Source organism: Pinus tabuliformis, chromosome 3_2, assembly GCF_031772625.1.
Source record: "Pinus tabuliformis cultivar Carrire ecotype Pingquan chromosome 3_2, CPIR1, whole genome shotgun sequence".
In the NCBI taxonomy this organism is placed as follows: Eukaryota; Viridiplantae; Streptophyta; class Pinopsida; order Pinales; family Pinaceae; genus Pinus; species Pinus tabuliformis.
The window spans coordinates 334,242,928-334,315,016 of record NC_142302.1 but is presented as its reverse complement, the minus strand read 5'-3'; the positions used below and the strand labels follow the sequence as shown (position 1 = coordinate 334,315,016).

The 72,089-nt window shown below is 37.9% G+C and overlaps 1 long non-coding RNA gene across 2 annotated transcripts; it reads right to left on the bottom strand.

Moving 5' to 3' along the window:
- Positions 1–44,564: 44,564 nt before the first annotated feature.
- Positions 44,565–46,960, bottom strand: LOC149180850 (uncharacterized). Of its 2 annotated transcripts, none has more exons than XR_016257492.1 (3): positions 46,883–46,960; positions 45,060–45,184; positions 44,565–44,631 (listed from the first exon to the last, which is right to left on the bottom strand). It is a non-coding gene; the product is annotated as an uncharacterized LOC149180850 (long non-coding RNA). The 2 variants fall into 2 exon arrangements; XR_016257493.1 differs by lacking the exon at positions 46,883–46,960 and adding an exon at positions 45,366–45,464.
- Positions 46,961–72,089: the final 25,129 nt, after the last annotated feature.

Here is a 72,089-nt window from a genome sequence, read left to right as displayed (position 1 = left end):
TATACAAACTATATGGTTCAAATTTATAATTTCAACAAAATTATGCCAAATTTTGAATAAAATAAACCAAAAAATATACCCAATCACAACCAAATCAAAGAAAAGTTAGACTATATAACTGAGTAGGATTTATTCTTAACATTTTCTAAGAGGACACCTTTGTGATATGTATACTCTTGACTAAAGAGATTAGAAATTTCTACCTATTCACCATAATTAAAAAAAAAAAAAAAAAAGAGAGAAAAAGGTTAGAAATTTCATGTCAATAACATTAGATGTGGGTAGCTTCATGTAAATAACTCAATGTTGGAATTTTCTTTGAAAACCATCCTTTCCCAAGATTGATGAGTACATTGATAATTCCATGTGTGATCCTCATGCCTTCTCAGTTATTCGGGGTCGCTAAGAGCAAGAGGGGTTATCCTTCGCCCTGATTATCAAATGGAGATTAAATTTGCATGGGATCTAGGCATAGAAATGAATAATTAAGTAGAATATTTAGCTTTATGACAAGGACTTGAGTTAGCAATAACAAGGCAAATTTGAAAGATTATTGTTATTGGAGATTAAATGGTGGTGGTTAGGCAAGTAAGAAAGGCCCAAGTGGCCACCCCCATGAAAAAGCTATCTTCCCTCCAACACATTATCCTTTAGATTAATCAATTTGAAGAGATAGAATTTTTCTGTGTGTATTGGCATATGAATCAGTTGGTTGACTCGGAGGCAAATCACGGAGACAATTTATACCAAGGTCTAACAAATGTGGGAAAATCACGGGGTCAACTGAAGAAGAAGGTGTGACGCACTCTTGAGCCTGAACTGCGAGCAAATAAGAATGGGGTTGAGACATGGAGGAAGGTATTGGAGGACGAACCACCGGCTCTTGGAAATTATAGTTTATTTTCATATTGTCATGGACTGTAGATTTGTATTGTTGTTAGGAGTTTTTTTTCTAGGTTTATAGCATTAGTCTTTTCATAATAGCAGTAAATAGTTTAATGAGGGCTAAAAATTTTGAATTTTGGTCTTTCTTGGCATGTAAAGCACTTGAACTATCAAGAATTTGTAAGAGTTCTAGCCCAGAAACCATATTTTTATTTAATATAAACCCTCATCCATTTCTTAAAAAATAATTACAATTCATTAAAAAAGCTTGTAAATTTGCAACACATATTTATATTAAAGATTTGATCTTACCTATCTTAGTTAAAAGGTAAATGTACCATTTTCAGTGTTATTTTATGCTTTTGAAAGAGAAAAAAAAAAGTGTTAATTTTTTTTTTGGGGTTAAAGAAGTTAGTTTTGAAAGTTCTATTTGTGTTTTCTACAAAAGAGATGATTGTAATGAAATGTCAAATTTTTTTAAAGGCTTTGTGTTTTTTTTAGTTTAAAGGAGTTGGTTTTGAAAATTCAATGTGTTTTTCTAGAAGAGGAAAAAAAGAAAAGAGTTGATTATATTGAAATGTCAATCTTTTAAAAGTTAAATGGTGAAATTCCTCACTAACTTGATCGTGATTAACTCTTGATTAAAAAGTTAATTGTTTTAAATAGAGAGGGGTAAATGAATGTAATGTAAATGGTGTAATGTTCATAGTCTTTAGAAATATTTGATTCTTTAGATCATATGCATGCAATCTAAACAACATTATATTTCTTAATAAATGGTAAAGAAAATATGATATTTAGATAAGATGGTAATTATTAATGTATATATGTATATGATAATAAATTAACACTCATAATGACATGAGAGTAATAATAAATATTGTTGAAGAAAATTTTAAAATGTGAAAGTATCATGTGTTGTGTTAGTCATAGAAATTATTGTGCAAATTCATATGATGGTATTGTGTAAATATAATTGACTATTGAATATTATACAACTAAAATCACTCATACAAATGAGAAAATATCAACAAACAATATTTATGAAACACAATTACTTATCAAAATGATATTATAATATTAAGCTAATTATTCATTAAATTGATCCAATGTGACTCCTACCATCAACCGTGTCTATTCATTTATGAAAAAGAAAAAGAAAAAACCCTTAAGTAATGCTTACTTATCATTATGATAAATTATCTCAATAAGATGTGCACTCCAACTTGAAGCATAAGGTGTTGTTGGAGATCCTAAATGGTTAAAAACTTCATTAATTGGTATGTACACTTAACATTAGTTAACTTTTAATTTCAAATATCATATAATTGGTTAAGTGAAAGGTCCATATTAACATTATTTTTAACTAAACTATAATATTATTATAATATTTATGTTAATTAATTATTGATATAATATATGGTGATTTAAGTAATTTAATAGTTTATATATGAAGATAATACATTAGCAATTACTTTTGATGGTGAAAAGAGATATTGTAGAAAAAAACCTATTTAGTAAATGTAATATATATTATATGGATTTGAATATAATATTGAATTAGGAAAATAATATAATTGTTTGGAACATTGACTTTTGTCTAAAATCCAATTAATAAGCATTCTCTCTTTATGAACCTATAGTGATATAACATAAAATTGTTAGCTAGGAAGTTTAACACCAAAAAGAATATGACCGTAAAAAACCATTAATATACCACAAACAATATTTTTAGCATGACTTGCATGAAATTGGTGTGGAAGGGGAGGACTTGCTATCGAAGCTTTGAAAATAAGGAGACATTAGTGCTTGAAACTCAACAAAAAATGCAATGAGAAACATGTGTTAAAAACAATGGGGGTCACACCCCTAACACCTAATTCACAACGCTTATTTGACAAATGGAATAGATGATTGCTTCCTCTAACATGTTGATGGAAGATTGAGCAAACCAGTATTTGCTTAGCATTTACTAGTAAAAAAACACCTATAACTTCATTAAGAGAATATCAAATTCTAAATCCTAAATCCTAAAACATTTGATAATTAAATAATGTGCATTAGGATTTAACACCAAAAGATCCATTCACTTTAATGAAGATAGTATATTATGGTTATAATATGAAAAAGATTTCATGAACTTGTATTTAGATATTCTCACGCTTACTTAAAAATGTTAGAATGATTCATTTATGTCTTATATCAAATAGTATTTCTTGTATTATAACGATGATAATGATGATGAGTAATGTCCACTAATATCGTAATGGTTTATCAGACCTTAATAATGTAAGAGATTACTAAAAAAAAACGCATTTTTATTTCTATGCTTGAAAAATATTGAGAGAATCATTTTAAGATAACCATAGTTTTGTTGACTTAAAATGTCGACAAGTTTGGTCGTGTGACAAATATTTTGAAATTTAGATTTAATGAGAGTATAAGTTGGACAATTTGAGTGATTTTCATCTTCAACCCTCTTAATGTCGCAAAGGAGACAAAATCTTTCATCTAATGGTGTTTTGGGAATTGGCCAATGCCCAGTTTCACTGGGAAGCCTATGAGATTGTTCTTAGTTTAGTAATGTTTATTTTCATATTTATACTAACCAAGACAAAGAGATTTTTTTATTTTGAAGATTTTAGTTAATTACCTCCTTATAATATCTTAGTTTCCAATTACCCTCTAACTATTTATCACCCCACAATTTCTCCCTAAATTTGATGTAATAATATTTTCAATATTATCCTTATTCTACAAAATAATATTCTCCTTTATCCCGAGTGGGAACCCTCTTAGTGTTGCAAAGGTGACAAAATCTTTCATCCAATGGTGTTTTGGGAATTTGTCAACATCTAATTTCATTGTGAAGCTTATGAGACTTTGTTTGTATTTTAGCAATGTTTATTTTCTTCTTTACACTAGTCAAGACAAAGAGTTTTTTTTTTCAAAATTTTGGTTAATTACCTCTTTATAATATCTTAGTTTCCATTTTCCCTCTAACTCTTTATCACCCCACAATTTCTCCTTAAATTTGATGTAATAATATTTTCAATATTATCCTTATTCTACAAAATAATCTCCTCCTTTATCCCCCAATGGTCTAGCTAAGACTATGCATCCTTATGCCATCTCCATTTGAGATGAAGGTGGTCGTTTCAACTATAATTAGAAGCAATTTTAGGAAACTTTTTGTCTTCCATGGTGTTTAACTTCTTCTTATACGTAAGATATTTGGTTAGAGTCATGCTTTCAATGGGGGGAATCTTACTTCAATCAGGAGGATCGGATAGGGTGTATTTCCTTTAACCTTGAGATCGTAGGTTATAAAACACTTTTGGATCATCTCTATCTTCCTCCATGACTCTCTAGAGATTCTACAACCCTAAACCCCACATCTACATAAAATAATAAGAGTGACAAGAGTCTTAAAGAGGAATTTTCTTTTTAATCCCTGTTGTAGCGGCTACAACACCCTCCAAAATTTTGCCTTAGCCTATTTTGGAGCCTCCCTACCAACCTTCACAGCAACTTGTCTTGCTTCGTCAAGTCCTCAAGCTTCAATGTATTTCTTGCTCAAAGGCATCCTCTCGATCACAGTTTGATCTTTTCCCTTCACAGGCTGCTCAGGCGGACTTGGTCCAGTTGTAGGCTGAGTAGCTTCCCAATGAAATTTGCGCATTTCTGGAGGGCAACCAACCATTCCCTCCAGGAATTGCGCAATTCCCTCTGACAGCTTGCTAGGCTCGAGGATTGTGCAATCCTGCCAGCCAGCCCTCCCAGCAAGAATTGCTCAATTTTTCCCATCAACAGGAAGTTCAGCCCAGGATTTGCGCAAATCTAGGTAGCAGTCAGCTACTGGACCCAGAAATTGCGCTATCCCCTTGGGCAGTCTGCCCAACTTACAGTCAAAAATGCTCATTTTTCTCCAGTAGTCAAGCAGTCGCTTGCATGTGCAGCTGAGTTTACTGGTTCCCTCCAAGATCGAGCAAAACAGACTTGCATGCATAGATTGCTTCTCCGAAGGAAGCGTGCAAAGGCATCCCTTGTTTCAGGGATCTATGTTTAGCAGCTGGAGGTTACATGCAAGGAGTAATTTTGAAACCTCCCTCCAAGTGTCGCTTCCTCCTAGATTTGTGGCATGAGCGTCATAACCTCGATGTTATCAAAACTCCTCAACCGGACACTGCAGAGCTCATTCCTCACATTCACCTTGTAGCTCTGACATCCCACATCACATCTAGGAGTAGTTGGCACATTCAGCTCAGCTGTTTTGGGGTAAGCTCGCTTCCCATGCCTTATGTTGCATTTCTGTCGCTTTTTGTGAATTCGCTTGTGTAAGTGTTGTTTGCTTGATTTCTTTGAGCGCCTATTGTCGTTTACATATATTCTAGCTTGTCCTAGCTCTATTTCAATTTTCGTTGCTATCTCACTACTGTCGCATGCATGAAACTGTTTTGCATGGACGTTTGCCCAACCAGCAAATGGCCTCACCCACATGCATGTTGATCTGTTTGCTTAATCCTCCATTCATGTTTTGCATGCACTGTTTATCACTTCTGATATCACTTAGTGTCTCCATGCATTTCATCAACTTACTTGCTTTCAGTTGCCCGTCGACGAGTCAGGCCAACCTTGGCCCAGTCTTTGCCTTCACTAAGCCTACATTGCGCAATCTGGAGAAGGAAGGCTCACCTTCCTCTCCAGATTTGCACATACTAGCCTAGCACTGACCTCCTGGACTAAATTGCACATTTCTGGAGGTCAGTGACTGCTTGGCCCACAAATTTGCGAAAATATGTCCCTGGGCCAGTAGTCTTTCCCTGCTGGAATCGTGCATTCCTCAATCCCAATAGCCAACTACCCAATTGGATTGCGCATTTTGCAGTTCCAGCAGTCAATCAGTCTCCCAGCAGCCCGGACTATGCCTTATGCAGTCTTGGCAGTCGGTCTCCCGACCTCCTGGCCGAAATTGCGCAACCTTCATGATCATTCACCCAGGTATGTTGCAAGTCAGTTCTCATGTTCATTTTGGTTTTCAATTGACAGATTGCTTGCTATGAGTGTTTCCATGTCTCCAGGTATCATAGGTGTTCATCTGCCTCTCAACAATACAGGTACAATGGTTTCCAAGAGAGTAGAGATGAAGACACCGTTCAAAGCACGCTTGGGGATGCAGTCGATCAAGTGTCCATGGGCTTACCTACTCACGAAGACATCAAGTTGTTCATGGACAAGGACATCAAGCAACAGCATCACAGCGAGCAACATCATGAACAACAGCTAAAGGCAGCATACAGAGTGCAACAAACGCAGCAGATGCAAGAGTAAGGTTGTTGACAACATAGAGGCGAAGCAAAGTTGCAAGATCAAGCAGATCCACTGATAAAGAAAGCAACTTTGGAGACTCATACTATGACGTGATGGCGCGACATGAGGATCACGTGAAGGCAGAAGATGGAATAAAGAAGGAGTTGCATGTGCTGAAGCAGCAACTCAGGAAGAACATGAAGCTACATAGATTGTCCAATGAGTTGCAGCAGGAACAAGAACAGCAGTGGGCGCAACATGCACTCACGGATGAAACTGCGCCAGTACAAGTTAAGGATCCATCCCAGCAGCTGACACAGAGCAAACATGGTTAGTAGTGTATGGATGCAAAGGATCCACCATCATGCAGGTCGTTGAGCACATGCATGCAATCCAACCCATTCAACACACTCACCAAGGCGAAGACAAGAAACAAGTCCAACTGGGGCTGAACATGCACTTCGGCAAGTTGATGCGCATGACCACCAACACACACTTGAAGATCAGCACAAACACTATGCATCAGTGTGTTGCCGGTTCAACCATACCCAAGAAGACCATGCGCATGTTAGCAGACGAGTTGGATGAAGGGGCCGAACTAATGCATTGGTCGCAACGGAGGCAAGAGTTTGCTTCAGCAAGATGTCACCATGAGGTGCAAGCACACCATCATGGATGACCAAGCTTGGCATCAAATCACCAACTTCACCATCACAAGCATGTCAAAGAGTTGGTCTCACCACAACAGACCGAGTGTCAGTGATGTCTTGCAAGGCTTGCTCAAGCCATGTTGTCTCACATGAGTACATGTGCATTGTAATGTTGAGTCATGTCAAGTGTAAGTCGAGTTTCAACAGTTGGATGTAACAGTCATAGAGTAGGTGAAGAGTCATGAGGGTAGTTGAACTGTCACAAAGGAGAATGTCAAGGGTCACCCCACCCTTTGCTATAAATAGTCCCTCATAACTCATTGTATGGGCTTTTGGTCAGCCAAGCTTCTACTAAGACTATCTTGAAGAAGGCTTAGATAGTATTGTAATGTGCCTTGGCTTCTCCACTGCACGGAGCTAGTACATCTCTTTGGAGGAGCAGGTGGATGTGGCTATAACGTTCTACTGATAGGGCTAGCAGGTTTACATGGTGTATTGTATGATTGTGACTTACACTTCCTTATATAATAAAAGCTAGCACATTTTCATGCATATGTTGTTATTATAGTTGGACTGCTCTGGTTGACTTAATGATATATGTTGTTTAACTTACGTACTTGTGTATGAACTGATTCACATGCATTTATATGAATCTTGTTTTTAATGTGTTGCATATGTTGTTAATGTTGTCACCGTTTGTGTCGACTACTCTGCCGGACACAAGATAGACCTTTCTCTAAACCTTGTTATATCAACCGTCACACTCGTCTCGGACTGATCTGTGAGTGTTGTTCGTGTTATCTTACCTTGTATGTTGGGACTGCCGCATCCGTGTCAACTGCTCTGCCGGAAGTTGTGCATGTCTTTTGTGTGGTGTGTCCCTAGCCAAGTTAGGACTGATTCCTTTCAACCTGGAACTCACTTTCATCTTCCTCCCCCTTTGAAGTGTTGGAACCTCTCATAGTCATTCCTTGACTCACTGCATCAGTCACACCCTTGCTACTGACAGGGTTATCTTACTTGCCTATGTGCGACATCACGGTCAAGGCATTACCTTACGACCCACTGTTGGGACTCCTACACCAAACGGTATGAAGTCTAATTGGGACTTCTTATTAGGGAGATCCCCTTGACATGTTGGCGGGTCCAGCACTGTCAACATTTCTGGCGCTAGAAGGAGGGCCTGATGACAAGCAGTGTCCTCTCATCCAGTTTTGAACCTTTTCATATCTTTCATGGAGTCTTGCATTCTTCTTCCCCAAGGTGTTTTTTGAATCGTGAAGATGTCTCCATCTCGGGGAAGCTTTTCAATCTCTTGTCCACTCACACGTATGATGGTGAAGGCGAAGTGGCCTGGCCTGAGCACTTACATAACTTCCTTTCCATGATTTATGAGGAAGATGAGTTTACTAACGAACAAGTCGGTCTGCTACTTGCATTCACACTTCGCGAATCCCCATTTTGTTGGGTGCTCAGCCTACCGGCTAACACCATGCACTCATGTGAGCACTTATGTGATATTTTTGAAGACATGTTCCATCATTTTGATCCAGACCATCTTAACCAGAAACTGTTACAACAACGGAGGGCTCCGCATGAATCCGTTATTGATTTTTGGCAGCGCTTCTGTGACTTACAGTTTCAAGCTCCGAAGAGCCAGATGAAGTTCGCTTATCTCTGGGACTAGTTCGAGTATTGTCTTAAGAAATTTGCCTGTCCCAAGAGAAAGCTTGATGTCAAGCCTCGCTCAACCTTATTCATTGATGGAACTGCATAATCCCATGCGGGAGCAGGCACTGTCTCAATGGACTGTCCGCCTCCCTCTCATTCAACAGTTCCACCATTGCCCAATGATGCTGAGGATCATGTTCGCACATCTGTTCATCCTTCACACCCTCCCAACATCACTCCACTTAATTTTCACGCAAGTTGGTTGTTAGTCCTTCGAGTTCCCATATGCATTATTTTATTCGACCTCCGTCTTCGCACCTCGGTGTTCCTCCAGATGATGTTGTCTTGTGTTCATCCATTTTGAACTCTTCAGTTGTTGTGAACGAGGAACAACCCACTGATGGAATTGGTGTTGCACAACCAACATGCGTTGCCATTCATGAAGAGTATGAATGGGAGCTTGAACATTAGCACTCGGTGAAGGGTGACTCCCTTTCGTCCAAGCCCCCTCTGTTCCTTCCTAGATTCTTTGGTAAACTTGTCATCCATGTTTTTGCATGTGTGTCTTCATCTACAGATGCACCCATTGTTGATCACTCATAGGACTCACCGGATGCTAGTCCATCATTCGACAACGGAGAAGATAAGTTAATCATTAAAGATCCACTTGATCCTTCATTTGTCTTTTCCAGAAACACAAAGGATGAGTTCGTTCGCTTTTCATCTACCCCTCTGTTTGATTCATCTGATCATGAGGATGCCGAAGAATTCATTGACTTTCTGATCGTGGCGGTCGTGATTCATTTGCTTCCATTTTTTATCACGATCATGAATCTATCGCAATTGATCTTTCGAAGCCACTGGTTTATGATGATCTACCTGATGATGAAGTTGAGACACCCAAGACTATCGAGGCACTTCAGCCCGAGCTGATGGTTATGTCAGGTCCTCGCTCTCTTGGGGTTAGTCTCACTTTCGATCATGAAACTGTTCAATCACCCAAGGCTCCTCATCACTCATCTGTATGCATTGAAGATCCATCTCACACATAGATCACACTTCCTCCACTCAAACTGCACGATCCCATTGCTCATGCATTGGAGGAGTCTTACATTGCAAGCACTCGTGCGCGACACAAGTTATCTTTATTTCTTTCATTTGCTTGCATGTCTCAGTCAAGAGTGTGCTTTTGCTTCAAAGTTGCACATAGTGTCACACAACACCATGATAAGTCCACGAACTGTTTGTCATGCACATGCACTCACTTATGTCCCGTGGGCACTTTGAAACACAAAGTGTGGCTATCTTCACTGTCATATCTTTCTTGTATGTTGGTCCGCACAACTGGGTTACTTGCGGACCAAGATTTTACCCACATGGGTCTACCAATGCGTCGGTGGCTGCATTGGAAGTATCGCTTCACGTGATCATGCCCATGCACCATTAGTGTAGGAGTAGGAGTAGTGTTTTCTTTCAGTTGTTTGCTTGCATGTTTGTTTGCTTACATGCTTTGTTTGCTTGCTTGCTTGTTTGTTTACTCGTTTCGCTTTCATTTTCGCTTTTGCTCTTGCTTTGCTTTGTTGATTTTTAGTTCGTTCATAGGTTAGTTTGCATGAAAGCATGTGTGACTCATGAAACGAGATGGGTAAAGTACAAGAGGGTTTGTACAGCTATTGCTACTTGGTTATCTGTCATTTTGCCTCTGTATGATGAACTTGTTACTCTTAGTCCATGATACGTTGAAGGAAAATACGTACTCTTCGAAGTGAACCTTGGTGTAAGCACAATGCTTACGCGCTAACTAGTGTCACTGTAGAAAATTTGTGATAGGTTAACACGATAATGCAATATAAATCAAAGCAGAATGCTATAACCTACTTCTACTATCAATTTGCGGAAGCTTAAAAATCGAGTTGAACAATATAACCAGAAGAAGAAGAATCAATGGCACAATACACATGAAAATACTTTAGGGAAAGCCTCAACTAAAAAACCCCACACTATTGTATTATCATACATGGTGGAAATACATAGGAATTATACAAAGCCTTAGCTCTCACAGCTAGCCAGCTCTCAGTATAATCCTCACAGATGCTCACAGGCAATCTTGGCTTCTCTCCAGCCTTCCTTTCTGCCCTCCAAGATCCTATTTCTTTGCGTTGTTCCTTGTGGATGATTAGCCTATTACCAAGTGGAAAAACAAGCCTTCAAAATTGCACAATCCTCAAGGATGAATCCTTGACTGCATGCATGAGTTTTATCCATGAGAAAACACATGCAACTGATAGTACACTATCCTTGAACATTAATCTCAACTAGGTCTTTCTCAGAATAGACATGCATGAGTTTCTGATGAGGGAACCTTTAGTTAATTGGAGTAGCACTAGTTGAGTGCATTAATGCATCAACTGACTGTTAACTCACTATTAGTTCCTCAAACAGTTTGGAACTAATTCAACTGGACTTAACTCAGTAAACTGAGTTAACTAATTACAACTAAAATATAACTCAATCTTATCTCCTTAATTTAAGGGATAACTCTTGCATGACTCCAGAAAGACTTCTAACTTGAATTTCTCCAACTAATTAATTTAAAACATATTAATTAATTATTTCCAAGTAGTTGTTAAGACTAAATTCGATTTTAATTCACAATTTAATTCAAGGACAAATTAAATTGGAATATTCTTGTTTCCATATATCAACACTCCCTCTCAACAAGAAAGGGATTATCTACCACCTAGATCTTGTCTCTATGGAACTCGAATTTACACTTTGACAATGCCTTTGTCAAAATGTCAGCATCTTGCATCTCTGTCGAAATATACTGCAGCAACATGATCCTCCTCGACTTGTGAAAAGCCACGAGCAACAAATCCTGCCTTATGCTTCTCCACACTACCATCAACAGCTTGCTTTACCTTGTAAAGCCAACGGGAACTCACAACTGACTTGTTCTCTGGTCTCAGAACCACGTCCCAAACACTGTTATGAACTATGGAGTCATATTCCTCCACCGTAGCATCAACCCAAATCGGCTGATGCACTGCTTCCTCAAAGGAAGATGGCTCGGTCTCAACACATTCCCCAGCAAGGGCCATGTATCCAATGTACCTCTAAGGTGACCTCCTCTATCTGCGCTGGGAAGATGGTGCTCCCACATTCTCTCTCGCATCCTCCAACAATCTGTCAGCGTCTCATGTGCACTTCCATCCATCTCTGGAAGACTCTGCTTGAGTGGATGTCTCCACTCCTGGAACCTCTACATGCGGCTGCTCCACATCAGTCTGAGGCTCCTCCTCCTTAAGAACCAACAATTCCTCCATAGCCTGTAGTTGGAGCTCCCTCTCAAGGGAAACTTGCATGGCCTTCTGCTCATCAAACTTGAGATCTCTGTGAACCACTGTCCTTTGACTGGTAGGCAAGTACACCTGATAGTTTTGAGGTTTATTAGTGTACCCCACAAATATCCCCAACTCTGTTGTCGACTCAAGCTTCTTCTGTGCATCCTTTGTCACATGGCAATATATCGATGAGCCAAAGATCCTGAAGTGACCCACATCTGGTCTCTTACCGGAGAAATCTTCCTCTGGTGTCTTCATCCCAAGTATGTGATGTGGGCTTCTATTCTGCAAATAGAACGTTGTGTTGCATGCCTCAGCCCAAAAGTGAAGTGGTAGGCCTTGGTCATGCAGCATTGCCCATGTTGCCCCTATAATAGTTCTGTTCTTCCTCTCGGCCACCCCATTCTGCTGTGGGTTATGAGATGCCGTCAATTCCCGTTTAATTCCTTCTGTTGCACAAAAGTCCTTAAACTCTTAAGAGACATATTCTCCACCATTATCACTTCTCAAGGCCTTGATCTTCTTCCCTGACTCTTTCTCGACCAAAGCTTTGAACTCACAAAACTTTGTGAAAGTTTGGTCCTTCTTTTGCATGAAATAAATCCATCATTTACGAGAATAGTCATCAATGAAAATCACATAATACCTTTGCTTCGTTGTGGATGATGTCGAGAATGGTCCACACAAATCAGTATGAACTCGCTCTAAGATAGCCTCTGCTCGACTGTCTCGATCATGAAAGGAAAAATTGGTGTACTTTCCCAAGGTACAACCTTTGCATGTGTCAACTTGCTCAAGTTTACCTTTGCGAAGTCATGTAGATATTTGCTGCATTATCTTCAAAGCCCCATGATGCAAATGGCCCAACCGCCTGTGCCACAACTCGCCAATGTCTTGGCTTTGCACCAATTTTGCTTTCGTACTCAATGTTGCACAATCATCTACCTCTAGTTTTTAGATATTATTCACCTGAATAATATTCCTCTTGGTCTGACCCATGGCTATGTATCTTAGGAACGCCTTTCCTTTACTGAAGACAACATCGTAGCCTTTGTCCTCCAACATCGCAACCGATACCAAGTTCTTCTTCAGTCTAGGCACATACATCACATCTGTCAAGGTGAGAGGATCTCCATGCTCCCTCTGAAAAGCAACCGTGCCCACTCTTGAAACACTATACCTTCCATCGTCACCCATCTCTATGCGCATCTTGAGGTCTTTCTCCTCCAAGGCATTGAATAAATTTTTATCACTGGTCATGTGGAATGAGGCTCCACTGTCAAGATACCAGACACAACCCATCATCGATGACACCATGCATGCGATGAGGGTAAATTCCATTTCGAACTGAGAGGCTAATGCCTCACCTTCCGATCCTTCCGAGGATCCCTTCTTGGACTTCTTTGATGGGCAATTAGTCGCATAATGTCCCATCTTGTGACAATTAAAGTATCTTACTTTAGACATGTCACCCTTCTTCCCTCCATGAGAAGAATTCGATTTGAAATGGGAAGCCTTCCCCTTCCCTTTCCTTGCCTTACTTGCTAAGGCCAGATTTTCTTCATCATCATTCTTGGATGAAGAACCATCTCATGTGCTCCTCCTGATCTCCTCCTACATAAGATCTAACCACAGTCGTTCCCAATCCAACAGTTTCTCCCTTCCATTCACAGAGTCCTGGTAGCTATTCCAACTCTTTGGAAGGCCAAGGAGAGTGAGGCTCACCATATCATCATCGACAGTAGTTATTCCCACACTGCCAAGCTCATCTCTGCAGGTGGTGAGCTTGTTCAGATATGTGGAAATAGTATTGCCCTTCTCCATCTTGATTCTTCGAAGCTTATCCTTGAGCGCCAATTTCCTTTGGTCGCTACTGTTCTGGTAGAGGTCCTTCAATGTCTTCCACATTGAAAATGGAGTATCATTCCCATGGAGACTTGAGACAATATGGTCTCGAACTCCCTCAAGGATGATCTGTCTCGCCTTCGCCACACACTTCTTCCACTCAGCCAACTCTTGTGCATTAGTTGAAGCTGGCTTTGGGATTTCTTGATCAATGAATTCCTTCAAGCCATTGTCTTCTAATACAGCCTCCATTCTATCTTTCCATGCTATGTAATTCGAGCTACCTTCCAAGGCATACTCGAGTCTCAAGCCATAGAACACCATTGGCCAACCTTGAAGTATGATATGAATTCGATTTGCACCTGCAACATCGAACTTCAAACTTCGAATTCTCTTCTCAGTATATTGTTCACAGCTCTGATACCATGTAGAAAATCTGTGATAGGTTAACTTGATAATGCAATATAAATCAAAGTAGAATACTATAACATACTTCTACTATCAATTTGCAGAAGCTTAAAGATCGAGCTGAACAATATAACCAGAAGAAGAAGAATCAATGGCACAATACACATGAAAATACTTTGGGGAAAGCCTTAGCTAAAAAACCCCACACTGTTGTATTATCATACATGGTGGAAATATATAGGTATTATACAAAGCCCTAGCTCTCACAGCTAGCCAACTCTTAGTATAATCCTCATAGATGCTCATAGGCAATATTGGCTTCTCTCCAGCCTTCCTCTCTGCCCTGTAAGCTCCTATTTCCTTGCGTTGTTCCTTATGGATAATTAGCTTATTACCAAGTGGAAAAACAAGCCTTCAAAACTGTGCAATCCTCAAGGATGAATCCTTGATTGCATGCATGAGTTTTCTCCATGAGAAAACACATGCAACTGATAGTACACTGTCCTTGAACATTAATCTCAACTAGGTCTTTCTCAGAATAGACATGCATGAGTTTCTGATGAGGGAATCTTCAGTTAACTGGAGTAGCACTAGTTGAGTGCATTAATGCATCAACTGACTGTTAACTCACTATTAGTTCCTCAAACGGTTTGGAACTAATTTAACTAGACTTAACTCAGTAAACTGAGTTAACTAATTACAACTCAAATATAACTCAATCTTATCTCCTTAATTTAAGGGATAACTCTTGCATGACTTCAGAAAGACTTCTAACTTGAATTTCTCCGAATAATTAATTCAAAATTAATTAATTAATTATTTCCAAGTAGCTGTTAAGACTAAATTCAATTTTAATTCACAATTTAATTCAAGGACAAATTAAATTGGAATATTCTTGTTGCCATATTTCAACAATCACCTTCTCTAGTCAATTGTTTTTGGGTTAACCCTTGTCAGCTCAGCCAAGTAGAGTAAGGTGAGGGAGAAAAACTTAACATGCACGTCAGAGATATAATAAACTACTTCTCTGCTGGAACAACCTCCTTTGCTCTCAATAAGTCGGGATCCCTCTTTCGCCTCTGAAATGAATAAGTGCTATGCACAGTAAAAATGAAAAAAAACAACCCGGATGTGGGTGATCATAATCCCATTAATGTTGATTAGATGGAAGGATGGCAGGAGGCTTGGCCACATGGACGCCCGTGTCCCCTCCCAAGCAAGAGTAAGGCGAATTCATGGCGACTTGTAGGCACCATTAATATGGTGCTCAAGTCGAGAATTCTGTAACATGCATAAGGAAATGGCCTCCATAAACCATAACTCAGTCTTCCCTCCTCTGATAAATAGCACTTGCCCTCCTCAGGCTGCGGAGCCATGCTCCTGCACCGTCACTGGCAGACGATGTTGGTTGCTCAGTTGCGTGGATGTGGGAAATGGGTATCATTTCTCCCAAACGATGCACTGTAAGTTGATTCAAGCTCAAAACCCCTTTGTTCTCCCTCTGAACAGCCATTCCAGTCCCAGTAATTCCTCTGATTTCCAAAGTGTTAGCTCTGAGACTAATTCCGTCATGACGCACATCCGACACCGCATGCGCAGCAGAAGGGGAGGCAGTCATGGCGGAAGCATTCATCCTCGCACTACGCCCAACCCTGAATCTGCTTCTCCCTCCTCTTCTCCAGACATTACTCATCCCCATGGCACCTTCTCTGGCAGGTATCCAGACACGTGCAGTGGCAGAGGGCGGGCTCAGCTCTAGGGTGACCGCAGAATGAACGCAACCGTCCATACTACCAATTTTCCCCTTCCCCCTCACCCCGCTCCTCATACGACTCAATTCCGCTTCCATAACACTCTTCACCGGCCCCTTATTACCGCCACTGTCACCATTACCTTCACTAAGGAAATTGACCCGCAGGAAGCTCAGCCAGGGAACAACGATGAGCAGCAGAGGGCTGCTCAGTGGAACAGGAATGCCCGAGACCCAGGAAAGCAACAGATGGTTGAGAACTCTGCCACCCCGCATGGAGAGGAGCTGGTTGGCAGCCAGTTGGCCACCGAAGGCAGAGCAAGAGACAAGAAGGCAATCGGTGTCACCCAAGGCGGCACGTCAAGCAAGCATGCAGCAGAGGGCAACTTTGCTAGCACTCAACCAGTTCATGGAATTCTGCGCGGCATGTCAGCAGAGGAGGAGGAGTGGTACAAGTATGCGTGTCGAATTGTGGAAGAGCCTGCTATAGACGACCTCTAGGGGGTCCATCCCGATTGACAACTGGGCTGCCAAGTGTCGCCCTTTTGCCAGTTGGAGGTTTCATATGCCGTTGTCTGATTTTTGCTATGTTTTGTTTTTGAAAACTTTCCTTCTGGTTTGATTTGCTAGTTTTCAATCTAGATCCCCTGTGCGGGTTTTTGATGTCAAAACTTGTGACCCCTGCGTGGGTTTTTTTATTTGGTTTCGCGGATTGGTTTCCCCCTCGACAGGGCAGTCGAGTTTAGGTTGTGATATTTTTGACAAACTCTGTTCTACATTGCACAGGCCAATGCCTCGTTGTATTTTTATTTTGTTTCATATCAATAGAATAGTATTACTTAGAAAAAAATGAAAAAAAAAATGGAAAGTCAAAAAAAAATGAAAAATGAAAAATGAAAAAGGCGAAAGAAGAGAAAGGCTTCCTATGCAGGGAGGTGATGCAAGTAACTCCATTGGGGTACTGACCAGGATCGCTGGCAGCGGAGCCATGCTTGTGTTCCTATGTCACTCCACTGGGGTACTGTCCAAGCCTGCTGGCAGTGGAGCAACACCAGAGATGAAACTAAGACTCTGACGACTATACTGCTTGTCCACTTATATACCCCTCAACCCCAATCGAATCAACTATGTTTCCTTGGCTTGGAATGTGTGTCAATCGACCAAGGGCTTGGCAGATGCTACATCTTACAATCAAGTTAGTGTGGAACCAAGATGAGCTAAGAACTGAACAATACTTCCGTAGGTGTTAGACTTGGTTTTCACGAACAAGGTCTATGCAGAAAGCTGGAGTTCTATCAGTGTGTCGCCAAGTGTTGTAGCAGCTACAACACCCTCCAAAAGTTTTCCTTAGCCTATTTTGGAGCCTCCCTACCAACCTTCACAGCAGCTTGCCTTGCTTCGTCAAGTCCTCAAGCTTCAGTGTATTTGTTGCTCAAAGGCAACCTCTCGATCACAGTTTGATCTTTTCCCTTCACAGACTGTTCACCCAGACTTGGTCCAGCTGTAGGTTGAGCAACTTCAATTTGTGCATTTCTAGAGGGCAACCAACCATTCCCTCCAAGAATTGCGCAATTCCCTCTGACAGCCTGCTGGGCTCCAAGATTGCGCAATCTTTCCAGCCAACCCTCCCAGTAGGAATTGCACAATTTTTCCCATCAACAAGTAGTTCAGCCCAGTATTTTGTGCAAATTTGAGCAGTAGTCAGCTGTTGGGCCCAGAAATTGCACAATTCCATTGGGCAGTCAGCCCAGCTTACAGTTAGAAATGTGCATTTTTCTCCAGCAGTCGAGCAGTCGCTTGCATGTGCAGTTAAGTTGACTGGTTCCCTCCGGGACCGAGCAAAACATACTTACATGCATAGGCTACTTCTCCCAAGGTAGCGTGCAAAGGCATCCCTTGTTTCAGGGATCTATGTTTAGCAGTTGGAGGTTACATGCAAGGAGTAATTCTGAAACCTCCCTCCAAGTGTTGCTTCCTCCTAGATTTGTGGCATGAGTGTTATAACCTCGATGTTATCAAAACTCATCAACCAGACACTGTAGATCTCATTCCTCACATCAACCTTGTAGCTCTGACATCCCACATCACATCTAGGAGCAGTTGGCACATTCAACTCATTTGTTTTGGGGTAAGCTCGCTTCCCATGCCTTGTGCTGCATTTTTGTTGCTTTTTGTGAATTCGCTTGAGTGAGTGTTTTTTGCTTGATTTCTTTGAGCTCCTGATGTCGTTTACATACATTCTAGCTTGTCCTAGCTCTGTTTCAATTTTCGTTGCTATCTCACTGTTGTCGCATACATGAAACTGTTTTACACGGATGTTCACCCAACCAACAAACAACCTCATCCACATGCATGTTGATATGTTTGCTCAATCCTCCATTCATGTTTTGCATGCACTATTTATCACTTCTGCTATCACTTAGTGTCACCATGCATTGTAGGTTTTAACCCTGTATAGAAATTACCTGCATACGAATTCTAAAACATGGAAAATAAACAATGCGAGAGCATAACACATAAAGCACATATACACAGAGATTTTCCCTAGATCCCAAAACCGGGACTACCAGCTTGATTTTTCATTATATTCATTTCAATGTTACAATACATATTTATACATGCTGAAGCATCCAATACCATGGACCAAAAACCATCATGTCCAAAACCATGGACTGAAAACCATCGCATCCAAAAACATGTGCGAAAATCATGCACAAAACCATAGGTGGGTCCACCCATCCTAACATAGGGTCCAAAACCAAAATTTTCCGGGGCGCTGCCTCGGACCCCATAAAGTGGGGTTACGGGTGCGCCTCAAACCCCCCGTGACCCCCCCTATAACCCCCGGTTAACTACGTGGGCTAGTTGTGGAAAGAATATAACACAACCCAACATGCATTTCATTCACTTACTTACTTTCAGTTGCCCGTCGGTGAGTTGGGCCAACCTTGGCCCGATCTCTACCTTCACCAAGGCTGCATTGCGCAATTTGGAGAAGGAAGGCTCACCTTCCTCTCCAAATTTGTGCATTTTGGCCTAGAACTGACCTCCTAGACTGAATTGCATATTTCTGGAGGTTAGTGGCTGCTTGGCCCACAAATTTGCGCAAATTTGTCCTTGGGCCAACAGTCTTTCCCAGCTAGAATCACACATTCCTAAATCCCAGCAGCCAATTGCCCAATTGGATTGCGCATTTTGCAGTTCCAGCAGTAAGTCGACCTCCCACCAACCCGAACTATGCCTTGTGTACTCTTGGCAGTCGGTCTCCCGACCTCCCGACCGAAATTGTGCAACCTTCATGATCATTCACCCAGGTATGTTGCAGGTCAGCTCTCATGTTCATTTTGGTTTTCGACTAACATATTTCTTGCTATGAGTGTTGCCATGTCTCTAGGTATCACCGGTGTTCATCTTCCTCTCAGTAGTACAGGTACAATGGTTTCCAAGAGAGCAGAGACGGAGACACCGTTCAGAGCACGCTTGGGGATGCAGTCGATCAAGTGTCCATGGGCTTACCTACTCATGAGACATCAAGTTGTTCATGGACAAGGACATCAAGCAGTAGCATCACAGTGAGCAACATCATGAACAACAGCTGAAGGCAACATACCGAATGCAACAAACTTGGAAAATGCAGTGAACGCAACAGATGCAAGAGTAAGGTTGTTGACAACATAAAGGCGGAGCAAAGTTGCAAGATCAAGAAGATCCACTAATAATGAAAGCAACTTTGGAGACTCAGACTATGAAGTGACGGTGCGACATGAAGATAGCGCGAAGGTAGAAGATGGAACAAAGAAGAAGTTGCATGTGCTGAAGTAGCAACTCAGGAAGGACATGAAGCTGCATAGACAGTCCAATGAGTTGCAGCAGGAACAGGAACATCAGTGGGTGCAACATGCACTCATGGATGAAACTGTGCCAATACAAGTTAAGGATCCATCCCAGTAGCGGACACAGAGCAAACATGGTGAGTAGTGTTGTTGATCGCATGCAAAGGATCCAACATCATGCATGTCGTTGAGTGCATACATGCAATCCAACCTATTTAACACACTCACCAAGGCGAAGACAAGAAACAAGTCCAACTGGGGCTGAACATGAACTTCGGCAAGTTGATGCGCATGACCACCAAAACACACTTGAAGATCAGCACGAACACTATGCATCAGTGCGTTTCCCGTTCAACCGTACCCAAGAAGACCAGGCGCATGTTAACAGACGAGTTGGATGAAGGGGCCGAACCAATGCACCGATCACAACATAGGCAAGAGTTCGCTTCAGCAAGATGTCACCATGAGGTGCAAGCACACCATCACAAATGACCAAGCTTGGGATCAGCTCACGAGCTTCACCATCACAAGCATGTCAAAGAGTTGGTCTCACCACAATAGACCGAGTGTCAATGATGTCTTGCAAGTCTTTCTCAAACCATGTTGTCTCACATGAGTACATGTGCATTGTAATGTTGAGTCATGTCAAGTGTAAGTCGAGTGTCAACAGTTGGATGTAACAATCATAGAGTAGGTGAAAGGTCATGAGGGTAATTGAACTGTCACAAAGGGGAATGTCAAGGGTCAACCCACCCTTTGCTATAAATAGACCCTCATAACTCATTGTATGGGCTTTTGGTCAGCCAAGCTTCTACTTAGACTATCTTGAAGAAGGCTTGGATAGTATTGTAACGTGCCTTGGCTTCTCCACTGCACAGAGCTAGTACATCTCTTTGGAGGAGCAGGTGGATGTGGCTGTAACGTTCTACTGATAGGGCTAGCAGGTTTACATGGTGTATTGTATGATTGTGACTTACACTTCTTTATATAATAAAATCCAACACATTTTCATGCATATGTTGTTATTGTAGTTGGATTGTTCTGGTTGCCTTAATGATATATGTTGTTTAACTTACATACTTGTGTATGAACTGATTCACATGCAATTATATGAATCTTGTTGTTAATGTGTTGCATATGTTGTTAATGTTGTCACCATCTGTGTCGACTGCTCTGCCAAACACTAGACAGACCTTTCTCTGAACCTTGTTATATCAACCGTCACACTCGTCTCAGACTAATCCGTGAGTGTTGTTCGTGTTATCTTACCTTGTATGTTGGGACTGCCGCATTCGTGTCGACTTCCTTGCCAAAAGTTGTGCATGTCCTTTGTGTGGTGTGTTCCTAGTCGAGTTGGAAGTGTTGGAACCTCTCATATTCATTCCTTGACTCACTGCATTAGTCACACCCTTGCTACTGACAGAGTTATCTTACTTGTCAAGGCATTACCTTACGACCCACTGCTGGGAGTCCTACACCAAACAGTTTGAGGTCTAATTGGGACTTCTTACCAGGGAGATCCTCTTGACATGTTGGCGGGTCCAACATCATCAACAATCCCACATATAAAGATTTGTTGACTTAAAATTGTTTTCAAGTCCATAATAAGCTTTACATCCTCCATTTATCCTTTTTCCAATGCTATAATTTCAATTGAGCTTGTGATGGATATCTATTCTAAGATATTTGTATTTAGGAACTTCCTCCAAGTTGTTGTTGTGATATATGAAAGTATCATATGTAACCTTTCTAGATTTAATTATTATGAATTCTTTTTCAATATTAACAATCATACCTAACTTGGAATATAAATCTTTGAGGATTCTTAGTTGCTTTCTAGGATGGTAAGGACTCCTCACCAAAATAATAATATCATTAGCATAATGGAGAAGAGTTATGATTATACCAATGAGTGTAGGGCCAACACAACCTACATCTTCCAAACATTCTTCTTAATTCTAACTTATTGATGTATATGCAAAAAATGGTAGGGAACAAGGGTTGCCCTTGCTTAACTTTGATATTGCAATCAATTTCTTTTGACCAACCCTCAGTGGCCCTAAACTTGGCAATAACCTTCTCATACAACCTTGTCATAGCAACACTCGACTTGAGAGGAACCATTATCTCCTCTAGTCTCTTCCAAAGTTTGTCTTGGGAACAATGTCAAAAGCCTATATTAAGTCAATGAAACAATAGAAGAAAATAGTTTTATTATTTCAACACTCCTCTATAATGACTCTAATACTAACAAGGTGGTCCATAGTTGAATGATATCTCCTAAACCTAGTTTAGCCTTTAGCTCTTTTATCATGTCTTTCTAGCCATAGGATAATCCTCTTTTCCAAAATAATTTTGTATAACTTAGCTAAAATGTTGCTAATTATCATGGTATTATAATTATAGGAATGTTTTTATCCCCATTTTTAAAGATAGGTACAATGAGGTTTTTTATCTAGGGCTTAGGGAAGTCTTGCTTCATTGCCAAATTGAAGAGCTTGTGTATGTGAGGGATGACGATAGACAATTGTATTTTAAAATTTAAGCTTCATAGCTTTCAATGTCATTAACTTTCCTAGTTTTGACCCATTTAATCTCAAACTCAATATCTTCTAGAGAAAAAATATTTTGTCCTTTATAAGGGCATTCAAAATGGTGTCCATGGAGTTAGAGGATTGATAAAGGTTTTTAAGGTTGGAATTTCAATACTTTAAGGGAATCAGATTATTTTTTTCTTCAATTTTATAAATCATAATCCTCCTCGGAAACTTCCTAGGATTTGACTTCGATAGTTGTAATACCGACCCTTGTTTTCTATTTATATAGTACATTTTATTCTTTCTAGTAAGAGCTTTGTATGTGTCCGCAAGGTATTGTATAGATGATGATCGAGTGTGTTGTTAAGGCACTCCTAAGTGTTAAGTCATTGGTTCAATTCCCTGCCCTATTTGGTTGTTATTCTTGTATACGACCATGATGTAGCCTCACTAGTCGAACTTACAAAAAAAAATAAGATCTTTGTATGTTTTTATCTTATCAAGCTTGAAATATTCATTAAGAGCATCCCTTATTGTTTTTTTAGTAATTTTACAATCATTGTCATACCAAGGGTTGTAGTTATTTTATTATTCCTTTTACATGACACCTCAATAGGGAATTTGTTAATAGAAGTGAAGAGGTTTGTAATAAAAGTATGATAGAGGTTTTTGATATTATCCTTATAAGTTAAGAGGTGTAAATCCCTATTTAAATCCTTTAATAATAGGTTAATTTTACTTTTGTCGAAATGAAGGCACCTTTGATTCTCGTAATTCTCTTGCATGGGTCTTCTGTGCATGGTAAAGTTTAGAGTTACAGTTAAATATTTATGATCAAAGTTAGGCTTATGGACATTTAAGATGCCAAAACTCACTATTTTGCAGGAAACAAGGATAAGATATCACATCATCCATGACACTACAATCAAGCTCATGAATACAATTCATTTGGATGGAGTTTGGTCACTTGATTACACCATTACAAATTATTAGGTCTTGAAAACTACAAAGCTTGACTAGCTCGGCCAAATAAATACTTTGTCAAGTATTTAGAGTTTCTTTTATATTTACTAGGTAAAATATTGTCCTCATCTAATCATAACATATTAGGATTGGAATCATTATTTAGAAGAATAACTTGGTTAGTTGTAGTTCTATCATTAAATTCTATAAACAAAAAGATAAATTACATTCATTCCTCACATGTGAATATCTTGTTTTAGGGTATTATAAGGGCAATTTTATCTAAATTGTGTTTTCTTATAAAATGTAGAGTTGATAGATGCAAAATAACAAATTGTTATATAAATCCTCTTAGTTTTAATGTCATAGATTTCTATCCAAATGTGTTTATTGAGAGGGTATATCTTATGTAGTTGAAGATAAACATTCTTTTTATATAGCAGGATATTCCTCCAATCCCTTTATGAGAGGATTTCTTGTTCCACGCCAGCCACAAGATGAATCCATCTATGAGATGGCCCTTAGACTCATGATGCTCCCATGTTTCAACTAGGTGAATAATATCAATTTCACTTGGTATACAACTTAACATAGGAACCTTACACCATGGAAAGCCACAACAATTCCAAAAAAGGATCCAAAGTGTTTCAAATTCCTATGATGGTATATATATATTGTTTTGTTATATTATATACAGATATATAGTTTCATATGTGTGTAAGAAATAAATTACTTGTGTATGTCTGGTATAAAAATGTGAAGTCTTATTGAGAATTGAGGAAGAGACGACTTTTCAGAATATCAATGGCACTAAAAATATTATTATATCTAAATTTAAGATGAAAGTATGTTATAACAAAGAATTATAGGACAAGAGAAAATTAAGATACCATAAAGAGTTGCTTAACCTCAATTTAGAAGATTAGAAGTATCTCCTTGTTTTAAATAGTGTAAATAAGAAAATCAACATTGATAAAATAAGAATAAACACTTATGGGCTTCATAATGTTATGAAACCAGCTCACAAAAACATAGAAAAGATAGATAAACGCCTTCAAAATAAGCCTCTTTGAGGGGGCAACCTCCTTTAAATTACACAAATGAACAATTCTTGGATGATACAAATGACAAGACCTCCTTTTTATATATAGGACTCTAAGGGGTCATAACATAATCAGAGCCGACATAAGAGTAATAATGTAAGGGCACAATAATAACAATAGTGGGCTTCTATGGGGCACAATAATAACAATATGGGGACTACATGGGCAAAACAATATAATAAGCGGGTTGCACTAATAACAATAAGGGGTTAAACTAGTAGTATAGGGACCTAACATGCCCCTCTCCTTCAAAAAGTGTTGTCCTCAACGCTTGAGTAGTTTTGGATGCTTTTGTATAAAGTTCTCGTCCTCCCATGTGGAATCTTCAGTGTGTAAGTTCTTCCACTTGATGAGATACTCTGAAATTGATCGACGTAGCTGTCGGGTTCTTATTTTTTAGACTGCTTCAGGTTCCAATATGATTTTTTCTTCCTCGTCAAGTTCTGGAAATATTGTTTGAACTGAGATCTTCTCATTAGGTAAGGTCGCCATTTCAAGTGCATGTAGTATTGCCAACTTTTCCTTCTCTTAAATAGCTTTGTGTAAATACTTTCCTTTGATTGGACGACTTTGGAAAGCAATGGGTCTTTCTTCTTGCGTTAAAAAATCACCAATTCCATTTCTTGAGGCATCACATTCCAGAACGAATGTTTTTGTGAAGTCTGGCGTTGCTAAGATTGGTGGTTGGCACATTGCCTCTTTAACATGTTCAAAGGCCTTCATTGCTTCTGGAGTCTGTTATCACTTTGATAATTCTTTTGAAGTAAAAATAAAGAAAAACCAATGGTAACCACAAACCGCTTTCGGAGATCAGGACCTAGCCTTCCTGATGCTCAGAGAGGGCTCTCTCTTTAATTTAACTTTGTTTTAGTTAAGATGTTTTTAGGCTAGTTATGATTGTTCAAGGGGTTTTTTATTTGTATTTAAGATTGGGTGGTGGGATCTACTTAGACAAATGGATAGAATGATGTCTTTTAGACCATTGGGCTATGAAGTCAAACAATAAGGAAGCAAAACTGGATTAACTCACTAAAGGGAATGTTCCAAGGGCAAGATAACAGAGTGTTTTTTCAGATCTTTGAGACAGGGGTGAAAGGGTTTCACTCGGAGTGAGAGAGCAGTTAAGGTTTCTTAGACCTAGATAATGAATGAGGAATGAAGGGATAATCAAGGTCAAAGGGCAATTAAGAATCCTTTAACATGGATATTCAAGAAATCAATCTAAACCAAAGAGCAATTAAGAATTATTTAATTTAGATATCAACAGAAAACATTTAAATGTATAACTGTTAAGACAGAGTGTAATTAAACAAGTTCTGAAGTATTATTCCAGTTATAACATTTAGATTAAGAAACACATTAAAGATTATGAATAACTTGATAAAAATAACAATAACACATGAAAAGACTTGTCTGAAATTCGCTCAACACAGGAATCTTTGGAAATATCTGAACTTTATTTATCAATCCAGCTTGCTGGCTCAACAAATGATACAATAACCTTCTGGGTCTTCTAATCAAAAAGTCTATAGAAATGTCTAATAGAATCCACCCAAAATACTTCAAATGAAGAAGTATTTATACAAATTCTAAACTGAAATATCTTGAAAAAATATCAAGATTGGTTTTACAAATATCTCAAACTGTTTTACATTAATAGAACTTAAATAAAGGACACTCAAAACTAATGAATCTATTTGGCACTATATTTATGGATTGATGGTGACAAAGAAAAGAAATTTGAATTTGATAGTAACTATTAATTGATGATGATGCTTCCAAGTCACTAACTACCTCCTTCCTTTGTGCATTCTGCCCCAGAAATTCTGCAAAATTAGGGTCCAGTGATACCTTTGTATATCTCAATCTGAGATAGATATGTAAAAATTGAAAGAGGTTATTGTATATAAGTATGTTATTGAGATAAACTTCTTTCAGTTTCCCAAAATTCATCTCCAGCTATTCACAATATTCTCTGCAAAAAGATGTCAAAAACAGGACTTTGCACAGTCCGAAAAATAGGCTATGAAGATATGCATTTATCTCCCTTTTTGTAATACCTGTGTAAAACGTGAGATAGGTTTTTTATATTGGCCTTTTAGGAACACAAACCTCCTCCAGTTTCTAAAAATGCATCTTGGATTTGCCACAATATTTTCTGAGAAATTATAACGTAAACAGGAAATTTCTGGAAAATGTACCATTCCTGCTCTGATTTCATCTTTTAACCTTAATTTTCTTTTAACTGTTTTTACCTTTACTTTGGATAAACTTCATTGTTGCTGGTGAAAGTGTCTTCATCTCTGTTTAACCCTTACTGCCTCCATGTTTACTTTTACTATTTACCTTGATTGCTCTGTTTTTCATCTATCTTCACTTTGACATGAATTTATTTTATCTGTATGCTTTGTAACTATCTTCCATGTTGTTTGTCTTCTCGTTGGCTGCTTTTATTCTCTTTGATTTTTCAATCTGATACACTTTTACTGATACTCTTTCATCTGGCTGATTTATCTTTTTCCTTTTACTGTGCTTTTTTTACTTTCACTGTAACCTTTTGACTTTTACTATACATTTTCAAATGAGAGGGTCGTTCTGGTTTTTTCTCAAAATACCTGGAAATTGGTGAATTGGCTTGCAAATTGGTTTGAATGGTGATTGCAGAGGGTACGGTGGCTGCAGACATGAACTGGATGCTCAAATTGGGTGTCCGGAGCTTCTTCGGGCAGTAGACGGTAGTGAATTTTGGTCACAGAGGCTCAGGGTGTCGCAAACGTATTGCTGAGGTTTTACAGAAAAAACGAGCAAAAAAGGATGAAATGGGGCTTCTCGGCCTTTTAAAGGGCAACGATTATATTTTGGCAGGGAAAGTATTTTATGAATAGTGGACGGTTTTTGCATTGGGCGGGGAGGTGGTTTTGGAGGCCATCGCACCGCTTTTGGCAGGCAGGCGGTATTTCCCCGAGGGAACGCGATCTATGCCAGAGGCTGACACGTAGCAAAATCGGGCCCGAGAAAAACCGCGAATCTTGTGTGCTCTTGGGCTGATAAAGGTCGGAGAGGGAGTGAGCGCGATATGGATGCGTGTCGTCAGATTTGGGGGTGAGAGATCTAACGGCTGTTGCAAGGTGAAACTGCACGAAGGGAATCAGGGTGAAGATTTGCGGGGTTTTCTTTAACGACACCAAGGGTTGGTGGGTTAATAGGTTTATGTCGGGGAAATATGAAGCGAGGAGTTAATTTAAACAATGCAGGGGATGAAACTATAGTTTATAATTAAATCAGGGTTTGGATATTATATATGAAGGAGTTATTTAATACGGGAAAAAGGTATATCGGGAACCTGATACATTAGGTTAGTACATTAATATGAAATGAATGCGCGGAATGCAAAATATAGTAAGCATAATGTAAAATATGATGTTTGGCTTTAATTTCTTCACTGTGGTGGCCGAATATCAACATTTAACACTTATACTTAGGATAAAAGCATTTTTTGTGGGTTTTTTAGTATTTTGAATGAGAGGGGAATTAGTTAAGGGGGTTTTACCTTTCCCAGGTAAAATGTGTTTTATACTTAGGTAAATGGGGTTTTGTAGGGTAAAATGAGTGATGTAAAGGGAAAGGGGTGTTTTCATGAATGAGAAGGGTTTCAATAAGGTGGAATCCAATACTTGATGCCCATGAGTCATTAAGCCGAGGGTCCAATCCCACCAAAAGTCAGAGAAATGCTTTGAGCTTTTATGACTGAAGGATTTTAGTACTGGAGCACATTGTGGGAAGGGAAATTAGTAATATGCCAAATGATGTTTATCCATGATTGTAAAAATTGCTTGTACCTACCCATCTGCTATTTTAACATTTTATTCCTTATTTACATGAGTGCATTTGAGATTGCAAACCCTTATTCATTTTTCTTTGAAACAGGAAACTAACTAATTCAAACCTTATTTCATCCAAGAGCTCAAGTTAAACTGTTGAGCTCCCTATCATTTTCTATTTTAACTGTTGATCTGCCAAGATTAAACTGTTTGGCTAGATCTTTATTATCTATCTATCAACATTAAATTTAAAGCATGAAAAATTCAAGATTAAACTGTTTGACTTATCATGGATTATGGTATTTTAAACAAGCTACACATAATCATTATTTGCAGAAAAAGTAAAATAGTAGTGGCATTTGAATTTTCACACTTTCATGATCTATTTTTATCTCCTTTTGTGGGGTTCATTTTTTTCACTTTTTTTTTTTTTTTTGTCCTTTGATTGTTCTTTTAGTACATACCCTCTTTACATTTTTTAATTTGGGAATACATTTGCAGAAAGCAAAGGTATGTACAATATTACAATACTGACCATAGTCAATTCAAAATTATGAATCCTATTATTATAGGACCCTAACAGTGGCTCCACATGGGGATGGCATCTCCTTGTGAGATGTCAAGAACACCGTCGACTAGTAGCCTGATCCATTGGGCCAATCCCAAACATGTATATGCTTTGTTGTATAATCTCTGTGACTGAAACTCTTGAACTGAAAATACACCCTTTTCTGCAAACTGAAATCTGATCTGAAACTGAAAGAAGGTACTGCAATTCTCAAACCAAACTAATAGATCATCAAGATCTTTAGGACCTTCTTTCTGGGCTTCAACTTCTAATGAATTATTTCATAACTTGCTGAAAACTGAAAACTAAAATAAATTAAATTCCTACCTACTTACTCTAATCAGTTGTTCAACTGCTGGTTAGGTAAAATGAAACAGCCAATGCAACCATTCAAGCATTATGTAATTTGATGTATTTTGCTGCATTTGCTTGTTTGTGATCAAAACTGAGATTCTAAAACCAATTATAACCTTGTCAACAAATGAGAAGATAAGGAAATACTTGATTTCCTTTGTTGACTCTAGAAACTGTACAAAAGGATCTTCCAAGATATATACACTAATGTTTAACTGATCTAAGCAACTGTACAATTGTTCTGGATGGCCTCCATGCCATGAAAGTGAAATTTAATTTTCATCTTTATCAGCCTGCAGATTTTCAAATAAGCTTTGTGATGATATTTCTAGCCCATGGAAGGATTGCCACAATATATTACATATGGGTTTTAATGGGACTTCATGGATTTTTGCATGTTGTTCATCCTTTTCTTTGGAGATATTATACCATATTTCCTTTAAAAACTGAAATGATTCAAAACATAGTGGTATAGAACTTTCCTGTGTCATCTGATCAGACATCTCAATAGAATTTGATAACTGCACTTGTGAAACTGAAGAATCCTAATTAAGATTTTCATTGTCTTCTTTGTTGTCAATATCAATACCTAAAGACTGCTGATTTTTTATTGCTTTAAAGTTTTCTCTGCTGAACTGAAATGAAGCAAAACAAAGAGGCAAAGAAGCTTCACTTATTTCCAAATTTTCTGCACTTTCTTCCTCACTTTCATAGTTGATATGAATAAGATGATCACTGTTTTCAAGCTGCTGAAACTGAATTTCTTTATTTCCCAAACTAGTTTCTGATTGCTCTGTAAAGTTAGTTTGGATTTGAAGAACATAATTATCATCATACTGATCATATTTAGGAAAATCATTAAAAGAAGTAATGTCATCAAACATACACATTAGATCAGCAGATTGCCTCTCCACATATTGCTCTATAAATCTATCTTCTGATCTATGGTAGTTGGAATTAGCAAGAATTTGTTCATGGCTATCAACCTCTTCTTTTTGTGAAATAAATGTGTCATGGTGATTTTGAACAAAAAAATTATCTTTCATGGTGATCTTCTGTATCCTTTCCTCTATTTTTCTTACCAAAATGTCGAGTTTTACCTCTGCAATGTTGTTCTTCTCCGCTCCTGCTTTCAACTTTTCTCTTCTAATTTGCAGATTAACTTCTACATCTACTGCAATGTTTTGCATCTGTTCCAGTGTTGAGGGGTTTCTTTCTCTTAGCTGAAATTCTATCTCTAGATCAAATGCTTTTGGATAATGCAAGAGAGCTTAATCAGGAGGAGTTCTTATATTTGATGGCATTGAATAATAGATTTTATTAAATCTATCAGAAAATTGTTGTATTATTTCATTTAGCTGTCATTTTAACTGATTATATTCTTCTATGATCACAAAAAGATTGACTTTGATTATCCATCTATCAAGGAAAAATTTGACAAACTATTGGAAATTTGAGATGCTTGCAATAGGTAGATTCTTGAACCAACTCTTTACTCTACTTTGCAAAGAGAGAGCAAAAAGTCTGATTCTAACATCATCTTCATCAATCTCAAATAAGTCCAGATAATTCTCAAAACCTTGAATATGTTTTTGGGTAGTGATTTTACCATCTTCTCCATCAAACCTAGGGAGATACTTGTAATAATTGTTAGGGAAAACATGGAGTGTAGGAGGTAAGATGCGTGGTTTATACCTATCAGGAACTTTCCAAGGTACAGGAATATGTATAGGGATTGTAAGCTCATTCTTTATTATTTGAGATTTATTGATTGGAAAATGATCATCATAAGATTCAGAAGAATGCTGCTCAAATGTGTAAGGAGATTTTATATTTACAATTTTCAAAGGAAAATAATTAAAAACTAATCTAAGATCTTCTCTAAAATACAATATACATTGAAAAACCTTCTTGATGAGAAAAACATGATGTCTTGGATAACAATCCAAGTTAGAAACCTGATCTTCCCATATTGTTCTTTCAGGTTCATTCCTCTAGTGGAGTCTTGATTGTGAAATTGATTTGGAGTCACCAGGTGGATGATTTTAACCTTTGTGTGTCTGATCACTATCCACCATCATAGATCAGATCTGAACCTGTAAAATATTTCTGAGGAAAATGTTAGTCGTTCCCCAGTGGAGTCGCCAGAAATGTTATCACTCTGATAATTCTTTTGAAGTAAAAAGAAAGAAAAACCAAAGGTAACCACAAACCGCTTTTGGAGATCAGGACCTAGCCTTCCTGATGCTCAGAGAGGGCTCTCTCTTTAAAATTTAACTTTGTTTTAGTTAAGATGTTTTTAGGCTAGTTATGATTGTTCAAGGGGTTTTTGATTTGTATTTGAGATTGGGTGGTGGGATCTGCTTAGACAGATGGATAGAATGATGTCTTTTAGACCATTGGGCTATGGAGTCAAACAATAAGGAAGCAAAACTAGATTAACTCACTAAAGGGAATGTTCCAAGGGCAAGATAACAGAGTGTTTTTTCAAATCTTTGAGACAGGGGTGAAAGGGTTTCACTCGGGGTGAGAGAGCAGTTAAGGGTTCTCAGACCCGAATAATGAATGAGGAATGAAGGGATAATCAAGATCAAAGGGAAATTAAGAATCCTTTAACCTGGATATTCAAGAAATCAATCTAAACCAAAGAGCAATTAAGAATTCTTTAATTTAGATATCAACAGAAAACATTTAAATGTATAACTGTTAAGACAGAGTGTAATTAAACAAGTTCTGAAGTATTATTCCAGTTATAACATTTAGATTAAGAAACACATTAAAGATTATGAATAAATTGAGAAAAATAACAATAACACATGAAAATACTTGTCTGAAATTCGCTCAACACATGAATCCTTGGAAATATCTGATCTTTATTTATCAATCTAGCTTGTTGGCTCAACAAATGATACAATAACCTTCTGGGTCTTTTGATCAAAAAGTATATAGAAATGTCTAATAGAATCCACCCAAAATACTTCAAATGAAGAAGTATTTATACAAATTCTAAACTGAAATATCTTGAAAAAATATCAAGATTGGTTTTACAAATATCTCAAATTGTTTTACATTAATAGAACTTAAATAAAGGACACTCAAAACTAATGAATCTATTTGGCACTATATTTATGGATTGATGGTGACAAAGAAGAGAAATTCAAATTTGATAGCAACTCTTAATTGATGATGAGGCTTCCAAGTCACTAACTACCTCCTTCCTTTGTGCATTCTGCCCCAGAAATTCTGCAAAATTAGGGTCCAGTGATACCTTTTTATATCTCAATCCGAGATAGATATGTAAAAAGTGAAAGAGGTTATTATAGATAAGTATGTTATTGAGATAAACCTCTTTCATTTTCCCAAAATTCATCTCCAGCTGTTCACAATATTCTCTGCAAAAAGATGTCAAAAACAAGACTTTGCATAGTCTGAAAAATAGGCTGTGAAGATATGCATTTATCTCCCTTTTTGTAATACCTGTGTAAAACGTGAGATAGGTTTTTGTAGATTGGCCTTTTAGGAACACAAACCTCCTCCAGTTTCTCAAAATGCATCTTGGATTGGCCACAATAGTTTCTGCAAAATTATGACTTAAACAGGAAATTTCTGGAAAATGTACCATTCTTGCTCTGATTTCATCTTTTAACCTTAATTTTCTTTTAATTGTTTTTACCTTTACTTTGGATAAACTTCATTGTTTCTGGTGAAAGTGTCTTCATCTCTATTTAACCCTTACTGCCTCCATGTTTACTTTTACTGTTTACCTTGATTGCTCTATTTTTTCATCTATCTTCACTTTGACATGAATTTATTTTATCTGTATGCTTTGTAACTATCTTCCATGCTGTTTGTCTTCCCGCTGGCTGCTTTTATTCTCTTTGATTTTTCAATCTGATACACTTTTATTGATACTCTTTCATCTAGTTGATTTATCTTTTTCCTTTTACTGTGCTTTTTTTACTTTCACTATAACCTTTTGACTTTTACTGTACATTTTCAAATGAGAGGGTCGTTTTGGTTTTTTCTCAAAATACTTGGAAATTGGTGAATTGGCTTGCAAATTGGTTTGAATGGTGATTACAGAGGGTACGGTGGCTGCAGACATGAACTGGATGCTCAAATTGGGTGTCTGGAGCTTCTTCGGGTGGTAGACGGTAGTGAATTTTGGTCGCAGAGGCTCAGGGTGTCGCAAACGTATTGCTGAGGTTTTACAGAAAAAACGAGCGAAAAAGGATGAAATGGGGCTTCTTGGCCTTTTAAAGGGAAATGGTTATATTTTGGTAGGGAAAGTATTTTATGAATAGTGGACGGTTTTCGCATTGGGTGGGGAGGCGGTTTTGGAGGCCATCGCACCGCTTTTGGCAGGTGGGCGGTATTTCCCCGAGGGAACATGATCTATGCCGAAGGCTGACACGTAGCAAAATCGAGCCTGAGAAAAATCATGAATCTCGCGTGCTCTCGGGCTGATAAAGGTCGGAGAGGGAGTGAGCACGATATGGATGCACGTCGTCAGATCTGGGGGTGAGAGATCTAACGACTGTCGCACGGTGAAGTTGCACGGAGGGAAATCAGGGTGAAGATTTGCGGGGTTTTCTTTAACGGCACCAAGGGTTGGTGGGTTAATAGATTTATGTCGGGGAAATATGAAGCAGGGAGTTAATTTTAACACTGCGGGGATGAAACTATAGTTTATAATTAAATCGAGGTTTGGATATTATATATGAAGGAGTTATTTAATTCGGGAAAAGGGTATATCAGGGAGCTAATACATTAGGTTAGTACGTTAATATGAAATGAATGCGGAGAATGCAAAATATAGTAAGCATAATGTAAAATATGATGTTTGGCTTGAATTTCTTCACTATGGTGGCCGAATATCAACATTTAACACTTATATTTAGGATAAAAGCATTTTTCGTGGGTTTTTGAGTATTTTGAATGAGAGGGGAATTAGTTAAGGGGGTTTTACCTTTCCTAGGTAAAATGTGTTTTAAACTTAGGAAAAGGGGATTTTGTAGGGTAAAATGAGTGATGTAAAGGGAAAAGGGTGTTTTCATGAATGAGAAGGGTTTCAATAAGGTGGAATCCAATACTTGATGTCCATGAGTCATTAAGTCGAGGGTCCAGTCCCACCAAAAGTTAGAGAAATTCTCTGAGCCTTTATGACTGAAGGATTTTAGTACTGGAGCACATTGTGGGGAGGGAAATTAGTAATATGCCAAATGATGTTTATCCATGATTGTAAAAATTGCTTGTACCTACCCATCTGCTATTTTAACATTTTATTCCTTATTTACATGGGTGCATTTGAGCTTGCAAACCCTTATTCATTTTTCTTTGAAACAAGAAACTAACTAATTCAAACCTTATTTCATCCAAGAGCTCAGGTTAAACTGTTGAGCTCCCTATCATTCTCTATTTTAACTATTGATCTGCCAAGATTAAACTATTTGGCTAGATCTTTATTCTCTATCTATCAACATTAAATTTAAAGCATGAAAAGTCAAGATTAAGTTGTTTGACTTATCATGGATTATGGTATTTTAAACAAGCTACACATAATCATTATTTGTAGAAAAAGTAAAATAGTAGTGGCATTTGAATTTGCACACTTTCATGATCTATTTTTATCTCTTTTTGTGGGGTTCATATTTTTCACTTTTTTGATCTTTGTTTCTTTTTGTCCTTTGATTGTTCTTTTAGGACATACCCTCTTTACATTTTTTAATTTGGGAATACATTTGCAGAAAGCAAAGGTATGTACAATATTACAATATTGACCATAGTCAATTCAAAATTATGAATCCTATTATTATAGGACCCTAACAGAGTCAATGAAAATGCATCTTTCTTCAATAATGTTGTTTTTTGAATGCCTTCAGTATTCATTTTGATTTGATGATATCCTAAACGAAGATCCAGCTTGGTGAAGTAAATTAATCCATGCAATTTATCCAATAATTCATCAATGACAAGAATGGGAAAGTTATCTTTAATAGTGAGCTCGTTGAGCTCCCTACAATCTGGACACATGCGCCATGACCCTTCCTTCTTGTGCACCAATACTACTAGAGCATAGAAAGAACTTTGACTAGGTTGAATTATACCAGCCTCTAGCATTTCTGTAACAATATGTTCAATTTCACTCTTTTGGGCATAGAGATATCTGTAAGGCCTGATGTTTGGAGGAACACTTCATGGAATCAAATGAATAGCATGATCATGATCACGAATTGGTGGGAGGCCTTTGGGAGTCTCAAATACCTTGGAATGATTATCTAAAAAGTTTTGGAGATGTGGAGAAATAGATGATTTCGATTTGGGAACCTCTAGTGAACATAATTGTGCAATTACGCCCCGATGTTCTTTCTTTATAAGCTTTGTCATGTTGTTAGAGCTTATTATCTTTCCCGGTTTCCCTTTGATACCCCTTAATTCAAATTCCTTTTCTTCCCAAAAAAATTTCAAGAAAAGTTCTTGAAAATTAAAATCTATCGTACCCAAAGATTGTAGCCATTAGACTCCTAGTACAACATCTGCACCACCCATTGGAATGGAAAGAATTGGACTATTCAAGACATATTCTCCCATGGATAGCTTGATATTATGGCACTTTCCAGAGCAATTTATGGTTCCTCCATTTGCAACCATTACTTGACACTCTGGTGCTGGATATAGGAAGCAATTCAATTCCTTGGCTATATTACAATGAATAAAATTATGGGTACTACCCGAATCAATCAACACTATTACATTTTTCTTCTTGATATGCCCTTCTATCTTGAGAGTTTGAGGAGTGGTAATTCCTGCCAATACATTACAAGATATGGTTGGATTCATTTCTTCTTTCTCTGCGGTTGGTTCTTGGTGTATATCCTCTTCTTTTGATGTTTCTTGATCCTTTTCTTCATGATATTTCACTTCTTGAACCTTCTTCTTCTTGATATGTCCTTCTATCTTGAGAGTTTGAGGAGTGGTAATTCCTGATAATGCAGTACAATATATGGTTGGATTCATTTCTTCTTTCTCTAGGGTTGGTTCCTAGTGTATATCCTCTTCTTTTGATGTTTCTTGATCCTTTTCTTCCTCTCTTCATAATCTATGTAAAATAATTTCTTCTCAGCACACTTATGACCTTTAGTGTATTTGCTATCACAATTGTAACAAAGCCCTTTTCTCTTTTTTCTTCCAATTGTTGTGGTGTAAACCTTGTAGGTTGTGGAAGGCTAGGAGAAAAAACACTTCCATAATTATAGTTGTGAGTGGTGGGATTCATTGTTTCCATAATTTAGCTTTCAATTTTTCTTGCCAATGTGAATGCCTTCTCCAATGAATCAGGTTCCAAAAGACGAACCTCATGTTGAATGTTATCCTTTATAGTCCCTATGAAGACATCAATCATTTGCTTCTCTGGAATACCATTTACCCTTATATTCAATTTTTGAAATTCCTCAATTGGCTCTGCCATTGAACCTTTTTGTTTGAGATTTATCAATTGGCTAAAGAAGGTGTTACTCTTTGTATCCTCATAATGTGCTATCATTTCTTCCGTGAAAATTGACCAAGTGACAAGTGCTTTACGAGAACAAAGCCCTTTATACCATAAAAATTGATTCGGTTCTAAATATAAAGATGCAATATGTACCTTTTGTAACAGTTGCACCTCATGTATATCAAAATATTGCTCCATCTGTAGTATCCAATTTACTGGATCCTTGCCATCAAACTTCCTCATATCTCTTTTTCTTGATTTTAGGAGCTCGCTCTTGAATATGTTGTATCTCTGAAATTTCGGATCTCCAAGGTTTGCAATTGCGACCTGCAGTAGCCCTCTGCGTCCTCTTTCTAGTGCCATCAGTTTGATCGAAATTGGATTCTCCAAGAAAGAGTTATGCCCAATTTCCCAAGATGACCTAGTTATATATTTTTTCAGTAGAGTGAACTTGTACGAAGTGACACGTATTACTGTTTCAACCTTTGGACCTCAAATTGATACACATAAAACTATAGGCTGTCCTCTTTTTGTAAGTTCTTACGAAAGTGAAATTTGCTCAGAGAGAAAGTTATGACGATTTTCCCAAGGTCACATGTTTGGAATGTAATTCGGGAGTTTATAAAAACCTTAAATGTCTTGGACTGTATCTCCGAAAATATAACGAAAAAAGATCTGAAATTTGGGCCCTAGCTTCACCACGTTTGTGGCTCAAATGGGTTTTAATTTCAGAATCTAAAACTTCGTAGAAAATAAATTATAGCGAAAATTCCATGATGACCTGTTTGAGATGGAATTATGGAGCTGCAAAAACTCTAACGTCCTCAGATCATATCTCTGAACATATAGCGAGGCAAGCTCTGAAATTTGGACCCGAGGTTCTGACCGATTTCGGCTCAAATGGGTTTTTCTTTTAGCTTATGAAACGTCGTAGAAAAAAAGCTATAGCGAAAATTCCACGATGGCCTGTTTGGAGTAGCGAAACCCTAGAATCCAAAGCTCTGATACTAAATGTTATGAAACCAGCTCACAAAAAGATAGAGAAGATAGATAAACACCTTCAAAATAAGCCTCTTAAAGGGGGCAAACTACTTTAAATTACACAAGTGAACAATTCTTGGATGATACAAATGACAAGACCTCCTTTCTATATATAGGAGTCTAAGGGGTCATAATATAATGAGAGCCGACATAACAGTATTAATATAAGGGCACAATAATAACAATAGTGGGCTTCTATGGGGCACAATAATAACAATATGGGGACTACATGGGCACAACAATATAATAAGGGGGTTGCACTAATAACAATAAGGGGTTACACTAGTAGTATAGGGACCTAACACATAATGAAATTATGAGTTTGACGGTTTCAAAAACACTGAAATAATCTATCATCTTTGTGACACTAACGACGTTGAAGATAAAGAGTGCTTTCTCTTTAAATGTCATGTTTACACTCACATTAAATCTCAATTCCAAAAGATTTGTTATAATACTAACCTTCCTAACCTTTTAACTCCTAAAAAATATAATGCTTTAGAAATGCTTTTCACTAAACTTTTCAAGCACGAAAATAAAGTCTAACGCAAACAAGTAATTTGTTTACTCTTTTTTTCTTCTTCTTATAATCCAATATATCAAATTTTTTCTCAATCAATATTAATTATTAAGATTATATTTTAAACATAGAATTTTAAAGAACTTTGTTCTATACATTAATTTTGATCTTAATAACCATTAACCATCACCATCACTACCATCATCATTTTTTATATTAAAATTGTTAAAATTATCTTACATGATTCTTTATAATTCATTCACTAAAACAAAGTGTCTCTTTGTTTTAATTAGTGTAAATAAGAAAACCAACATTGATAAAATATGAATGAACATTTATGGGTCCATAATGAAATTACGAGCTGGATGACTCCTAAAACATTGAAATAATTATCATCTTTGTGATACTTAGAAGGTTGAAGATGGAAAGCACTTTTTCTTTCATGTTACACTCACACTAAATTTTCAATTTCAAAAGGTTTGTTATAATATTGAACCTTGAGGGTTAGCTCAGTTGGTCAAGTCCCCGTCATTATTGAGAGGTCACAGTTTCAATTCTCTCGACATTCTCGGGATCAGGCTTCGTGGTTGAGTTGACAAAAAAAGATCCTTTTAGATAGATTTACGTGATACAATTATTTGGTGGACATAGTGGTCACTAATCTCTAGAGACCGTGAATTACATAAAAATATATATATATAAACTTTCCTAACTTTTTAACTTATAAAAATATAATGTTTTAAAAATACATTTCTCTTAACTTCTCACATATAAAAATAAAATCTAAAATAAACAAATAATTTGTTTATTTTGTTTTTACTTTTTTTTTCCTTCTTAAAATCCAATCTATCGAAATTATTCTCAATCAATATTAATTTTTAAAATTATATTTTAACCTGAAAAAATTCATTATATAAATTAAATTTGATATCAACGAACATTAATCACCACCCCTCCCATTATCTTTTATATATAAATGATTAAAATTATCTTATATAATTCGTTATAAATTATTATAGCTCTTATTATGAAATACCTTCCCTTACGCTCGATTAAAATATTTATAAAATTATTTGTAATGTTAAAATATTTCATTTAAACGATTAAGTTTTTAAAAATTAAATGCAAAAGGTTTTTTACTAGATAATATAATCAGACTAAAATATCACAAGATACTATCATCGTAGATATTTTAATGTGAGACAACACCTTTTTTTTTCCCTGTAATTCAATTTAAGATAATAACATAGTTGACTAAAATTTTGGAACTATGAATAGGTTTATCATTAATATATGCATTTCAATTAAATTTCAATGCGTGATAATTTTATTATTGTTTTTAAAATAACGCTTACTTTTTTACAATAAATATAATTAGTATTTGCATCAGATGTTGCAAAGAAAATGCCGTAAGGCATAAAGTGCGGAAATCCATTATCCATGTAGTGTGTGCATTATTTAACAAGGTGGATCTCTCTAAATTTGTTGCAAACATTTATGTTGTTGCATTGCTAATTTATTTAGAATCTACTACTACCTCCTCTTCTTGGAATATTAAATTTCTTATCACCCCATAATGACAATCCCTCTAATTATTGGCATCACAATTTTTTTGCACTTTAGTGGCTTTACCTTCAACCTAAAGAAACATGAATTTGAGTCACTCAATTAAAAAGAAATTGCTAAATTGCTATTTATCAGGTTTTGAGTAAAAACAATTAATAACTCATATTTACAACACTTTAAATATTTACAACCTTTTAAGTCTTGTATTTATAACTCATATTTATAACCCTTTAAAATGAAACTAACTATCTATATTTTTATTAATAATAAAAATAATCTTCTTTTTAAAACTGACACTCACATGCTACTCCTATATATTTATCTTATATTTAATATTGAGTGTCCATCAGTTGAATGACAAGATGAAAGCTCAACTTAATTGTACATTTTTGAACTGCTTTGTGGGAATTCATGTCCCATTAATTTAATGGCAAATTGAAGTTTCAAATACAGTACACATTTTATACCAAATTCGGAGAGTTCATGAACAAACTTTCAAGGTTTTAATGGATCTAGGTCATTTGTATTTTCTCTCATGTTCTGGGTCGTTTGTATTTTCTCTGATGTTGACTATACTAGCAATTGTCCCAAAAGGTACAAACTTTAATGTCCTTTTAATGATCAAGCCTTATGTGAAAACAATCATATTGATGCACTAGTGTACATTGATTTGTTACATTTGTCTTGGTCTATAATAGAGGTGTAACAAATATGCATTGCAAGGTATGTTGAGAATTTGGTTATCTAGTAAGCTTAGAGTCATTATCTTTACCATGTCAGGAAGAAGAAGAAGAAGAAGAAAAAGAAAAGCCTATTGAATTGAAAAAGAACCCTAAAAAGTATTAGGATCCATGGGTCATTTTTTTGCATCATGTAGCAAGATAGCATGGCTAATTGATTATGCCACATGAAGAATTAGCCTTTGCCAATATTTAGGCTTATAACTAGGTGATTTTTTCTACTAACATTCTTATACCAATTTACCATGATAATTCTATTTTAAATTAAAACGTTGTTTGCAGGCTATCGCGGGAGCTGAGCGTTTGCTTCCTGAAAATATACCTTCAAGGTTCCTTAGGTTGATAGCAGAGCTACTATACTTGACATTGGCAATATCCAGTAGTTTTTCTAGCCCAAAATCTGTTATGTATGGCTCCATGTCAAAGCCCAGAAGGATGTTGCTTGGCTTAATATTTGCATGAACAAACTTCCTTTCATGTAAATAAGTCAGGCCTCTGGCTACTCCCTTTGCAATTTTAATCCTGGCCAACCATGGCAGATAAAAGGGAGAGTTTGATGACCATCCTGCAAGATTAGAGAGATATAGTGTTAGTAAAAGGATCTGAAAAGGATAGGCCACTAAGAACCTTAGAAGCTGAACAGGATGATCAAGATTAGCATGCAACAAGAGGAGAATAACAATTCAAACCCTACATGATAATGGACTCCCTTTTGCAATGATTACAGAGAACTGGATTTGGTTATCCAGAATGTTGAAATTGAAAAGGAATCAATACTCTTTGATAAGCAAGGAAAGCATTATACTTGACCTCAGGGAACTCAGTGGGAAAAATTATCAATAACTAGTTATAACAAAATACAGAGAACCCAGTGAACAAAATGACAAATATCCAATTTAAATGAACCACAGAGAACGTGGTGATAAAAAAGATAAATATCCATCTTAAAGATAAAAGAGAAATGAAATAAACTGCAACATATCCTTGAAACAAAACAAAAAGGTTGATATATATTCTAAAGAAGAGAAAACAGGGATAGACTCTGCAGAATCTAGTAATATGGTATAATGGACCTGTTCAATATATAACAGCAGAAACATTCCATAGAAACTGATATAAATACTGCAGCCAATTGTTCTCCAGCTAAGTAAGAAGATGTTATGTAGAATAAGATACAAATACAAGCACAGGGTCACTTGTCTTATTTCATGGTCTTCCTAAGAAGGCTTATGAAGGAAGTTGTGTAGCATTCTCATGGTTTTGATAAATTATCATTTGTTGCTGAGATGAACATGTATATATAAATATTCTAACCTGAAAAAGGAGCAGTTTCTTCTTTGTATATGCAAACTATAGCTGAACCAATAAATCTAATTTTCAATATTGATTTGCATCAATTTATTTTGGTCCAACCAGCAATTAAAATCCATCCCCTGCCACTGCAACAATAATACGCCATATATCACCTCCCCATTAAAACTGAGAATGAGCTGCAAGTAAATTGTGAGAACGCGGATGCCTCATAAGCATGGAGTTAAGTTTGATCCCTGAGTTTTGCTACAATCCTCAACTGTAGAAATATTGAAATTTTTAAGAAGACTCTGGAGATTTCATAAGCAGCTGAGTTGACAGTAGAGTTTGTTTGAGTCCCAATCATAGAGGTGTCTATGTCAGTTATGTCAATGTCTAAGTAGAGCTGTTGAACATGGAATGTGGGTGTAAGTCCTCATCTCTGTCCAACTTATGTCAAAGCAAGGATGATACATAGGAAGAAAGAATTGGTTAATTGGTTGTGGATGATGGCATTTTTTCTAGAAAATGCAATACCTCCTTCATTGATGGTCTCTTTTGAGGGGAAGCAGAAGCACAATTCAATGCAATCCCCACAGACACTGAGATTTCTTCCCTTCCTTCAACCTCTGGTTGAAGAGTAGGATCTATGATGCGCAAAAGGCGATGCTTGTCATCAACAAAGTTTTGACCCCATGCTGCAAAATCCTTATCTGAAGGTGGCTTCCCAGTAAGAATCTCCAGAAAAATAACCCCAAAGGAATAAACATCTCACTTTTGGTTGGGTTTGAGAGTTTTCAATGCCTCTGGGGCCTGGTAAGGAGATACAAAGTTCTTGGATGTGCCTGGACTGCTCAGCAAATCAGGTGTTGTTTGCAGGCTATCGTAAGAGCCAGTGGAGCGTTTTCTCCTTGAAAATATACCTTCAAGGTTCCTTAGGTGGATAGCAGAGCTACTATACTTGACATTGGCAGTGTCCAATAGCTTTTCTAGCCCAAAAACTGCTATGTATGGCTCCATGTCAAAGCCTAGAAGGATGTTGCTTGGCTTAATATTTGCATGAACAAACTTCCTTTCATGTAAAAAAGACAGGCCTCTGGCTACTCCCTTTGAAATTTTAATCCTGGCCAACCATGGCAGATAAAAGGGAGAGTTTGATGACCTTCCTGCAAGATTGGAGAGATAGAGTGTTAGTCAAAGGATTTGAAAAGGATAGGCCACTAAGAACCTTAGAAGCTGAACAAGATGATCAAGATTAGCATGCAACAAGAGGAGAATAACAATTCAAACCCTACATGATAATGGACTCCCTTTTGCAATGATTACAGAGAACTGGATTAGGTTATACAGAATGTTGAAATTGAAAATGAATCAATACTCCTTGATAAGCAAGGAAAGCATTATACTCGACCTCAGGGAACTCAGTGGGAAAAATTATCAAAATGTAGTTAATATTGATTTGCATCAATTTCTTTTGGTCCAACCAGCAATTAAAATCCATCCCCTGCCATTGCAACAATAATACACCATATATCACCTTCCCAAGTTGCCTCAATGTCAGCTAAGAGTTTTTTCTTCCTCCCTTCCAATTGGGTTAGGAGTGGCTTTGATATTGTGTGAGACTTGGTCAACCATGGATGTCTCTCAAGATAATTTATTTCCATCGTAGGTAGCTCCCATCTTCAACCCCTCCCCATGAGGTTTGAACTTGAGATCTAATGGAGACTAGATCTCATATAAACCAATGGTCTACACCTCATGGATTTAAGATCACTATGTATACATGCTAAATTTCGTATATAAATGCATTCCTAGATTCATTAGTTGCCATTAGACTATGACTCTGGTTTATTGAGATTAAATTTGAGTAGCAAATATCATTGTTTGCATATTTAATTACAGTTATTTCTTTTAATCCTAGTATTTGATTTCACATCTAAATTCTATACATATGATTGGATCTATTATGGAATCTTCACATATCATGTATGTGGATGTTGATTAGGTATTGTAGTTATCTCTTTTAATCCTAGTATTTGATTTCACATCTAAATTATGTACACATGATTGGCTCTACTATGGAATCTTTGCATATCATGTATGTGGGATGTTGATTAGGTTTGCTTGCTGATTTCAATGATGCAATATAATTTCGCCTATGTTGTGCATACAAAATATGTTCTACTATGGGAGAGTACAATTGAAAAACCATATATGAAATCTGATTGGAGAGCAGAAGAAATTTTGAATTGGAGTGCCCCTATGACCATGGGAGGTGTGTCTGCATACATGACATACTGTAACTCTCAAAACCCCCTTCACAGGTTTTGGCAAACTGGTAATTGTCTGCAACCATTTCACATCCTGCTCACAAACTCAAACTAACGATTTTTTAGACCCGTGCCTTCTGTTTTGGTGTTAAATGGGTAATCAAATGCATTGGTGTGACAATATGCATATTTTCAGCTTAAAAGTTGGAAAAAGGATACAGAGTATTTCTTGAAAAAGGATACAAAGTATTTCTTGAAGATGTAAATCATAATATGACTCATCACAAATAATTTTTCTGAGATTCAGAAGGTTACAAGCAAAGGCAGCAACTCAACCCCAAGATTTCTCCAGGTGCTTCTCTATCCATTTTCATTCTATTCAAACACAACAGTGAAGAATTAATTGAAATATCTCTCTACCAGTATTATTACAAACCTTCGAACTTAATGATCTTTCAATTTGACCTGCAACATATGATGCCAGTCCAGAATCTGCTGTCTGCAAGAAAAAACCAACTTAAGGAAGAAGTTTGGACCTTGAATATAGGAAGAACTAAAAACATCATCCTTCTATTTAAAGAACTCATAAAATGGAATACATACCTTCTCCATTTTCCCAAGATCCAAACCTTCGAAATTCTTTAAGGTAAGATATGGAGGCAATGCGAATCTACATTTTTGACAAAGAAAAATCAATAGAAGTCAAAAACAATTATGGATCCAGAATTGAATCTCAACACAGAGGTGTGCCTTACTATCTAGCTTGTATGAGTGGATATCACAATGAGACTTTTCAGAACATTAGATACCTCAGTGTCAGACAAGGGATGAATAAAGAGGAATCCCAGATAAAATGGAGACTTCTGACTTATTTTATGTTTGATATATTATAGGCGCTAAATGATTTTCCTAACCCTAGCGTCGCTTCTGATCCTAAAAGAATTCCACAATGTTACGATTCTATTGAGAGCTGAGAAAGCGTTAAAACATGGGTACAAACTCATAACGTTAAAGAGGAGTATACTCTTAATATAAGATTTATCCCACGTGTCTACCTAATCCTGTCAGCAAATCTAAAATAGAATGAATTTTCACTACCTATTTCTAATGTCAGACTCCCTCCGCCCAAGTCGAGGTGTGTCCACAGTCAGTGCAATTGCCTTAAAACTAGCCCTCTCCGCTCTTCTAACAAGTTGTGCAACAACATTCCTATTCTTGTAAACCTGCCAACAATGACATGTAAATTTTAACACCACTCATACATCCACATTTAGTAAACCCAACGCAATATAATTGATCTTACCATTGGTTTAGGTGCCTATAATACAATTGGATGGATATGAACTCAATTACATCTCAGAAAACATGGGAAGACAATCATATGGGTGGAAATGATAAATTTACATAAAGTTGAAAAAAGCGAATGCCTGGTCCAGTTGAAGCAACCTCTTCAACACTTGATGTAGCCCATGAAGAAAGCGTCTACAACAAATATGTCCAAGCCTCATTTTTTATCAACACAACAAGCTATTTCAACATCCAAAATCATTGTAATTTCTTAAATCCTTAATAGCTAGAAGGAAATTAAAACATTCGGAAGATCGATCCCACAAAGAGAAGACCGATGCCCAAATCATTATAGTTCCAACAACTCTTGCAGTACCATACTCTCCTGTAAAAGATGATGAATCACTTTCAGAAAATATATGCATCAAAATAGGATGTTAACTGTAATACAATAATCTAATGCATACCTTCGAGATGAGCCATCTTTTGCATGGCAGTTGGAGCAATCATAATAGGCATTGATATCTTGAATCCCAACACAGTGGTACTCAGATCCACCTTTGTTACATCAACCAATATACGGGACGGAACCTGATACATACAACATCAACCAAAATCCTTGTAATAATGTCAATTCCCCTGATGCTTGTAATGAAAGAGGTGCCATAATGTTCAAAAGTTTGGCCCAAGACAGGATGACTAAAATTGAAAATTATAGCTATTCAATGTTTATCTAATCTGATTGCAGTCATAAATATGGTGAAAAAATAGATACGGGAGCTGAAGGTACATCTTTTTCAAATGACTATGTATTAGCTGAAGGTACAGTAGCTAAACAGGGGAGATTGTGGAATCCATAAGAAACTCATAATATGCAAGCAATTGAAGGGCTATCTTTGTAAAAAAAAATAAAAAACAACCATGCAGAAACAAATTGAACCATTTCACATCCTGCTCACAAACTCGAACTAAACAATTTTTAGACCCGTGCCTTCTATTAGTGGATATCACAATGAGACTTTTCAGAACATTAGATATCTCAGTGTCAGACAAGGGATGAACAAAGAGGAATCCCAGATAAAATGGAGACTTCTGACTTATTTTAAGTTTGATACATTATAGGTGTTAAATGATTTTTCTAACCCTAGCGTCGCTTCTGATCCTAAAAGAATTCCATAATGTTCTGATTTTTATTGAGAGCTGAGAAAGTGTTAAAACATGGGTACAAACTCATAATGTTAAAGAGGAGTATACTCTGAATATAAGATTTATCCCATGTATCTACCTAGTCCTGTCAGCAAATCTAAAATAGAATGAATTTTCACTACCTATTTCTAATGCCAGACTCCCTTCGCCCAAGTCGAGGTGTGTCCACAGTCAGTGCAATTGCCTTAAAACTAGCCCTCTCCGCTCTTCTAACAAGTTGTGCAACAACATTCCTATTCTTGTAAACCTGCTAGCAATGACATCTAAATTTTAACACCACTCATACATCCACATTTAGTAAACCCAACGCAATATAGCTGATCTTACCATTGGTTTAGGAGCCTATAATACAATTGGATGGATATGAACTCAATTACATCTCAGAAAACATGGGAAGACAATCATATGGGTGGAAATGATAAACTTACATAAAGTTGAAAAAGCGAATGCCTGGTCCAGTTGAAGCAACCTCTTCAACACTTGATGTAGCCGATGAAGAAAGCGTCTACAACAAATATGTCCAAGCCTCAATTTTTATCAACACAACAAACTATTTCAACATCCAAAATCATTATAATTTCTTAAATCCTTAATAGCTAGAAGGAAATTAAAACATTCGGAAGATCGATCCCACAAAGAGAAGACAGATGCCCAAATCATTATAGTTCCAACAGCTCTTGCAGTACCATACTCTCCTGTAAAAGATGATGAATCACTTTCAGAAAATATATGCATCAAAATAGGATGTTAACTGTAATACAATAATCTAATGCATACCTTCGGGATGAGCCATCTTTTGCATGGCAGTTGGAGCAATCATAATAGGCATTGATATCTTGAATCCCAACACAGTGGTACTCAGATCCACCTTTGTTACATCAACCAATATACGGGACGGAACCTGATACATACAATATCAACCAAAATCCTTGTAATAATGTCAATTCCCCTGATGCTTGTAATGAAAGAGGTGCCATAATGTTCAAAAGTTTGGCCCAAGACAGGGTGACTAAAATTGAAAATTATAGTTATTCAATGTTTATCTAATCTGATTGCAGTCATAAAGATGGTGAAAAAATAGATACGGGAGTTGAAGGTACATCTTTTTCAAATGACTATGTATTAGCTGAAGGTACAGTAGCTAAACAGGGGAGATTGTGGAATCCATAAGAAACTCATAATATGCAAGCAATTGAAGGGCTATCTTTGTAAAAAAAATAAAAAACAACCATGTAGAAAGAAATTGAACCATTTCACATCCTGCTCACAAACTCAAACTAAACAATTTTTAGACCCGTGCCTTCTGTTTTGGTGTTAAATGGGTAATCAAATGCATTGGTGTGACAATATGCATATTTTCAGCTTAAAAGTTGGAAAAAGGATACAAAGTATTTCTTGAAAAAGGATACGAAGTATTTCTCGAAGATGTAAATCATAATATGACTCATCAAAAATATTTTTTCTGAGATTCAGAAGGTTACAAGCAAAGGCAACAACTCAACCCAAAGATTTCTCCAGGTGCTTCTCTATCCATTTTCATTCTATTCAAACACAATACTGAAGAATTATTTGAAATATCTCTCTACCAGGACTATTACAAACCTTCCAACTCAATGATCTGTCAATTTGACCTGCAACATATGATGCCAGTCCAGAATCCGCTGTCTGCAAGAAAAAACCAACTTAAGGAAGAAGTCTGGACCTTGAATATAGGAAGAACTAAAAACAACATCCTTCTATTTAAAGAACTCATGAAATGGAATACATACATTCTCCATTTTCCCAAGATCCAAACCTTCGAAATTATTTAAGGTAAGATATGGAGGCAATGCGAATCTACATTTTTGACAAAGAAAAATCAATAGAAGTCAAAAACAATTATGGATCCAGAATTGAATCTCAACACAGAGGTGTGCCTTACTGTCTAGCATGTATGAGTGGATATCACAATGAGACTTTTCAGAACATTAGATACCTTAATGTCAGACAAGGGATGAAAAAGAGGAATCCCAGATAAAATGGAAGCTTCTGACTTATTTTAAGTTTGATACATTATAGGTGCTAAATGCTTTTTCTAACCCTAGCGTCGCTTCTGATCCTAAAATAATTCCACAATGTTCTGATTTTTAATGAGAGCTGAGAAAGTGTTAAAACATGGGTATAAACTCATAACTTTAAAGAGGAGTATACTCTGAATATAAGATTTATCCCATGTGTCTACCTAGTCCTGTCAGCAAATCTAAAATAACTGATCTTACCATTGGTTTAGGAGCCTATAATACAATTGGATGGATATGAACTCAATTACATCTCAGAAAACATGGGAAGACAATCATATGGGTGGGAATGATAAACTTACGTAAAGTCGAAAAAAGAAAATGCCTGGTCCAGTTGAAGCAACCTCTTCAACACTTGATGTAGCCCATGAAGAAAGCATCTACAACAAATATGTCCAAGCCTCATTTTTTATCAACACAACAAACTATTTCAACATCCAAATCATTATAATTTCTTAAATCCTTAATAGCTAGAAGGAAATTAAAACATTCAGAAGATCAATCCCACAAAGAGAAGACCGATGCCCAAACCATTATAGTTCCAGCAGCTCTTGCAGTAGCATAGTCTCCTGTAAAAGATGATGGATTCACTTTCAGAAAATATATGCATCAAAATAGGATGTTAACTGTAATACAATAATCTAATGTATACCTTCGGGATGAGCCATCTTTTGCATGGCAGTTGGGGCAATCATAATAGGCATTGATATCTTGAATCCCAACACAGTGGTACTCAGATCTACCTTTGTTACATCAACCAATATACACGGACGGAACCTGATACATACAACATCAACCAAAATCCTTGTAATAATGTCAATTCCGCTGATCCTTGTAATGAAAGAGGTGCCATAATGTTCAAAAGTTTGGCCCAAGATAGGGTGACTAAAATTGAAAATTATAGCTATTCAATGTTTATCTAATCTGATTGCAGTCATAAAGTTGGTGAAAAAATAGATACGAGAGCTGAAGGTACATCTTTTTCAAATGACTATGTATTAGCTGAAGGTACAGTAGCTAAACAGGGGAGATTGTGGAATCCATAAGAAACTCATAATATGCAAGCAATTGAAGGGCTATCTCTGTAAAAAAAAAAAAACAACCGTGCAGAAACAAATTGAACCATTTCACATCCTGCTCACAAATTCAAACTAAACAATTTTTAGACCCGTGCCTTCTGTTAGTGGATATCACAATGAGACTTTTCAGAACATTAGATACCTCAGTGTCAGACAAGGGATGAACAAAGAGGAATCCCAGATAAAATGGAGACTTCTGACTTATTTTAAGTTTGATACATTATAGGTGCTAAATGCTTTTTCTAACCCTAGCGTCGCTTCTGATCCTAAAAGAATTCCACAATGTTCTGATTTTTATTGAGAGCTGAGAAAGTGTTAAAACATGGGTACAAACTCATAACGTTAAAGAGGAGTATACTCTGAATATAAGATTTATCCCACGTGTCTACCTAGTCCTGTCAGCAAATCTAAAATAGAATGAATTTTCACTACCTATTTCTAATGTCAGACTCCCTCCGCCCAAGTCGAGGTGTGTCCACAGTCAGTGCAATTGCCTTAAAACCAGCCCTCTCCGCTCTTCTAACAAGTTGTGCAACAACATTCCTATTCTTGTAAACCTGCCAGCAATGACATCTAAATTTTAACACCACTCATACATCCACATTTAGTAAACCCAACGCAATATAACTGATCTTACCATTGGTTTAGGAGCCTATAATACAATTGGATGGATATGAACTCAATTACATCTCAGAAAACATGGGAAGACAATCATATGGGTGGAAATGATAAACTTACATAAAGTTGAAAAAAGCGAATGCCTGGTCCAGTTGAAGCAACCTCTTCAACACTTGATGTAGCCCATGAAGAAAGCGTCTACAACAAATATGTCCAAGCCTCAATTTTTATCAACACAACAAACTATTTCAAAATAAAAAATCATTATAATTTCTTAAATCCTTAATAGCTAGAAGGAAATTAAAACATTAAGAAGATCGATCCCACAAAGAGAAGACCGATGCCAAAACCATTATAGTTCCAGCAGCTCTTGCAGTAGCATACTCTCCTGTAAAAGATGATGGATTCACTTTCAAAAAATATATGCATCAAAATAGGATGTTAACTGTAATACAATAATCTAATGCATACCTTCGAGATGAGCCATCTTTTGCATGGCAGTTGGAGCAATCATAATAGGCATTGATATCTTGAATCCCAACACAGTGGTACTCAGATCCACCTTTGTTACATCAACTAATATATGGGACGGAACCTGATACATACAACATCAACCAAAATCTTTGTAATAATGTCAATTCCCCTGATGCTTGTAATGAAAGAGGTGCCATAATGTTCAAAAGTTTGGCCCAAGAGAGGGTGACTAAAATTGAAAATTATAGTTATTCAATGTTTACCTAATCTGATTGCAGTCATAAAGATGGTGAAAAAATAGATACGGGAGTTGAAGGTACATCTTTTTCAAATGACTATGTATTAGCTAAAGGCACAGTAGCTAAACAGGGGAGATTGTGGAATCCATAAGAAACTCATAATATGCAAGCTATTGAAGGGCTATCTTTGTAAAAAAAATAAAAAACAACCATGCAGAAAGAAATTGAACCATTTCACATCCCGCTCACAAACTCAAACTAAAGAATTTTTAGACCCGTGCCTTCTGTTTTGGTGTTAAATGGGTAATCAAATGCATTGGTGTGACAATATGCATATTTTCAGCTTAAAAGTTGGAAAAGGGATACAAAGTATTTCTTGAAAAAGGATACGAAGTATTTCTTGAAGATGTAAATCATAATATGACTCATCACAAATAATTTTTCTGAGATTCAGAAGGTCACAAGCAAAGGCAGCAACTCAACCCCAAGATTTCTCCAGGTGCTGCTCTATCCATTTTCATTCTATTCAAACACAATACTAAAGAATTATTTGAAATATCTCTCTACCAGGACTATTACAAACCTTCCAACTCAATGATCTGTCAATTTGACCTGCAACATATGATGGAGTTCATTTCAAAGGGAAACGCCTTACGGCGTAATTAAACAACATTATTACCCAACCAACATTATGCTGATATTTTCATCGGTAGCTTTAAGTTAATGAGGTTTGAAGCATGAACGATCAACTTCCAAGGTAAGGCTTGCGACAAGGCGTTTGGGAGAAGCTTTAATGCATGTTACTCTCCTTGTCACAGACAGATGTTTGCAGAGAAAGCAGCCTTTGGAGCTAAGTTCAATCATAGTGGCTATATATAGATATTGAATATCTCTGGACGAACAGATCTGACAGAGAGCAATTTGGAGAAGCATTTTTTCCATAATAAGGCTGAATAGAAGAGGTTTGATTTGTTCCATCCATGTCCATGGCTTATGTAAACGACAATGATTTCAACAGAACGTTTATTGTACCCAGCAAGCCCCCCAGAAAGGAAATATCATTGGCAGTTGCACTGTTAATCCTCGGCACCATCATCATTGTCATTGGCCTCTTCATGTTCTCTCAGCAAATCGGCGATGACAGAACCCATGGTTTATCTATGATTTTTATCCGGAAATAAAGCATTTCATTTTTCTTCTATTTCTCAAATCTGTTTTTGGATTTTTAGGCCTCTTATATCGGTATTGCCTTACTGCTGAAGATTGAGGGTTATATCTGATTTTATTTTTGTGGGATTTCTATTTATTGTTGTTCAGGTATGTTGTTTGCATTGTTGGGAATAGTCATGTTTGTCCCAGGGTTCTATTATTCGAGAATTGCATGGTACGCGTACAAGGGCTACAAGGGATTCTCTTTCTCAAACATTCCAGCAGTGTGAAAAATTTCAAAAACTGAGTTCTTTGGCTTGCAGTATGATCTTATATGTATTACTTGGGGTTTAGTGGGATATTTATTTCTGGGGTTAGGGTTTAAGGTTACGCTGTTCAAACTTAAAATTATGGCCAAATTCTGAAAAATTGAAAATTTGCTAGCCTCTTCTGTAAATGAAAGATTGTGCAAATCTTTTCCTGAGGTTTTTTTATTTTCAGGTGCCAATTCAATTACATTGTATAAAGGATATGAGTGTTTGTTAATTCTATGAAAAGCTAAGAAAACTTTGGGGATTATTTAAGATTTCAGGCTACAGGAAGAGTCTCCTCCTTTCCAATCCTCCTTTTATGGTTGTTGTCAATTCCTTAGTTTCTAATGTCCGGCTGTGTAAGGCCAGGATGCCCTTTTTGCTTTTTTTTTTGGGTAAAACAAGGGACAAATTGTACCAGAAGACATATAGGGATTCCGCAGAGGATTCTATTAAGGTTAAAGTCAAATAACTATGAGTAAAATTCATAGGTACTTTTTTGAAGTACTTATTCTATTTCAAGAAAGATCATTCTATTCTCCTAAGCAGTGTGAAATGACCCCGCTTAAGTAAATAATGTGTTAGTTCGAATAAGTTTGATAGAATTTAAAATAGGCCGTGAACTACTAAGATTTGGCAGAGCTTTATGAATGTTCAGTTAAGTTAGTAGGCTATTGTCCAGAGGCACAGTTTCAAAGAGAAAATGCCATCTGAAATGAAGACTGTTTATTTACTTGTGGAAAATAACCATTAAATAGTCCAATTGAGAGGCAAATGCCATTATGTAGCCTGCATTTTTTATTATCAAAAGAAGTTAAAGCTTGTTATGCATACCAAATGACAAATAACAATTGTTCACATCGTAATAAGGGTTGGAAATTAATTAAAGCTGCAGATGGAACACATATCCCCATATTAAACCGCGTCCTAATCAGAGAGTTGCTATGATTGACAATCTAGGCCATGACATTGCCACATCACATATACACTACATCCACTTTAATTATAATTTCTTTCTGACATTTAGACCCTACTCAGTTTATGTTTGTTTAATTTTACTAGCCCATCTTTGTGCTATCATTTGCATTTTGGGGTACCGGTTGGGGCTAAATATGAAACCAGAGGTCCTCATGGTTATCCGACGGAATTGTAACCTTGTACACTAAAGGATACTGACATTTCCAATCCTTTCAGAGAAAGAGCAGTCTCACCCAAAGTATCAATCCAAGAGTTACAGAAAAGTAGGCGTGAGACAAAATATTACAGTGCGCATATAAAACAGAGAAAGAACCATACATTTAACATATTAATCATAACAGATTGGGGATAACATCGTCAAAGCACAAAACCTTCCACATCCGTACGATCCATTGACAACAATATCACAGAAGCTTCTCGGCTATCCATTGTATTCATCCAAATCATAGTCAGAAATTCACCATCATGGCTGCAGAACAGAAGTATCACAATCCAGAATCTACACAGTAAGCACTTAGGGCATCCATTAGTAGACTCCCAAAACCGTCTAGATACCAAGGATGCATGACTAGACTCCATAACAACATTTACAATGACGTTGCAGATCCTATTCATAGACTGAATGGTCCCAAAACGGTTGCAGAATGTGAATGCTGTAAGATATTATGAAATCTGATATGCTGAGCGCAAAGTGATCTGACGTGCATAAATTAAGTGAACTCCAGCACAAGAAATACAAGCAAGCACATTCCAGGTGCAAGGTATCCTGGCATGCTTACCAAAAACCTTAAAATAATGGTTAGCAAGTTGCAACACAGTATACATAAAGTGCATGATCGTATCTATCGTGCGGAGAAGACGAAAAGGGTACCCCAGGCAAATCTTTCAGGCTCCAATCTAGCAGCATGAATAGTTGCAACCATTCAACTACCTTCCCTTGATCGAACGATTAACAATCCTCCGATCGTCTAACACATAATCTAATGGCACAGGGATGACAAGTAGATTTTAGGGGAGTTCATTTCAAAGGGAAACGCCTTACAACGTAAATATATAGATTTTTTTAATGATTATTACAACATTTTAAATGGGAAAATAACATCATAATATTATAATATATGGTATTGTGATGAAATATATTATTATATTATATTATGTATTCAATCTTGCTTTTGACTTTGTATTAATTGGTTTTTGACCAATTTTTTTTCCCATTATATAGAATTTAACATTGGGAATTCATCTTTTGTTACTTTTTATTATTATTTAAATTTATCTATGTGTAAGGTGATTAGTTGAGCTCTTATTATAGGTTGTTTAGTAACTTCCATTTTTATTAGTTACTTATTTTTTGTTTTTAGTTTTACTTCTTTTTTATTAAACCTTTTGTTTTGTTTTGTTTTGTTTTTTCTATTATTTTCATTTTCATAAATTATTATTTTTCTACAAGTTTTCAATTTAAGATGACTTATTATTATATTAAAAAGATATTTTAATAAATTTAATTATAAAAATTATATATATTAATAAAAAATAAAACACATTTTTTTTTTGTTTTTTTTTTTTTCGGGATTTCGGGCTTCGGGAGTAGCCAGAACCCTAGTTGCGTTTCGGCGCCTTCGCGCCCTTGCTGCTTTGCGACCCGTGGCTTTGGGCCCTCTGCCCTCCTCCTCTGTGTTTCCTTTTGTCTTTCTGCGGATTCAGAGCACACAACTTCTGCTGGGTAGGACGTTTAAGCTGGGCCCCCCTCATGGAGGCCCCGAGCTCGCCCCAGGAAGGCCCGCCTTTAGCTACCGAAGCTTTCTCTCAGCTCTTGGTCGGCTTGCCACAGAAGAAGAAGAGCGAAGCAGCCAAGTTCGTCAAGAGGCTGGATGACATTCCTGAAATCTCCCTGCCGCCAGAGACCCCGATTCAAGTTGCCCTCTCCTTAGCTGAGTGGACTCTCGTGGGCCAGTTCATAGGTCTTTGGCCTTCTCCTAAGACCACGGAGTCCTGGGTAAACACGAACTGGGATCCTCTGATCAAGGGCAACGTCACTTCATACTTCTTAGGACAAGGGTTTTTCCTTTTCGAATTCTCCTCAAAGGAAGACAAGGATCTGATATTTCAGAATGGCCCCTATTTCATGGGCCCCAAGGGTTTGTACCTCAACAGATGGACGCTGGATTTCGACCCTGCACTCGATGTCCCCTCGGCTGTACCTGTTTGGGTCAGAATCCCTAATGTCCCAGTCCATTGCTGGAACTGGGATTCGCTGAAACACATCGAAAACGCCCTTGGGAAATTCATAGATAGGGCAAACAACAAAGATCAATATGACTGTGCTCGTATCTGCATAGAAGTAGACCTAGAAGTGTGTCTCCCAAAAGCCATCAAAATCAAGGTAGGGAACTGGACCCATTTGCAGAAGCTGGATTACGAGCAGCTGCCTTTCAAATGCCGAAAATGTCATGTCTACGACCACTTCGCCAGAGGATGCCCAACTAATGTGGAACCAAATAAGGGAAAACGAGGAAGGTTGGAATCAGGTCAAGCGCACCAGGAAAATTCAAAAGCAGGTTGGTCCAAATGGAAGAGGTACTCAGGCCCCCTCAGCAACTCCCGCCCAGAATGGATCAAGAAAAAAAATTCGCCCCTCTAAGGTCGCAAGTAGAGGAAACTGAGGAACCAGGAAATCAAAAATCAACCTCACCCTCTAAAGGCACCCCCAAAGGTTCTGGAAATGGAGTTGAGCAAGCTAGAAATGGTGTTCCAGCAATAAAGGCAATGGCTGAAAGTGGTGTTCCAGTAATAGATATGGCAATGGCTGGGAGCTCCAAAGGAAACACTGTCGAAGAAGAGGAAGACGAGCATGAATCAGAGTGCTCGGAGGAAGAGGGGGAAATAGGAGAATCTCAAGCAACGATAAGGAGATCCACAAGAGGCCGCAAATCAGATCAGGAAAAAAGAGAGCAGGAAACTTTCAAGGATAAGCTTCAAGGCAGCCAGCCAACCCTTGAGAAGTTACTAGCATCAAAAGCAAAGATGACGAGAAACCAGCCCCAAGGCTCCAAAGGAGCCAATCAGAAATACAAATGATGAAGATAGTCTCCTGGAACTGTAGAGGTATGGGGAGTAAAATCAAGTTTAATAATAGAAACTCCTGACATACTTCTCATCCAGGAGACCAAACTGGAAGACTCTGTCTTCCTTCAGGCAAGTAAGAAACTCTGGAGCAAATGTGAGGCGAAAGCAATCTTAGCCTGAGGGGCTTCCGAAGGGTTGGGCTCTCTTTGGAACGCTAGCAAATTCACATTCGTCTCTGAAACCCTCAATACTCACTGGCTACTCTTAAAATTGCAGCACATAGATTCAAAAGAGATAATCAGCCTCTTCAATGTGTACACCCCCATGAATGATGTGGAAAAAAGGACTGCTGGGACTCCATAAGAACCCAAGCAGATCTAGTTAATCTTGAGAATATCATCATAGCAGGAGATGTCAATCTCACTCTCTTATCAGCAGACAAGAGAGGAGGCAACGTTGTTCGAGATCCGGCAAGGGAATGGGCAGAGGATCTTATACAGGATGGGGACCTGCTGGACATCAAGCCAATTTCTGGTAAGTACACTTGGACTAATAAAAGAATTGGTCCGGGCCACATTTCTGCTAGATTGGATAGATTCTTAATTCAAAGCTCTTTTCTTCTGCTTGGATTAGAGGCTAGAGTGCATATTCTCCCATCCAGCACTTCGGATCATAAACCCATCAAGCTGGAACTCGTGTCTCAGCTTGACCTTGGACCTATACCATTCAAATTTAGTCTGCTCTTGGCTAAGGAATCAGACTTCATACAATTAGTTAAGGAAACTTGGGTGCAGTCGGTCAAAGGCTCCCCCTTTTTTGTCTGGGAAGAAAAGCTCAGAAGAGTGAAAAGGGCTTTGAAAATATGGGCCAAATCTCTGCCAAATCCAGCCAACGAAAGGAAAAAAATCCAGCATATGCTAGAATTCCATCAGCTCCAATCCGAAACAGCTGACATAACAAAAGAGATCCTAGATAAAGAAGCTCTGTTTCAACAAAACTATCATAAGGCATGTCTAGCTGAGGAAGAATACTGGAGACTTAAGTCTTGCAGTCTTTGGCTCAAAGCAGGGGACAGGAATTCTTCCTTCTTTCACAAACAAGCTCAGGCCAGGAAATGTACCAATTCCATTTCTGAAATCAAAGATGGTACCATCATTCACAAGGATAATGCAAACATAAAAAAAATAGCTTCTCTTCATTTTGAAAGTCTGTATAGCGAAGAGATAATTCTGGATCAAAACTCAGAGATGATGGATGGGATCCCTTCCCTGATTTCTGCTGATATGAACCACCTCCTTGAAGCTAAAGTCACCAAGAATGAAGTCAAGGCTACCTTATTTTCCATGAACCCAGACAAAGCCCCTGGACCGGATGAATTCTCAGCCAGATTCCTCCAAATTTGCTGGTCCATTGTGGAAAATGATCTTTACAAAATGGTTCTAAAATCCCAAGTTTGCAAGAAAATCGTAGGAAGCACGAACTCTGCTTTTCTTGCTCTCATCCCCAAAGAAAAGGGAGCCAACTCCTTCAACAGGTTTCGTTCAATTTCACTTTGTAATATAGGTTAAAATTGATCACCAAAGTCATCGCTAACAGACTGAAGCCCATCCTCCCCAAAATCATTTCGGAAAGCCAAGGAGGTTTCATTCAAGGTAGACAGATTGTGGACAACTTCATTCTGGTCCAGGAGGCAATCCATTCAAGCTTGAGTCGCAATGAAAAAGGTATGGTTGTCAAACTTGATTTAGCAAATGCTTTTGATAGAGTTAGGCATAGTTTTCTGCTGAAAGTCTTACATAAACTTGGATTTGGTGAGAATTTTATAAATTGGATTCAAGCTTGCATCTCGGAGCCTTGGATTGCCCCATTAATTAATGGCAAAGCTGCTGACTTTTTCAAAGCCACGAGAGGGCTCAGGCAGGGGTGCCCTCTCTCACCTCTTTTATTTGTTCTTCAAGCCTTTGTTCTCAGTTTTTACCTAGACAAAAAAAGAGCAGATCAGGATATTGCTGGACTCTGTATTGCGAGGGGTGTGAAAACCATTAATCATGCTCTTTTCACAGATGACACGCTGCTATTGGGAGTAGCGTCTGGGATTATTGCCTCCAGATTTAAAAAAGCTTTGGATGAGTTTTGTTTGGTATCAGGAAGCAATTTAAGCAAAGGAAAATGCCATATCTATTGCTGGAACACCTCTTCCAGCTTGCTCAACTCCATTTCTAGAACCTTTGGTTTTGCAGCATCCTCAAATTGGACTTCCTTCAAGTGTTTGGGCCTCCCGGTTTTTCTCAAAAAAGCTTACAGCAGAGACTAGCTCCCCCAATTGGAGAAATTTAAGAACAAGCTACTTGCCTGGGGTTATTCCTGGCTTAACATTGCTGGTAAGTCGGTCCTTATTAAATCCGTTCTTTCTAGTCTTCCCCTGTTTCAGTTTTCTGTCCTTCTCGCTCCAATTGGCATTCTCAGAAAAATGGAGGAGACCATCCAAAAATTATTTTGGAAGGGGGGCAAACAAAATGAGAAAAAGATTCTGCTAGTCAATTGGGAATGTATCTCCAAACCGCTATTGTAAGGAGGCTTGAATTTCAAGAATCTTGGCTACCATAATGTAGCAATGGGAGCTAAATTAATCTAGAGAATTATTGCCCCTAAACCTGGTTGGGCGTAATTCGCTCTCTTGAAAAAATACTTCAAAGGCTAGCGTTCTCGCTGCCTAGATCACCCTAAGAAGCATTCAAATACACCCTTTCTAAAGTTTTGTAGCAAAGCTTCCTCTCTCATCAAAGATCATGCCTTCTGGGTTCCTGGTAATGGGAAAAGGATCAACCTTTGGACAGATAAAATTTTGAATAACGAGCCTCTGGGAGACTGCCATTCACTCCAAATGTTGCGCAGATGGATGAATGAGGCTGGATTACGAACTCTGTGGGACATTTCAGCTTGGCAGAATTCACGCTGGGCTGGCTGGAATCTTCAAACACCCCCAGAACTTTCTATGGAGCGCGAGACTCTGATTTCCAAGCTCCACGGCCTGTCTCCTTTGCTGGCTCGAAAAAGGGACACAAGAGGATGGGGTACGCAGATTGGCAGATACTCTATTGCTCAAGGTTATGCCAAGCTATGTGAGTGTCCCCATGTGGCCACAAGCCCTGAGCCTTGGAAAGGGATATGGCATTATCCCACCTTGCCTAAAATCGACTTCTTCAGCTGGCTGCTTTGTCATTCCAAAATTTTGACAGATGATAATCTCCAGAAACGTGGTTTTCACAATCCTTCAAGGTGCAGTATTTGTAAGGTAAACCGGGAAAGCGTAGTTCATCTGATGCTTGAATGCACCTTTACTTTGCAGATTTGGACAGAATTGTTGGGAACTCTAAGTTTCAGCATCGTGTTGTCTTCCTCCATCCCCGATATTTTTACTAATTGGCTACAAAGGTATCCCGGGAGTCCACCAAAAAACAAAATTATCAGAGCTGCTTGGATTGCTCTCCCTAAAATAATATGTTGGCAGGTTTGGCTTGGGAGAAATAAAAGGATTTTTAGAAGCTACGAACAGGAGGCCAAGCTTGTGGCAGTCAAGATTAAAAGCCAGCTTAAAGAGAATCTGAGAGATATTAAAGATGGCTTAAATCTCAGTCAGCAAGATATAAATTGGGGCTCCTTTCTTGAACTCCAGTTCCAAAACAGTGCAAACAGTATCTCCCTCCTCAAAGACTGGCAAATAAGAGTTTCAGCAAATGAATTCAAATACTGGGCCTCAAATCAGCAGAGATTCTACCTCTTTTTTGATGGGGTTGCAAAGGCCAATCCTAGAAGCGCTGGAGCTGGAGGCGTCATTTTGAATCCCGATGGCATAAGGATACACAGTTTCGCCTGGGGTCTGGGCATAGCTTCTAGCATTCAAGCTGAGGCTTTGGCTCTTTTCCAAGGATTCAAGATTATGAAAATGCTGAACATCAAGGAGGAAAATGTAATAGGGGACTCCCAAGTAATAATTAGCATTATGGTGACTCACTCTAAGCCAACGGATCTAAGGCTTGCAAGGCTGATTTTCAGAGTAACAGATCTTAGAGACTCTTTCCAGAAGTTGAATTTTTATCATGTGTTGAGAGCTAACAATAAGGAGGCAGACATCAAAGCCAACAAAGCTACCCTCCTTACGGCTGGAGCCTTACTCAGAGGAGGACAAGAATCATGGGAATCAATTCCTTAATTTAGATAGTTGTCATGTTTTACTGCCTTTTGTTAAATCAATTTGTATGTACCCATAAAGTTGGGAAAATCTCAGAAATAGACTACATAGTATCAGGCAAAAAGAGATGTGAGCTAAGCATAAACGCCATGGCCTTGCATGGTTGGGCGGTTTTGTGGAATCAGACTCACCTTTTGTAATCCGATTTTAGGCATTAAGGCCAAGTATTTAATAGATCCTCTATCCATTTCTGTTAAAAAAAAATAAAAAAAAATAAAACATATATATATACAAAATAAGCATATATATTAAAGTGTATATAAACAATATTACTTAATCATATTTCTTAATTTATGGTGATGGCATTCAACAATACAATATTTTATTATTTGTTTTATTTTTGTGATCAAATTTTTGTCTTTTTTTGTTTGTTTGTTTAAATTAAGCCATATTTAAGCTAAGCCACAGGTATTAGCTACTATGTAGTCCTTGTTATTATTAGTATTAGTAATAAGGATATGTGTATTAGTTGTAAAATTTGTGTTTGGATTATAGTTGTATATTGTGAGTCATTTTATGATTTTCTACCATTTTCAATATCATCTATAGACTCGTGAACCAAAATTATTTTTCAAAGAAGAATACAATTGATACTAAGCATATATGTGTCTTTGGATGTGAATACCAAGTTCCAATAAAGCCCCAAAATTAAACAAAATTTGAAATACATATAGTGTCCTTCAAAATATAATTCTTGATGTCTCAGAGGGGGTAGCTCAATTGATGATTGAAGTAAAATTTGAAACCTGAGAAAACTGAGAGATCCAAGGTTCAAATCTCCAAGGTTGTGACCCCTAGAGGTTTATAGGTAGCTACGTGTCACGCGGACTACTGGGTTCTTTTGGGATAATATATATATATATATATATATATATATATATATATATATTATCGATTACAACATATTTCCCGAGAGTCGCTGGATCATTCACATCTGGACACTTAACATTAGAGTTGTTGGAACTAACCGAATCTTTCACATTGAAGACCAAACTATTGACTAGATATTTCAATTTAATTTCTTGGAATAGGAGAATATGGGGTTTTCCCTTTTCAACAAATGAGTTAACCTTTGACCTTATTTTATCCGACCCCAACCCCCTGCAATTCCAGGTGATTAGTTTCATCGTTTGATATTAGATTTTGCGGCCCCTTAATTGGGGCTTAAACTACCTCCTTTCCTTGTATTTTGTCTCCTTGTGATCTGTCTATGCAAAATACCTTATCTTCCCAATTATTTGTCTTTTTCAACTTTTTCAATTTGAACATATATGTTCATTTTTCCTCCCACCTTATGATGTATTTAACCTTGTTCCTTGTCTTTCTTTGTCTCTAATTTTTCATCATGAATTGAAATATAAAGGGAGGGGCCAATTTAGGTCGCACTAGGAGTGTGGAACTCACCTTCATCCGAGGAAGAGTTGATCTCACCTGTCACATAGATAGGGGAATCCTCAAGGGGTAGAATGTCATCGTCGAGAAGACCAAGAGAGGCCTTGGAGTCCTCCCCAAGAGAGGGAGGGGCATTCCTTAAGGGAATCTCACCTTCCTCTTCGACCGGGTTTAGCGCTTTGAAACTATTGCTATTAGTCTTCATTGCAACCTAATTGCTGGTAGCCTCTCCTAGAGTTTATTTCACTTGGGTTGGAGAGGTTGGGCCCTTGTGCTTGTTCCTTGGTGGATTGCTTTGTTGTGGTTAGCCATTAATTTGTTTGGATGGTCCTCTTTGCCTTTTGGGTTATTTCCATTGATCTCATTCTTCCACCTGCTTATGTTTATCCTCGATCTTCTTTTCACAACTTCTAGCAAAGTGTCTGTGCTCATGATATACCTTACACTTGAAAGGAAGCTAGTCATAATGCACCTCTTAGATATGGGCCAATTTTCCAGGTTGAGATTTATCATGACAAGAAGTCCTTTGTCTAGTTCTACTTCCATATAGATCTTGGCATAAGAAAACAAACCCTCTTGTGGTTTAGAATGATCAATATACTTACCTAGGATGTTTCCAATACTTTTAAAAGTGGCATTGTTCCAACAATGCAAAGGAAAGAAGGGGAGCTTAACCCAGACCGAAACTACTAAAGGAACATCACATTCCAGGTTAAAATCTGGACTCCGATTTAAATAGATACTCTGAGTGCCGATGAAATAAGGGTCATTTCTTAAGATCAAGTCTCGGTCTTCTTTATTCTCGAAGAAGGTATAAAACCCTCTCCCCCAAAAAGAAGAGAAAAAATGACCCTTTATCATCGGTTGTCGAATTTTATTTAACCATTACTACAAGGTGCGCGAGGCAGGCTAGATGCCCATGAACTGGTCCATTAAAAATTGTTGTGTAAGCTAAAGAGCCCTTGTTCTAGAATAAGAAGCATTAATTTCTACCTTAAGAATATCCTCAAGATTTTTGACAAAGCATGAGGGCTTTGTCTTCGGAAATTTCAACTTATTGGAGATCAGAGCATTGAAGGCACCTACATTAGGTGTTGACAGAGGAGGTGGGGAAGCAGGGCCACCAAAGCTAGTGGTCATCAAGCTGCAAGAGACCTGCTCAGTGATATAAAAAACCTCACAATGTTTTCCTCTAGTTTATTAATACTAATATTATTTATAATTCTCATAATATTTTTGTTCAAAATGCAACAGGAAAATCCTAATTTTGTCCTCGAATTAAATTGGGAATAAAAATATGATTCCACATCTCATGACAACTTGTATTAGTTAACTAAGTTAATTTGACTTAGTTGGCTCAGTTAATTCGAGTTGAGGGTCTAACTAGAGTCATGTAGAGTGTCTCCTAAAATTAGGAGCTTTGGTTGAGTTTATTTTGAGTTGTAATTAATTAATTCAGTCTAACTGAGTTAAAGTCAGTTAAACTAGTTCCAACTAATGGAGGAATTAGTGGGAGGTCTAGTAGTGTGGTGTTGCCTGCATTCCAATGGGGTGTTGCCTGAAGTCGAGTGTGGTGCTGCCTGAAGTCGAGTGTGGTGCTGCCTGAAGTACAGTGTGGTGCTGCTTGAAGTGCAGTGTGGTGTTGCTGGAGTACAATGTGGTGTTGCCTGAAGTACAATGTGGTGCTGCCTGAAGTGCATTGTGGTGCTGCCTGAAGTGCAGTGTGGTGCTGCTTGCAGTGATCAACCAGTAAATTAAAGATTCAGTAATAACTAACTCATGCATGTCAGATCAGAGAAGACCGAGTTGAGATTGGAGTTTAGGAACAATGTACTATCAATTGTATAATCATCTGAATTGTAAAAATGGTGCATGTAGTCAGAGGAAGGCCTATGAGGATTGCACAATTCATAATTGAGGAATTTCCTAATTAAATAGGGGTTAATTCCTTGAGGAACAATGCAAGGAAATAGGGACTTGGGCAAGCCAGAAATTGGTTAAGTATTGTCCAAAGCTTGTCTAGGAAGCAGTGAGACAGATAGTGCAGAGGTTGCTTGGGCTTTAGTAAAGCATAGTAATCTTCTCATATTTTCTGACTAATGCAATATACAAATAACAGGGGTTTTTAGCTATGGATTTCCCCAGGAAATCATTGTGTTATGTGTTGATTGAATTCTTTCTCTTGTATGCTTTGTGATTGTTTAATTGTTTCCACTGATGAGTAGAGTAGATTAAAGTTAATTGTTTTAGCATATTACAATTAGTAGTTTGAATCTACAAAGAATTTCTACATGGTATTAGAGTTGAAATCACTAGAGAAGAGGAGAATACGAGTTTGTCTTTTGTAGATGAAATCGAATTTGCAGTATCATACTATAGAAATTCCCACCTGTAGATCACCTAATAATGCAATAGACTAAAGCAAAATACTTGATCTACTTCTACAACCAATTTAGCGGAAGCTTAATCGAACATGAGCAACATCAATAAGAACACATATAACTGATAAGAAGGAATCAGTCACACATAACACAGAAGATATAACGCAGGGAATGCCTAAGCCTAAAACCCCAACTCTGTATTATCATACAAGTGGAAATATAGCCAGTATTACAAAAAGAATCAGCTCAAAAGCTATCCTGCTCCCTCTGCAATACCTCTAGTACTCATAGACAGTCAAAGGCCTCTATCTAACCTTTGGTATTCCCTCCAAGCCTCCTATTTCTTTGCGCAATTTTGATTGGGGTCCGGTGCAACCACTTGTGTTAATTGGCCTCTTCACACACTCACTAACCTCTGATCCAACTACGCAGTCCTGAAGGAGATAAATCCTCATCATGGATGAGCTTCCTTTATAGTAAAAATATTCATCCAACTTATAGTACACCGTCCCTTCTCTGATCTCAACTGGGTCTCTGTCTAAACTGACATGCATGAGTTATTCATGAGAGAATCTTCAGTTATCTGAAGTGCAACAGTTATATGCAAGCATGCATTAACTAACTAAACTTACTTAATTTAAACAAACTGTTTAAATCAATTATAACTAGACTTGACTCAGTTAACTGAGCCAACTAATTACTACTCAAATTAGAACTCATCCTTATCTCTTTAACTGATGGATAAATTCCTCAATTAATAGATAAACTGTTGCATGTCCTCACATAGACTTCATGTTTGATTTTTCACAACTAATTAACTCATGGAGAATTAATTAATTTATTTTCAAACAACTGTTAAGTTCAAATTCGAATTTTACTTCCTATTTTTAGTCCAGAGACTGACTAAAAATAGGAATCCATCTTGAACTACTAAAAATAGAATGCTATTTTTAGCACTTCCATTTTTCCTTCCTTGTTGCTTAATCCAGCATTGGTACCCAAACTGCTATTTATAGCAGTGCTATTTTTAGCATTTCTTGTTGCTATTTTCAACACTCCCTCTCAACAAGAAAGGCTTCAACTCAAACCTGATCCTGTACCTTTGGAATTTTCTACATGCAACACTTCTACCAAGTGTGGTTGCTCCAGCAACTCTCGGAACAAAAAAAATTCCCCACTGACCTCTCTGTTGGGCTAGAAACATACTCTGATGCTGAAGCTCTACCTGCTGCTGACAAGTGCTCCCTCTCTGACCTCTGAGCTATTGCAACACTCCATGCATCTCGCACCGTTGCACACCTCTCTGTGCCATCCTGCACTGGTGCAACACTCCTATGCCTCTCGCATTGTTGCAACCTGCTAGCTCTACATAGTCCTGGGACTCCTGCACTGTAGCTCTCTCTGTCGCTCCATCCGCATCTGTCTCTACCCAATCAGTCAGTCTTGCTACTCCTCATCGGGGCTCCTGTAGCAAAGTCGAATCAAAGAGGTTGGGTACCTCAAGGATCCTGCCCCTCCTCCTTGGGACGATCACTCCACATCGCCCCACCTCCTACCTGGAGGTATGGCTGCATGTGATCCCTCTGCCCACCTGGCTCGAATTTTCCCCCTACTGGAGGTCTCTGCATGAGTGGATGCCTCCACTATGTCTCCTCTTGGCTTCCCCAGTTGTGGCTGCTCCACAACCTCTTGAAGTTGCTGCACCAATCGTGGCTCCTCCATAATCGTCTGAGACTTCTTCTTGTGCTGCATGTTGAGAGGTAATGTACTCTCCCTCTCAACCACCAAGTCTCCATCAGTTGCCTTGTTGCTCAAGGCTTTGCATGCACCTTGAACCTCAAGAGAATACAAGTTCTCTACCTGTGAACCAATCTGCTTCACCTGTCTAGTGATGATGTGTCTAAGGAAAACCTTTCCCTTACTGAAGACTACATCATAGCCTCTGTCTTCCAGCATCGCGATCGACACCAAGTTTCTCTTAAGTCCTGGTACATACTTGACATCGGTCAAGGTAAGGCGAGCTCCATGTTCCCTCTGAAAAATAACCGTGCCTACACCCGAGACACTATACTTTTCATCATTACCCATCGCTATGAGTATCTAGAGATCTTTATACTCCAAAGTACTGAACAAACTCTTGTCGCCGGTCATGTGGAAAGAAGTTCCATTGTCAAGAAGCCAACCACTTCCCACCATGGATGAAACCATGCATGCGAATAGAGTGAAATCCAACTCGAACTGTGAGGCCAGTGCCTCACCTTCTGATCCTTCCATAGATCCCTTCTTGGATTTCCTCAGTGGACAATTTGTAGCAAAATTGACCACCTCATGACAACGAAAGCATCGCACTTTTGATTTGTCAAACTTCTTCCCACCATGGGAAGAACTGGATTCAGAATGAGAAACCTTCTCCTTCCCCTTCTTTGCCTTACTCACTAAGGCGCAGTTTTCTTCATCCTCCATGGATGAAGAAACATCTATGGTGCTTCTTCTTATCTCCTCCTGCATCAAATGCGACCAAAGTCGTTCCCAATCTGGCAGTTCCTCTCTTCCATTAACTGAGTCCTGGTAGCTATGCTAGCTTTTAGGAAGACTGAGGAGTGCAAGACTCACCATGTCATCATAAGCTATCATGATCCCTACACTTCCAAGCTCATCCCTGCATGTGGTGAGCTTGTTCAGATACGTAGAGATTGTGTCACCCTTTTCACACTTGATCTTCCGAAGCTTGTCTTTCAGTGCCAGCTTCCTCTGATCACTGCTATTCTGATATAGATCTTTCAATGTTTTCCACATTGAAAACGGTGTCTCCTTCCCATGGAGACTCGAGACTATGTGATCTCGAACTCCCTCCAGAAGGATTCTCCTTGCTCTAGCCACACATTTCTTCCATTCAGCCAATTCAGCAGCACCAGTCGGCTTGGGGACTTCTTGATCAATGAAGTCCTTTAGACTGTTATCCTCTAGTACTACTTCCATGCGATCCTTCTAGGCTATATAATTCGAATTGCCATCAAGGGCATATTCGAGTCTCAAACCATTGAACGCCATAGGTGAAATAGAGATGTGATAAGAACTCGATTTCTATATTTAGGAATCACAAACTTCAACTTCTCCCTTCTTGTATACTGTTCTTCCTTGATCACCTGTGCTCCTATACCATGTAGAAATTCCCACCTGTAGATCACCTGACTAAAGCAAAACACTTGATCTACTTCTACAACCAATTTAGTGGAAGCTTAATCAAACATGAGCAACATCAATAAGAACACATATAACTGATAAGAAGGAATCAATCACACATAACACAGAAGATATAACCCGGGGAAAGCCTCAGCTTAAAACCCCAACTCTGTATTATCATACAAGTGGAAATATAGCCAATATTACAAAAAGAATCAGCTCAAAAGCTATCTTGCTCCCTCTGCAATACCTCTAGTACTCATAGACAGTCAAAGGCCTCTATCTAACCTTTGGTATTCCCTCCAAGCCTCCTATTTCTTTGCGCAATTTTGATTGGGGTCCGGTGCAACCACTTGTGTGAATTGGCCTCTTCACACACTCACTAACCTCTGATCCAACTATGCAGTCCTGAAGGAGATAAATCATCATCATGGATGAGCTTCCTTTATAGGAAAAATATTCATCCAACTGATAGTACATTGTCCCTTCTCTGATCTCAACTGGGCCTCTGTCTGAACTGACATGCATGAGTTATTCATGAGAGAATCTTCAGTTATCTGAAGTGTAGTAGTTATATGCAAGCATGCATTAACTAACTGAACTTACTTAATTTAAACAAATTGTTTAAATCAATTATAACTGGACTTGACTCAGTTAACTGAGCCAACTAATTACTACTCAAATTAGAACTCATCCTTATCTATTTAACTGAGGGATAAATTCCTCAATTAATAGATAAACTGTTGCATGTCCTCACATAGACTTCATGTTTGATTTTTCACAACTAATTAACTCATGGAGAATTAATTAATTTATTTTCAAACAACTGTTAAGTTCAAATTCGAATTTTACTTCCTATTTTTAGTCTAGGGGCTGACTAAAAATAAATCCATCCTGAACTGCTAAAAATAGAATGCTATTTTTAGCACTTCCATTTTTCCTTCCCTGTTTCTCAATCCAGCACTGGTACCCAAATTGCTATTTATAGCAGTGCTATTTTTAGCACTTCTATTTTTAGCATTTATTGTTGCTATTTTCAACACATACTTCGGAGCTAGCATGATGTCGTTCTACGAATTGAGACACGAATATGCCCTTGAGGGTAGTTCGAACTATATTTCTTGGAAGGATAGGATGGAGGCAGTGTTGTAAGACAACAAGCTTAAGGAATTCATAGACAAAGATACTCCTAAGCCTCCAGTAGTTTATGCTCAAGATCTAGCAAAGTGGAGAAAATGTGTGGCAAAGAAGAGAAGTATTATCCTAGAAGGAGTTCGAGATCATATTTTCTCGAACCTCCATGGTAAGGAGACTCCATATGCGATGTGGAAAGCCTTGACAGACATGTTTCAAAACAACAGTGACCACAGGAAGCTGACACTGAAGGAAAAGCTCAAAAAAAATCAAGATGGAGAAGGGCAACACAATACCGAAGTACTTGACCAAGTTCACCCAATGTCGGGATGAGATTGTAAGTGTCAGTGTTATAGTTGCTAAAGAGGATCTGGTGAGCCTAGCACTTCTAGGCCTTCCCAAGAGCTGGCATAGCAACTAAGACTTGGTTAATGTAAGGGAGAAGCTACCAGAGTGGGAGCGGTTGTGGTCTGACTTAGTGCAAAAAGAGATTCGACGGAACATCATAGATGGATCCTTACCCAAGCACGATGATGAGGAGAACTATGCCTTAGCTGGAAAGGCGAAGAAAGGGAAGGGGAATTCATCCCATTCCAAATTAGATTCCATTCAAGGCGGCAAGAAGAAGGACATGTCAAAGATTAAATGTTTTCACTGTCACAAGCTGGGACACTATGCCATGAAGTGTTTGCACAAGAAGGATAGAAAGAAGCCCTCAGGAGGAGAATCCCTTGCATCACAATTTGCACTGGATTTCACCCTCATCGCTTGCATGGTGACATCAGTGATGGGTAGTGTGTGGTACTTGGATAGTGGAGCCTCATTCCATATGACCGACAACAAAGAGTTCTTCAGTGACTTGGAGGAGAAGGACCTCCAGATGCACATAGAAATGGGATATGATGGGAGGTATAGCGCGACCGACATCGGTACTGTTACCTTTCAGAGCAAGTCTAGTTCTCCTCTCACATTAAAAGATGTCATGTATGTTCCAAGTTTGAAGAAGAATTTGGTTTAAGTTACCATGTTGGAGGACCATGGCTACAATGTGATATTTAACGAGGGAAAGGCATTCCTTCGTCACATAGCCTTAGGACAAGTGAAGCGGATCGGGGTTTAGGTGAAGAAACTCTACAAATTGGATGTAGAAAACTGTGATACTTTGAGCACAAAAGCAAAGGAGTAAATCCAAGACATAAATGAGTTTTGGCATAGAAGATTGGGTCACTTGCACCACAAAGTTTTGAAGATCATGCAACAAATGTCTACAGGGCTTCCTAAGGGTACACTAGAGTAGAGAGACACATGAAAAGGGTGTACATTATGGAAGTACACCAAAGATACCTTTCATGATAAGGACAATCGAGCGCAAGCAATCCTTGAAAGAGTTCACTCAAATGTGTCTGGACCGTTCTAGATAGCCTCCACGACCAAGCACAGGTATTATGTAATATTTGTAGATGATTTTTCTCGTAAGTGCTAGATTTTCTTCATGAAGAAGAAAGATCAGACTTTCGTTAAATTTTGTGAATTTAAAGAACTTGTGGAGAAATACATTGGTAGGAAAGTTAAAGCTCTCAGGAGCGATAACGATGGACAATATGTGTCAAATGAATTCAAAAACTTATGTGCATCATAAGACATTCAACAAGAGTTAATAGCACCCCATAACCCACAATAGAATGGGGTGGATGAAAGGAAGAACAAAAGTATTGTGGGAGTTGCACGGGCAATGTTATATGATCAGGGCCTATCGTTGCACTTGTGGGCTGAAGCATGAAACACAATTGTTGATGTGAAGAACAAAATTCCTCATCGAATTCTCGGGATGATTACACCATAAGAAGCTTTTTTATGTAATAAACCAGATGTGGCACACTTCAGGATATTTTTTTCATCAATCTACTGTCATGTTACCAAGGATGCACGAAAAAAGCTAGGTCTAACAATTGAGTTGGGCATATTTGTGGGGTACATTGATACCCCTCACAACTATCGGGAGTACCTTGCATCTCACAAGATGACAGTGGTTCGTAGAGATGTGAATTTCGATGAAGAGAAGGCCATGAGATGTTCCCTTGAGAGGGAGCTTCAGTTGTATGGAGAAGAGGAGATTTTAACTCCTAAGGAAGAACCTACGGATGATGTGCAACAACCACATGCAGAGGAGAAGAGAGTGGAAGCAAACACTCATGCAGAGACTTCCATAGATGGAAGGAAAGCGCCCCAGAGAGGCTAACAGATTAGTGCATGATGTTAGAGAGAATGTGGGAGCACCCACATCACAGCGTAGGCAGAGGAGGTCACGAGATTGGTACACTGGCTACATGGATCTGATGAGCGAGAGTGTAGAGGTTGATCCATCCTCATTCAAGGAAGCAGTGTAGAAACCAGTATGGGTTGATGCCATGGTTAAGGAGTATGACTCCATTATCAAAAAAAATGTTTGGGAAGTGATCCCAAGACCAACAAACAAGTTAGTGGTGAGTTCCAGATGGCTTTACAAGGTAAAGCAAGCAACAAATGGGAGTGTGGAGAAACACAAGGCTAGATTTGTGTCCAGAGGGTTCTCTTAGGTGGAGGGAATTGATTACGAGGAGACCTTTTCTCCAGTAGCAAGGTACTCTTCAATCATATCTATTCTATCACTTTCAGCACAGATGGGATGGAAGATACATCAAGTGGATGTGAAGATAGCATTCCTCAGTGGTGTGATTGAGGAGGAGGTGTATATTGAGCAACCAGAAGGATTTGAGACCTTCAATAGAGAGTCACATGTGTGTAGACTCAAGCGAGCGCTGTATGGACTAAAACAAGCACCTCATGTTTGGTACACCAGGATTGACAACTATTTCACCAGGTTGGGCTTCACCAAAAGTGAAGTAGATGCGAACCTTTACCATATTGTGGTTGAAGTCAAATTGTTGATTATAGTATTATATGTCGATGATTTTATTCTAACAGGTGATGAGAAGCTGATAAAATCTTGCAAAGAGGATCTTACAAGAGAATTTGAGATGAAGGACCTCAGGCTCATTCATTATTTCCTTGGTATGGAGGTATGGAAAGGATATGGGGAACTATTTGTCTCTGAGGGAAAGTATGCCAATGAGATACTGAAGAAGTTCCACATGGAGAGCAACAAATCCATGGAGATTCCTCTAGCAGGTAATTGGAGGAAGGAAGATGCTACTTCAGGTGAAGTAGTGGAGACTACTATTTACAGGTAACTTGTGGGTTCACTTATGTATTTGGTGAACACACGATCGAACATACGTTTTACAGTTAACCAACTTATTCAAGTAATGGTTAAGCCATCAAA